This window comes from Oryctolagus cuniculus, chromosome 1 (genome assembly GCF_051225735.1).
Source record: "Oryctolagus cuniculus isolate XC-2025 breed Fujian yellow rabbit chromosome 1, ASM5122573v1, whole genome shotgun sequence".
Lineage (NCBI taxonomy): Eukaryota > Metazoa > Chordata > Mammalia > Lagomorpha > Leporidae > Oryctolagus > Oryctolagus cuniculus.
In genome coordinates this window covers 5,146,778-5,197,849 of record NC_142867.1, presented here as the reverse complement: position 1 = coordinate 5,197,849, position 51,072 = coordinate 5,146,778, and the positions used below count along the sequence as shown (strand labels likewise).

The window sequence follows — 51,072 nt, the reverse complement described above, 5'->3', positions numbered from 1 at the left end:
ACTGCTTCTCCCGATTCTCCCCAGACTATGGCTACCCTGATCCACCTCACAGGTCTCTCTGGGATTTTTTCAGTAGCAGTCATTGTTTTGAGCAATTCTTTCTCATTTGTTTTTGCTTATCCCAAGAGCAGCCAGAATGGTATTTACAAGAAGTTTTATAATTACAACGTGTAAGTCTGTCCTATGCCCTCCACAGGTTTCCAGTCAAAGTCATTTCAGTGTCCTACAGGTGTCCCATGTCTGGCCTTCCTACCCTCTCACCCCCTACTCTCCCTTCCTAGCATTCATCCTGTTCCAGGCAATAGCCACATTGCTGCTTTTTAAAAAGATTTATTTATTATTTGAAGGTCAGAGTTACACAGAGAGAGGAGAGGCAGAGAGAGAGAGAGAGAGGTCCTCTGTCTGCTGATTCACTCCCCAACTGGCCGAAATGGCTGGAGCTGTGCTGATCCAGAGCCAGGAGCCAGAGGCCTCCTCCGGGTCTCCCACACGGGTGCAGTGGCCCAAGGACTTGGGCCATCTTCTACTGCTTTCCCAGGCCATAGCAGAGAGCTGGATGGGAAGTGGAGCAGCTGGGACTCAAACCAGTGCCCACATGGGATGCTGGCACTGCAGGCTGGGGCTTTAACCCCTATACCACAGCACCGGCCCCCACATTGATTCTTTGTCCTTCTTTGAACCAGCCGGACTTGCTCCTGCCCCAGGACTTTGGTACATTCAGGCTAGAAAGATCGTCCCAGAGAACAGCTTATTCCCTTGGTTACAGCGTATCTTTTTGTTCGTTTGCTTGGTTTTTAATATTTACTTGCTTGAAAGACAGAGTGACAGAGAGGGATCTTCCATCCACTGGGTCACTTGCCCAGTGGCTGCCACTGGCTGATGCCAGGAGCCTGGAACCCCATCAGGGTCTCCCACTTGGGTGGCAGGGACCCAAGCACTTGGACCATCTTTTTGGTTTTCCTAGGTGCATTAAACAGAGCGGAAGCAGAACGGTGAGGGCTCCAAGGATTCTGACACAGGATGCTGGAGTCGCAAGTGGTGGCTTAACCAGCTGCACCCCCATGCTGGCCTACTTTATCACCATCCATCAATCACTCTAGACATATTTTACTTTGCTGTGTCTCTCCCTACTATAACGTACTCTCCAAGAAGGCTGGGGTTTTTGTCATTTTTTTTTTTTTAACTGATACATCCTTGGTGTCTACGTGGGAGGTGTTCAATCAAATGAGTTAAATGAACAGGTAAGTCTCTTCCCGGGTTTGTCAAGTAACTGTTTTTGACGTCTTCTGCCACGAGAAATGTTTTTATTTTCATATCCAAACCTGTTGGTTAAAAAAAAAAAAAGATTTTTTTTTCAAGGCTCAACTTTTGCCTCCTCAAGGATCTCTCTTTTCTATTTCATTCAACTTTCTGTTGTGGAAAACTTCAGTCATCTCCGCCCGTAATTCCACCAGGGTGCTCCCCGTCCGCCAGCGCTTCAGCGACCCCAAAGTGCTCACAAAGGACGGCCCAGCGGCACGGGGGCTTCTCGGGGCCGCCGTCGCTCGGGCCCCCGCGGGCCGCCCAGCCCGGCCCGGCCCGGCCCGGCCCGCCGCGCGCTCCTGAAGGCGGCGTTTGTCCGGGCTCCGCCCGCGGACACTCACGCTGCCATCTTCAGGCGCGGATCTGGCAAACGCTGCCAGGACGGGAGGAGCCCTGATCTCCAACTGAACAAAGTTTTTCCTTGTGGCCCGCCGGGTCCGGCCCCACCCGGGACAGAGGCCGCCTCACCAACTAGGCCTCGCGGCCGCCGGCGCCGCCCGCGCGCGTCCCCAGCGCCCCCCTCACCGCCGCCCCCGGGCAGCGGCGGTTGGTCGCGCGCCGTCTTCCCTCTCCCACCCCTCCGCTACCGAGCGGGCTCCAGGCCCTCTGGGATTGGCTGGGTCCGCGAGCATTTTCTCTAAGCCGTTCTGATTGGCTGGCGGCCGCGCGGGATGCGGCTCCCGATTGGCTAGGCCAGGGCGCCTGCGCGGCGGGGTTCTCGGTCGCCAGCCATTCCTGAGGAGGACTGCCGGTCGGACGGTCGTCTCGCCTGTCGCTGGAGGAGCGGTCCCGGGTCTCCGGGAAGGCGGCTGCCGCGGCAAAATGAAGATTTTCGTGGGCAACGTCGACGGGGCGGATACGACGCCGGAGGAGCTGGCAGCCCTCTTCGCGCCCTACGGCACGGTCATGAGCTGCGCCGTCATGAAACAGTTCGCCTTCGTGCACATGCGCGAGAACGCGGGCGCGCTGCGCGCCATCGAGGCCCTGCACGGCCACGAGCTGCGGCCGGGGCGCGCGCTCGTGGTGGAGATGTCGCGCCCGAGGCCCCTCAACACTTGGAAGATCTTTGTGGGCAATGTGTCGGCTGCATGCACGAGCCAGGAGTTGCGCAGCCTCTTCGAGCGCCGCGGACGCGTCATCGAGTGTGACGTGGTGAAAGGTAACGCGGGGGCGCGCTCGGGGCACTCTGCCTGTTAGCCACGCCCCTTACCCGGGGGTCGGCCACTGCCCGGCGGGGAGGGGCAGGGCAGTGCGCGGGAGCGAGCCCGGAGGTGCTGGGGGCGCAGTTGGGTAGAGCCCCCCTCCTCCCCTGCGGTCCGGGCATCACTCACCGAGTGGGAGGAAGCGGCTCTGGGTGGGCGCGGCGGCGGCGACGGGGCCGGGGGCGCGCCAGAGACTCGCGAGTGTACCGGGGGCGCGCCTTCTCCCGGTCTCCTCGGCTGGCACCGAGCGGAAATTGGGAAGTGACGGGCACAAGCCGGACCGTGGAGCGGGGAAGATTTCGCCACTTCCCCACGTCCTCGCCAGACGTCGGGCAGAGCCAGGGAAGAGGGAACAGGTGGGGGCGGACGCCCCAAGGCCGCCCTCGTGGTCCCTCTCGATGAATGCTCCCGAGCGGAAGGTAACGGGGCCCTTGGACATGCATCGGGCTGGGGTCTTTGTGTCTTGTCTGGCGTGGGGACAGGCGGGGCCCCTTCCGGATCACGGTGGCCCTCGTGTGTGCTGGGTTGGACGTGGCAACGCTGTGCTTTCCAGCTCCCTCATGCTTTTTTTTTTTTTTTTTTTTTTAATTTCCTCCTCCACTGGGCTCGATTTTTGCATCAACTGGAAACCATAACCTTTCGCAGGTGGGAGGAGGCTTGTTTTAAGAAAGCCCCTTCTGCATAGCCTTTACTTGCCAGGTCTTTGTCCCAGGGCTTGGTGGCCTCGCAAGGGGCCATCCTGTGACCGAGGGGCGGGAGGACAGGGGAGTTTGAGAGATCCTCGTGAAGTGCTGGCTCAACACGGTGTCCGCAGCAGTCGTCATCGCGTTGGTAGTCTTAGCCCTCAGGGAAGACTTGCACTCGTTTGCACTTCCTTGGAGAAAAACGTGTCACCAAAATTTAGGGCTGACTGTTTTGGGGGGCTCAGTTGACTTTTTTCCAGTCTGAGTTCTTATCCCCTTAGTTATTTTTCTTTAATTTTAACAAGAGTCGATGGAACAGCTCCTGTCATAGTGTTTGGCCAGTTTCTGTACCTCTTGGGAACACGTGAGTGTGAACTTCGGCCATGTCACCTTGGAGGATGCGGCTTGGGAATGTGATCCCCTAACCTGAACCCCCAGCCCCGGTGTTGGAGTCGTACCTGCGCACATCCTGTGTGGGAAATTCTGAGGATAGGAGATGAGCATGGATGCAGGTGCTTGTTGGTTCCCACCGAGATACTTCATTTGCTGTCCTGGAAAGGCCATTCCTTGTCCTTTCTGTTAATGGAAGTGTGGGGTCATGATGTCCGTTAGCTAGGAGGAAGTCCTTGTTCTGCATTAATCCTGCATTCTCTTTTCCTCAAGCCAGGTTAAGCAAGTCCACAACTATCCGGAATCAGGCTTTCCTGCTGGGGGCTCTGAGGCAGGCAGGCTGGTGCCTGGATTTTTGCTTTTAAAGGAAAGGAATGGGGAGGATCCCAGACTGGGTGTTTGACCAACAAGTGGATTTGGGTCGGCGACTCTTAGAAGAGTTTTAATTATCATGTTTATTTTGTGGTTCTTGGGCAGGGTGGCTCTTAGATTGGGAGCTGAGAATCTCAGATGCCAGGAGACAGTCCATTCAATTCATATTGCCTTTAGGTTGTAGAGAAAGCCAAAAATTTGACTGCATTTGCGTTGGGCCAATAGCAAGTGATGGGGTGAAGTGCATAATAACTGCACGTGAACTTTGACTGGCTCTGAAAATCACAGGTGTGCCTGTTGTCCCTTTGTAAACACTGGATCTGAAGAAATGCTTCGATTTCCTCAGGGAGTGTGTTCCGCTGTCATGTGTAATTAGGTTGATACTAAGCAGAGCTTCTGATACAGATGTGAAGACTGTGGGGGAGATTTTGACCTGATGTCCTCCCACAGTGCCTGTTTCTCTCTGGTATGAAAGCAGGTGAGGTTTTGAAGTTGAGAATTGCGCAGAAGAGACAGGCTCTGGCTCTGTAAATAGCTTACTCATTTCCTGGGCAGAGAATTGGCATTTGATTTTCCCCGTGTTGGCTGTCAGGGTTTTGAAAAGCACAGAAGTTTGGTATTACATGGAACGACCAGCACTGTTTCATTCCACAGGAGAAACATAGTTGCTTGGTTACTGTAGGAGCTTAGATATGATTTGTAGAGGGAAAAATCTCCATAGCAACAGTGGGTTGTAATCACAGCAGCATCCTCTTGAGTGTTCAGAGATCAACAGTTCAGGAACAGCCTAGGGAGTCTGAAAGTCAGAGGTGGGAAATACCTCCTTTCTTTGTATGCAGGACTCTGTAGTTTCATAATGTTAAGGATTTTCAGAACTGGCAGACTCATTTTTCTGTGTTCTCTGAATTTGGGCACTGGAGGAGCTGTGAGGACTGCAGACCATTAGGGCTCTGTAAAGCATTCCTTGCTCGTCGCAGTGCAGTGAGCTTTCACAAGTTTCCTTGAACTGGCTCTCCAGGCAAGTAAATCCTTGGAGTTCTGCAAATCTCTGGTTTTTCCTCACTGGCCAAGAAGTTGATGGGTTTATGGGCATCTTTGGCAGGACTAGGGCTGAGTTTGACTATCACTGTGATGGGACTATATCAGATGACTTTTTGGGGGATCATCAATTATATACCTGGCTTATCTTGGTGATCAGTTGAATTTTCCATGTGAACTCAATTTCCAAATTTCACTGTTTGGTCTCTTAATAAAACCCAGCAAAGTAGGGGTTAGTAGATATCCAGTTGCTCTTGTAAACCCATTGAGGTTTTTGTTGAGTGTTTTTTTCTTAGGTCTTTTTAGAGTCAGGAATTTGGACAAAATATTCAGGAATGTGTATGGTTCCTTAATCCCTGACAGTGTCTAGAGGTTGCTCCACACCACCCCCCACCTCCCAAATCTGTCTATAAGCTCTTTTCCTACTTTTTCTTTGAGTGGACATTTCTGGTTGCTGTTGCATTCTCTAGGTGGTTTTGCCATTCCTGAGGGTCAGCTCAGCCTTTGCTTTTAAAGGAATCTTAGACCACAGGCTACTATTTTTAGCTTACTCTATTCATGAGCCATGAAATGAGAGATTGGAGGACTGTCCCAGTGAGGGAAGGAATATATAGCTTTTCACATTTGGTAGATAAGGAATCTGGCTCTGGCGAGGGGTGTGTTGAGTACCAAGTTGTGATAGTTCACTTTTTTTTTTTAAATTATCTCTGGAAATTTCCAAGCTTGCTTGTGCAGATGGATGGCATTTTGTCTTATTAGAGACGAGAGATAATATTCTATAGGAAAATAAACCTCTGGTTATTCCTAGGTTTGAAGTATCATAGTTCCTTGTCATCCCATAGCCGTTTATACCTTACAAGGTACTTTTATCTTCTCACTTGAAATCTTATAGATAAGACATATTTGTCAGATGAGGAAATAAATGGTTAAGTTCCCTAAGATCTTAAACCAGTCAGTGATACTGGATTTAGAACTAAGGCCTTTTAATTCCTAGCTTAGCATCCCTTATGCTATACCATACTTCTGACTTCTACCTGTTGATTGTGTTTTTATTCCTGTTACAAGGTTGGTGACATTTTCCTCAAATTCAGGGGTATGATTTGTTCTGTAGAAACAGCTAGAGGGGACATCCCAGTATGAAATTTTTAAAAATTGGGACACTTGTTTAGAGGCTATGAAAAGGATTCTTTTTTTTTTTTTTTGACAGAGTGGACAGTGAGAGAGAGAGAAAGGTCTTCCTTTGCCGTTGGTTCCCCCTCCAATGGCTGCCGCGGCCGGCACACCACACTGATCCGAAGGCAGGAGGCAGGTGCTTATCCTGGTCTCCCATGGGGTGCAGGGCCCAAGCACTTGGGCCATCCTCCACTGCACTCCCTGGCCACAGCAGAGAGCTGGCCTGGAAGGGGGGCAACCGGGACAGAATCCGGCGCACCGACTGGGACTAGAACCTGGTGTGCTGGCACTGCAGGCGGAGGATTAGCCTAGTGAGCCGCGGCGCCGGCTGAAAAGGATTCTTACATTAGAGAGAGTGGAACCCAAGTAGTTTCATCCAGATAGCTCTGTTTCTTAAACTGATGTGACAGATTGAATCCTGGCACCTGGAGACCTTACAAGTGGCCAAGTGCCCCAGATGAGTTTAAGTCAGGGCTTTATTGACCAGAGGTGTATCTCACTTAGACCACCGTGGTTTTGTGAGTGGATGTGATCCAGACTTCTTCCCTGTCCTCCTTCTCAGGTTTTCTCTGTGTAATAAATGAATAGAACTTTGGGGCCAGCATCCGGTGTTGGAACCTCTTCCACTGTAACCGTTCAGTCTTGAGTAAGTGCTTCAGGAGTGATCTGCTTAGCAGCCTACTGGCTGCAGCTCTGTTGCAGCTGAGAAATGAGATCTTTGCTCTGTCAGCCGAGGCCCAGTGGTCACGATACACCTCTGTCTGTTTAGAAGAGGGAATGGTGTGGCCTAGGAGAGGAAACTTGTACTTGAACTCAGCCAGAAGTCTGTGTGCATTTCCACACCTGGAAATGGCTTACATGGGATCTAGCTTCTCCCCTGCTCCGCTTACCTTTTGGTCAGGTTGCACAATCCTGCCTTATGCGTTGACTTCTCAGGATAGAGTGGTGAAGCACAATGGCAAGGAAGAACTGTGTCCTGGTCCTGGCTCTAATACGCTGTGGTTTGAGACAAGCCGTGTGAAAACTGAGCGTGTTCTCGCACTTGGACAGTGGAGGTAACGGTCCCTTGTCCTACCTACCTACCTCACAGGATTTTGTGAGGCCTTGATGAGGGTCTATTCGTGAAAGTGCTTTGAAAGCTGGAAAGTACTATGCAAACAAGGTGAGGTCACATTGGAGGAACTTTTGTGAACGGCTTGCTCGGTGCAGGCTTAACTCTTGCCTTAATTGGATGGAGACTGAGAGATGGGTCATGCTGAAACCAGTGCTTGAGAGCTAAGCCCTGAAGGTGAGCTGTAGTGTTCGGTGAACTTGGGTTGAGAACATTAAGTAATTGAGTGATTCAGGGACTCGTTCTGCATTTTGTCTGCTGGTTTATACTAACAGGGGCTGTGAAGATTTTTAATCCTGTGTTTGAGTCCATCTCTGCGCTTTCTTCTTTGATGAGGGAGTTGGGTGAGGTGGCAGGGGAAAAGGAAGAGTGGGGGAGAAGACCGCAGGCAAAGCTGGCTGTTGGAGACAGAAACCTTGTTATCTGGGAGCCACACTGTATGATGTACTCCTGCTCAGTAGGGATTGGAGGCCTGGAGGTAGCTGGCAACAGCTGGGTGCTGTTGTGTGTCCAGTTTGGGACCTATCAGGTAGCGTGCCCTGCCCCCCTAATTGCTAACCCTCTGTCTGCTGCTTTATCAGACTACGCGTTTGTTCACATGGAGAAGGAAGCAGATGCCAAAGCCGCCATCGCGCAGCTCAACGGCAAAGAAGTGAAGGGCAAGCGCATCAACGTGGAACTCTCAACCAAGGGTCAGAAGAAGGGGCCTGGCCTGGCTATCCAGTCTGGGGACAAGACCAAGAAACCAGGGGCTGGGGATACGGCATTCCCTGGAACTGGTGGCTTCTCTGCCACCTTCGACTATCAGCAGGCTTTTGGCAACAGCACTGGTGGCTTTGATGGGCAAGCCCGTCAGCCCACACCTCCTTTCTTTGGTCGCGACCGCAGCCCCCTGCGCCGTTCACCTCCCCGAGCCTCGTACGTGGCTCCTCTGACGGCCCAGCCCGCCACCTACCGGGCCCAGCCCTCCGTGTCGCTGGGAGCTGCTTACAGGGCTCAGCCTTCTGCCTCTTTGGGTGTTGGCTACCGGACTCAGCCCATGACAGCCCAGGCAGCCTCTTACCGTGCTCAGCCCTCTGTCTCCCTTGGGGCCCCATACAGGGGCCAGCTGGCTAGCCCTAGCTCCCAGTCTGCCGCAGCTTCTTCACTTGGCCCATATGGTGGAGCCCAGCCCTCAGCCTCAGCCCTCTCCTATGGGGGTCAGGCAGCTGCGGCTTCTTCACTCAACTCCTATGGGGCGCAGGGCTCCTCCCTCGCCTCCTATGGTAACCAGCCATCCTCTTATGGCGCCCAGGCTGCCTCTTCCTATGGGGTTCGCGCGGCAGCGTCCTCCTACAACACCCAGGGAGCAGCTTCCTCCCTAGGTTCCTATGGGGCTCAGGCAGCCTCCTATGGGGCTCAGTCTGCAGCCTCCTCACTGGCTTATGGAGCCCAGGCAGCTTCTTACAGTGCCCAGCCCTCGGCCTCCTACAATGCCCAGTCCGCTCCATATGCTGCACAGCAGACTGCTTCCTACTCTTCTCAGCCCGCCGCCTATGTGGCACAGCCAGCCACAGCTGCCGCCTACGCCAGCCAGCCAGCCGCCTACGCTGCACAAGCCACTACCCCGATGGCTGGCTCCTATGGGGCCCAGCCGGTGGTCCAGACCCAGCTGAATAGTTACGGGGCTCAAGCATCGATGGGCCTGTCAGGCTCCTATGGGGCTCAGTCGGCGGCTGCGGCCACTGGCTCCTATGGTGCCGCAGCCGCCTATGGGGCCCAGCCTTCTGCCACCCTGGCAGCGCCCTACCGCACTCAGTCAGCCTCCCTGGCTGCTTCCTATGCTGCCCAGCAGCATCCTCAGGCTGCTGCCTCCTACCGCGGCCAGCCGGGCAGTGCCTACGACGGGGCAGGTCAGCCGTCTGCAGCCTACCTGTCCATGTCCCAGGGGGCCGTTGCCAACGCCAACAGCACCCCGCCGCCTTATGAGCGTACCCGTCTCTCCCCACCCCGGGCCAGCTACGACGATCCCTACAAAAAGGCTGTCGCCATGTCGAAAAGGTACTGTATGCCCCCCCGCCTGTGCCCCCAGCTGGGGCTCAGGGCAAGGGGCTGAGGTTGGCATGGGAGGGAAACTGGAGCCATCGGCCCCTCCCTCGGTCTTTTTTCCTTTACTCCCTTGGGATGTCCAGAGGCTGAGGGGGTGGTGTGTGTGGACTTTTCTGGTCGCCAGAATCGGGTGGAGCATGGTTCTCCAGCCTGGGGTGGTATTAGCTGATCAGGCCAGCAAAAGCATCACCACTTGCCGCTGAGGCCCCTGCCTGCGGGATTGTGGCCCATGCCCTTTCCCACTGTCTCAAGGATCCTTAAACCTGGCATACGGTTGTCCTGGCTTTGGTGGGTGTGGGTGTGGGAGTGGGTGTGGGTGTGAAAGAGGAGTCCCTTTGGCACTCAGCTGTCTGAAGGCAAGTCTATGAGGTGCGTCCACTCCGGAGAGTTGGGGACCTTGCTTTCATCCGCCGTTCTGTTGATAAACAACCAGGGTCTGTCTGTGTAGGGCCCGGGGTGGAGGTACTCTGTGATTTGGGGATGTAGACCAAATCCACCTTGGCCAGTTGGGAAGGGAGGACTTCAGTGGAGGGCTTGGTTTCCCACTGGGTTGAACCCAGGCTGGATTTCGTGGCCTGGCTAGGGTGATGAGCCTTCTGACAAAAGGAGACCAATCTGTTGGAGACCAGTCTGATCACACCCTCCCTGTCCCCATTGGCATCTCCCCCATGCCCACCTGGAGCCCTCCCCTCAATTGTCTCATTCACCAACTGTCTTCTTCTCTCGACTAGGTATGGTTCCGACCGGCGTTTAGCCGAGCTCTCTGATTACCGCCGTTTATCAGAGTCGCAGCTTTCGTTCCGCCGCTCGCCGACAAAGTCCTCGCTGGATTACCGTCGCCTGCCCGATGCCCATTCTGATTACGCACGCTATTCGGGCTCCTATAATGATTACCTGCGGGCAGCTCAGATGCACTCTGGCTACCAGCGCCGCATGTAGGGCCATCCTGGGGAGGGGACACCAGAGGGAGGGCGGGCGAGGTAGGTAGGGTGCAGACCCGGTTATGCCTCCTGTGGCCCTGGCTCTCCCGGTTGCGGTTTTTCATCCCCTCTACCAGTGGGCCTTCCCCCAGGAGCTGATCCTTTTGAGTGTTTGGCAGTAACCGACTTTGTTCTTCGCCTCAGCAGCAAATCTTGCTACTGGCTCTAGATCTGCGGTTTCCCCTCCACCTTGCCTCCCATTTCCCCAGAATGGGAATTTCTTTTATGTTTTTATTTTTCCTGGCTCCCTTTTATTTTTTGTGCGCGATATTTAAGGTCGTCTGGATGGGGAAGCAACCTGCAGCTGAGGTCGGCGGCGCCTTTTTCTTTTTAGATGTGAGGGAGGCCAGGAAAGGATTAGCTTGACCATTTCCTATGCGCCAAACTGTGCCAGCAGTCCAGGGGTCCCTGACTGTCCCTCTGTAGACTGTTGAGACTGAGTTCCTGTTGGGACAGTCAGTTGGTACATGTCCAAATCCCGACCGACCATTGATGTTCTGGCTGATGGTGAGCGGCACAGTCCCACTTCCCCATCTCCCCAAGTAGGTGGTATTAGAAAACCTTAATTTTTTCCCTTTTGTATGGACTACAAATAAAACTTGGGGCAATTTGCAGTTTGGAAACCTGGTTGTCATTGTCTTGATTGCACTCAGTGTCAGAGGAGTCAGTTGACATCCAGGAATACATGGCAGCTAAAGCGGAGGCAGCTGGAAGAATCCACGGTGGGGGAGAGAAGGGGTGTGCACGTGGGGATAACGATTTCCCTGCCCAGAGGGGTTAGCTCGTCAGTGCTCAGCCTGCCTGCGTCTTTAGGACTGCAGAGTCCACTCAAGAGTCTTGGACTTCCTTGGCTGTCAGCTTTAATTGAGCACCGAAATCCAGCGACTAAAGCCCATTTCCTCTGCCTCTGGCTGACCGTGTTCCCTGACTTTTCCCCAGTTCAGGAACAACTTTTGCTCCAGCAGGGTGGTTCTGGGGTTTGGCTTCTCAAATAGATTGGGAATGGGCTGCTGTGGTGTTTACAAAGCTAGTGGATCCTGCAGGCAGTGGGCTTGAGTGAATGCTGGAGTCGGCATCAGCAAAGGAGCCATTGTGGGTTGGGGGAGATGTCAGTGTCTGTTACTGCCCTGTGGTTGGAGAAAGGAGGGGCAGGGAGAATTTGAAACAGGTATGGAGCGTTCTGGCCGTAGACCTGGTACTTCGCCTGTTGAACTTCACCATGGAGCGTCCTTCCTGCGTCCTGCCAACCCTGCCATCAGTCACCTGAGACTCCTTTCCCTGTCTCCATTGGTTAGGGTGTTCAGATGTTTTCTTGATGGGTTTATATTTGAAGATGTCATGAGAGACTGTGGGAAGGGGTGGGGTGCAAGCATAACCAAGTCGGGGTGCTGGGATTGGGTGGAAATTGGAAGACTGTTTCTATGCTTTTATTCCTGGGTTGGGGGTTGAGCACAAAAAAACATGGAAGTTCCAACCAGGGAAAAGGTGGAGGCTTCGGCTTGATGGGCAAATAAAGGACCATTGGGTGGGTGGCAACAGGAAAAACTGATGCTCCTTTGGGGAGAGGGGCTCTGGAGACTTGATTGGGTGGCCTGCTAGGGTAAGGTATCTGGGGAGGTGTGTCAGTCTCGTGGCGTGCCAGGTGGGTTGTCCTCTTCCTCCATCAGCTTCACGTGTGAGCTTGCCTGCTGCAGGGTAGTTTGCCCCAGGTATCTGCTTCCCTCTGCCCGGCGTGCAGAAACATCAGTCTTCAGACCGTGAGCTCTTACTTGGGGGTGCCAGTGGGTGATCAGGGAGTCCTGGGGCCATCGCTCTCTTCTTTGCTTCTCCTGCTCATTGCTTCGCCTTCAGGTGCTTCACTGCTCCTTTGCATTTCTTTGCAGGACTGAGGAACAATGGGAGGAGGAGGTGGATAGGTTTCTTGTTTTTCCTGTGCGGTGGTGGAGTGATCTGTGAGAGGCGAGCTAATAAGCTGAGCTTCGGTTATTCTGCAGTATTGAAGGTTGACTGCAGGCTTATGATTGTGACCCGTGTATTTGCAGTATTTCTTTCTTCGTCAGTGTGGCTTTCTGTCATTTTCCTCTCTCCAGTAAGGGCTAAGTCACTGTCCAATACCATGGTTCCTGCAAAACAGGGCCTCTGCTGATGTTCTCTGTTGCAGCCCCAACTCTTCAGAATGACCTGGCCTAGATGATCACCTTAACCACCTGTCATCTTTAGGTCCTGTTGCCGTTGCTGCCTCAGCCCTCAGGCTTCTGGTTGTTAAAGCCAGAAGGAGCCACAAAGCTAAATCATTTGTCATTTTCCTCTTTCTTACAGATTGTTTTAAAATCTCTCTCCCCTCTTTTTGATTTAAATTGTGCCACCTTTGTTAATCTTACATAACCCACTCCTTATACTTCGCTTTTTATGGCTTTCCGATTTCTAGCGTCCTGTAACTTGGGAAGAGTTGGGTTGAGTGAATGGGAGGATAGACACTTAATGTGTATTTTGGGAACATGGGCTTTCAGTGTGTCTCTGGATCACTCAGCTAATACACCATTCACCTCTACAACTTGGCCTTCATTGGAGACGTTTCAGTTGGTTTATTCCTGAAAGAAGACCATGTAGAAGCTTCTAGCCTTGTCAGTCTGCTCTCTTCTGAGATTTTGACCTTGTTTTAAATTATGTTTGGGGTAGGTCTGGGGCCCCGTCTTTTAATGGAGTTACTAGGATCATCACTGAAGGCTCGTCCTCTACAGGTAGGCTCCCTTTTTAGTCATACCCCTCAGTTATATCAGAAGTCTGCAGATCGTGGTCTTCCGTGCATTTTGTCCTGTGAAGCCGTGTCAAGCCAAGTAAGTGGACTATAACATGGGATGAGTGGTTGTAATGCAAAAAGATTTACCAGGATTATGGACTAGTATACTATGTAATGGGAGTTTGGGATAGAGATGAGATGGATAGCATATTAAAAAATGGCTAAGTTTAAAATGTCATGAAGGGTTAAGCAGTCGAGTTTTCCAGAGGAAATTCTTAAACCTGGGTTTCATATCTAGTTCTAAATCATTTAAAATATGTATTTAAAGTGCCTGAAATGCAGGGCACAGGTAGCTTGGGCTGACCTTGAAAAATGTCCAGCCTGGAAAGGGAAGCAGGACTGTCTCAGTGAAGCAGTTAGTTAGTAACCAGTGCTTGGCCCGTGGTAGATGAGGAGAGGATGTGGCAGTCCTTACTAAGAGACTACTTTATAGAGTTTTGATTTAACACCTGACTGGACATAGACTATTTTAATTTTTTTTTTTTTTTTTTTTACAGAGTTAGACACAGAGAGACAGAAAGGTCTTCCTTCCGTTGGTTCACCCCCCCACATGGTCGCTATGGTCGGCGCGCTGCGCCAATCTGAAGCCAGGAGCCAGGTGCCTCCTCCTGGTCTCCCATGCGGGCGCAGGGCCCAAGGACCTGGGCCATCCTCCACTGCCCTCCCAGGCCAGAGCAGAGAGCTGGCCTGGAAGAGGACAACCGGGACAGAACCAGTGCCCCAACTGGGACTAGAACCCCGGGTGCTGGTGCCGCAGGTGGGGGATTGGCCTAGTGAGCCGCGGCGCCAGCCAGACTTTTTTAATCTTAAAGGTTGTTTTTTATTTTATTTGAAAGGTAGAGACAGAGGTATTCCATCTCTTCATTTACTCCCTTAATGTCCATAACTGCAAGGACTGAGCTAGGCCAAAGCCAGGAGACTAGAACTCAACCCAGCTCTCCTGTATGGGTGGCACAGGGACCCATTCCTTCAGCTGCCATCTGTGCGCTCCCAGGGTGTGCTTTAGAAGGAAGCTGGTGTCGGAAGCAGGGCCAGGTTTCACCCTAGGCACTCCAGTTTGGGATGTGATGTCTCACACAGTACCTGAACTGCTGTGCCAGATGCCTGCCCCGACTGTTTGAAATCTGCTTTCCTGATTTGAGTGATGGCTATACCCCTCCTAGCTATGTGGCATTGGACCTGTCAGCAGCTCTACCTCAGGTTTGTCGTTTATAAAAGGGGGATGGATAATAGCATTCATTGCAGTGCTAAGCAGCACTAAAAGGGTCTTTCATAGACTAAGCACCGTGGCGATCCACATGAATTAGGTGTTTATTTCCAAGCCTCTTTTGTAAATAGGGAAATTGAAGCTGTAGGTTAAATATCTTAAGGTCACATGGCTGAAAATGGTGGATCAAGGAATTGAACCAGCCATTTGAACTGTCTGGAACTTTGCTTGTAATCATTCCATGCTGCTGTCAGGAGGGTCAAATGTGACACAAGTAAGGGCCTCCTGCTGCGTATTACGTGCTAGCCACCTCATAGAAATGTTAGAACGTTCTGGGAAGGGTGGGATGGCCTCGTGGAGCACACAGTGGTGTGAGTGCAGCACCTGGGTTCACAGTGAAGACGGTGAGTTGCTGTGATGCGTGGGACACGGGAAGGACCTCCAGGCTGTTGGACCACATCAGTGTGGCCACCTTGTCTTGCAATACTGTCCTGAGATCAGCTTCTTAGAGTTATGGAGAAGAAAGGTCATTGTCCACGTGCAGGGGAAATGCAAAGACATTAAGGAAGGCTAAGAAAGGTATATATAGCTGGCAGTGGGATTAGAAGCCTGGGAAGCCCACTTCATTTGAGCTGCTGGTTCTCATGAACATCTTCATAGAATAGTGGCTTTCAATTTGAGTCCTGTCAGACCTGTAACTCATTTGTTACTAGGTGTATAAAAGGAGTTTTCAAAAAGTTCATGGAGAATACGTTATTTTTAATGCAATTTTTCTGTGACCTTTTTGAAGTATCCTAGTATTTTCACCCCTAAGGGCATGAAACTAATGTTTATGTCTTAAGTAGTTTTCACTGACATTGTTTACCCCTAAATTTGGATCTGTCCCTCAATCCCCTTTAAAGAATCCAGGCTGTCATCTGTCAATTATATGAATTATATTTTGTTGAAGGTTTGCAGCCAGAATATGTATGTGTTTTTGGCTCTGATAAAATGTCAGTTGTCTTTTATTTATTTATTTATTTTAATATTGATTGATTTGAGAGGCAGAGAGAAAGGAGAGAGGTCTTCCATCTGCAGATTCACTCCCCAAACGGCTGCAGCGGACAGGGCTGGGCCAGGCTGAAGCCAGGAGCCAGGAGCTCCATCCAGGTCTCCCACATGGGTGCCGAGCCCCAGGGACTTGGGCCATCTGCTGCTGCTTACCTGGGTGCATTAGCAGGGAGCTGGATTGGTAGTGGAGCAACCAGCACTGCAGGTGGTGGTGGCCTTTATGCCACAGTGCTGGCCCCTGTCTTGATGACTTTGAACCAAGTCACTTCTTAGGGACTTGGTAGCCTGGTGGACAAATTAAGAGCCACCAAAATGGCATCCAGATAAGGTGCTCATCCAGGCAAGGTGAGAGTTGAATAGTCTTCTGTTCATTAGCTTTCTCAATAGGGATGCTCAGGTGGAGGATTTGGCCGAATGTCTTTAATTGGCTTTAAATTTTAAAACAAAAAATTATTTTATTTGAAAGAAATTTTCCATCTGCTGGTGCACTCCCCTAATGTGTGCAGCAGAGAGAATTTTTCATCTACTGATTCACTTCCCATATACCTGTGACAGCTAGTTTGGCCAGGCTGAAGCTAGGAGCATGGACCTCAGTCTGTGTTTCCCACATAGGTGGCAGGGGCCCAAGTACTAGAGCCATTACCTGCCGCCTCCAGGGCAGGCAGTAGCAGGAACTTAGAATTGGAAGCAGGGCTGGGACTTGAACCCTGGCCACTTTAATATAGTGTGTTGGCATCTCAAGTGGTAGCTTAGCTGCTGTACCAAACACCTACCTCAGTTGGCCTTTAATTAAAAACTTTTTATTTAGATTTATTTATTTGAGAGGCAGAGTTACAGAGAGAGAAAGGTCTTCCATCTGCTGGTTCACTCCCCAAATGGCCTCAAAGGCGGAGCTGGGCCAGTCAGAAGCCAGGAGCTTATTTGGGTCTTCCACTTGGGTGCAGGGGCTCAAGCACTTGGGGCATCTTCTGCTGCTTTCCCAGGCCACTATCAGGGAGCTGGATCGGAAGTAGAGCAGCCAGGACTTGAACTGGTACCTATAAGGGATGCCGGCACTGCAGGCGGGAGGCCTAATCTACTATGCCACAGCACCGTCCCATAAAAACAATCTTTTTTCCTTTAAAGATTTTTATTTATTTGAAAATTACAGAGAGGCAGAGGCAAAGAGAGAAAGAAGTCTTCCATCTGCTGGTTCACTTTCCAAATCGCTGCAACAAACAGCTGGAGCTGGGTCCATCTGAAGCCAGGAGCTTATTTGGATCTCCCACGTGGGTGCAGGGGCCCAAGGACTTGGGCCATCTTCTACTGCTTTTCCAGGCCATCGGAAGTGGAGCAGTTGGGACTCGAACCAATACCATATGGGATGCTGGCACTTGCAAGGACTTGAGAATCCGAGTTACACAGGGGAGAGGCAGAGAGAGAGAGGTCTTCCATCCGATGGTTCACTCCCCAACTGGCTGCAATGGCCGGAACTGTGGCGATCCAGGAGCCAGGAGCCTCTTCTGGGTCTCCCACGCGGGTGCAAGGGCCCAAGCTTTGGGCCACCTTCCACTGCTTTCCCAGGCCATAGCAGAGAGCCGGATCGGAAGTGGAGCAGCCGGGACTCGAACTGGCACCCATATGGAATGCTGGCACTGCAGGTGGCGGCTTTACCTGCTAACCACAGCACCGGCCCCAGTACAAACCTCTTTACTTCAAAGCTTCATTCTGCATTTGTCAAAGTGGTGACCAAAAGATGTGAGCACAGGTGACCTCTGGCTTTCAGGCACCTACTTCATTGAGAGACTGGAAAATGCGAGGTGGTGTGAGTAAGGAATGTCTTCAGTACTGACCAGCATCCACGCTCTTCACCTGGCACTGACTGAAAGGTCATTTCCCTTCTTTCGATTCATTAGTCTGTTAACTTCGGTAACAAGTATTTGAGTGTCTACCATGTGCTAGGAGCAGTTTTAATACAGGATGTGGTATGGAGTAAGACAAACTTCCTGCCATTGTAGGACAGTTGTTTGCTAGGGCATTAGAAGGACACAAAATGGCTGAATTAATAGGATTTCAGTTGGTGGGAGTGTTGGGGAAAATAACAGGGTATTGGGAGAGTTCTCAGGTAGTGTTGGAGTGAAGGGTGCCTTTGCTTGGTGTGGCCACTAGCCACTGAAGAAAGAATATTCCAGTCAACGAACTTGGGACAAGGAGGCCAGTTGGTCTGTAGCATAGTTGGAGGGCAGGAGTGGTGCTGAACAGATGGGGAGACTCCAGCCAAGAATCCGATTAGGTAGGGTCTACGGTCCAGGGAGAGGAACTTAAATTCTCCACCTCCCTAATTTTAATAGGTTTTAAAAAGTAGGGACAGGATTTTGGCCGGCGCCGCAGCTCACTAGGCTAATCCTCCACCTAGCGGCACCGGCACACCGGGTTCTAGTCCGGGTCGGGGCGCCAGATTCTGTCCCGGTTGCCCTTCTTCCAGGCCAGCTCTCTGCTGTGGCCCGGGAGTGCAGTGGAGGATGGCCCAAGTGCTTGGGCCCTGCACCCCATGGGAGACCAGGAGAAGCACCTGGCTCCTGCCTTCGGATCAGCGCGGTGCGCCGGCCGCGGCGGTCATTGGAGGGTGAACCAACGGCAAAGGAAGACCTTTCTCTCTGTCTCCTCTCTCTCACTATCCACTCTGCCTGTCAAAAAAAAAAAAAAGGCAGGGACAGGATTTAATGTGGCTCGGTTTAATGAGCTTGCCGATGAGACATCTAGTGGGTCTTCAGAATGTAAATCAAGTAATTTGATTTGGGGGGGCATGAGGAAGTCAGTAATCTTGAAGTCTGTACCCAAGCATGAATTTTGATCTTGAAATTTATCTTCCCAGTCTCTTCCCTTGGGGCCAGGAGGGAGTTTTAGTTTCATGTAGTGAATGGACTTAATATGGTTTGGTGCTTTGGAGGTGTTTTTTAATCACAGGGCTCTTGGGACACAAAACATTTGGAAGATCAAACTGAAGGGAGATGAGAGGATTTCTATACCTTCCATGTTTCCTTGTGCCTGCTAAGTTATGACTACTTCCTAATTTTGCCCCCTGCAGATGACACATGCCGCTGACTCTAACATGGAATTGGTCTCTTCCAATCTTGTGGCTTTTAATCAGTCTCAGAAGTGAATTAGAATCTACAATGAAATGGACCACGATTAGTGACCAGCACATCTGTAATGTTAAATTTTTTTGTATTTTTAAGGAACTTTTTCTACTCTAGAATAAGTTCCAGGCCAGTTTTCTCATACTGGACTCCTGAAACATTTTGAGTTTGAATACTTTTTATTTATTTTGAGCAGCGGATAGAAATTTATCCACTGGTTCATTTTCCAAATACCCATAATGGCTGGGGCTGAGGCTGGGCCTACTCTGAAGCCAGGAACGGAGAACCTGGCCCAGGTCTCCTACATGGATGGCAGGGATCCAACTGCTTGTGCTGTCACGTCACCTCGAGTCTGCAGTAGCAGTAGCTGGAGCTGGGGATTGAACCCAGGCCTCTGACGTGGGCCGCAGTTCCCTGAACAGTTGCCCCTCATCTTTACCAGAATTCCGACTTCTCCTGAGCTGCCTCTCCCCCTCTGTTGGCTGCTGTGGGTGGTGGCACGTTGTATTGGTGTCGTCTCTACTTCCGGGGTCTCCGGCTCAGACAGGTCACTGCTCTTAGCCTGTTTCGTTCCTGTTTCGTGTTCGCATGCAGCGCTCCCCACCTGCTCCCCTAACTCCCTCCTCCACAGCCGCAGTCTTGGGGTTCTGTGACGTGCCAGAGGGCGAGAAGAGAAGGTGCCGGGGGAGTGGACGCTGAAGAAGCCCTGTTGATTGTGTTCTGTTGCAGCAAGTTGTGACCAGGCCTTTTCCCTCCAAGGTCGATTCTAGGGGGGTTACCGACAGCTCTGGCTGATGGCGCCCAATAAAACAAAACCAACAAAACCTTTGCGGCTGCAGTCTTTTCCTTAGGGGGGAGGGGGACGTGTGTCTTCCCACACCTGGGCCGGCCTACTCCCGGGCCCCCACACCTGAATTGAAATTGGGTCCACTGTTTTCAGGTTCGTTCTCCATCTTTTCGTGAAAGTCGTTTTAATTTGGGAGGGTTCCGGGGTCCCGGTTCGAATTACCAGCCAAAATGAAAGGTGGGTTTTCCTGGGGGGGGGGGTGTCTCTGCTCGTGTTCCTACTGGCGACTGTGCCTGCGTACATTGTTCAACAGTGTTCTGGCTGCGGGGGCGTAAAGGAGGGGATTTTAAGCCAAAGTGGGGCGTGGAAGTCTAACAAAGTTGGCGCCATGAAGCTACAGCCTGCCGCACCCGGGCCGTGGCTCGCTCCGCCTAATGGCGGGCCGGACCTCGCCGGCGAAGCCCACGTTTGTAGTTCCGCCCTCTCGGCGACATCTTACCCAATCAGTGACTTCGGCTTCGTGAGGTTGGTGCTCATTGGCTTTCGCGTAAGAGCCCCGAGGTTACTGACGCTCCCACCTCTTCCCGGCCTCTCAGGTAATTGGCGTCTCTGGTAGCCAATCAGGAAGAGGATCTTCGGGAACGCCTGCCCTTTACTTTATAGAACGGCCAATCCGGTGGTAGGCTCACCTCCCCCTCTACCCAGAGTCACTGCTGCGGCCGCCGCCATTTTAGCGTTTTGTCAGAAGCGTCCGCGCCGCGAGGAGGAGGCCTTGCTGATTTCCGTGCGGTGAGACACTCCGAGCCCTTCCGCTATCTATCTTTCGCTCTGTTTCACTGTTGTCTCGCTCCCTTGGGCATCGGCGGTGTCCTGGTGGGGTCGCGGCCTCCGCACCGTCGCCGAGAGCCGACCTCTGTCCTCGGCGTTGCGCGGTAAGCCCGAAGCGCCCTTCCCCCACCGCCGGCCCCGGGAGAATACCTGGCTTTCCCCTTCCCCCCGCCCTCTAAGCCGCTCGGCCCGGCCTCGTACCTCGAGATTGCTACCGGGCGGCCGCGCTTCCCTCAGGTTTAGCAGCTGGGACTCCATTCTGAGCAGTTTTCAGGCCCTGAGAGTTATTGTCGGGGGACTCCTAAACCCCCTTCTCTGTGCCCTGCAGGAGGCGAGAGAGGCGTTACCGCCCCAGCGCCTCGCCGTTTGGTCCGACTTGCTCTATAAGACGCTCTAGAGTAGCTCTTAGAAGGTCGACTCTTCCGGAAGTGGTGGTTTCGGGTACTACGAGAGGAAGAGCCAGTTTAATTTTACGGGGTCAGCAGCCCTCGTAGTTAGACTTCACCGTTTCTGATTGTTCTAAGGGTGGATAGAAAGCCCCATTTTCCCAGCTGTTCCTGCTTCCTTTCGCTTTCATTCCTAGTTGAGGGAGTGCAGCGCTTACTGAATCCTTTGTCATTACGGACCTCCCCAGTGACCTCTTCCTGATCTTAGAAGTTCTGTGGTGGGTGTTGAGTAGGCATTTTTCACTTCAGTTCCTGTGATTGTGGTGTGGAGGGATGATTTTGCGCATGTGTGAGAGGGACGTGTGCCGTGAAAGGAGAGCGCGGTATTTATTTACTTTAAATAATGTGAGTTGAAGGCCTTGTTAGAAATCTCGTTGTTTGTCTTCCAGGCTGTTGAGATGGTGAAGCTGTTCATCGGAAACCTGCCCCGGGAGGCCACCGAGCAGGAGATCCGCTCGCTGTTCGAGCAGTACGGGAAGGTGCTGGAATGCGACATCATCAAGAACTACGGCTTCGTGCACATCGAGGACAAGACGGCGGCCGAGGATGCCATCCGCAACCTGCACCACTACAAGCTCCACGGCGTGAACATCAACGTGGAAGCCAGCAAGAACAAGAGCAAAACCTCTACAAAGCTGCACGTGGGCAACATCAGCCCCACGTGCACCAACAAGGAGCTGCGGGCCAAGTTTGAGGAGTACGGGCCTGTCATCGAGTGTGACATCGTGAAGGATTATGCCTTCGTGCACATGGAGCGGGCGGAGGACGCGGTGGAGGCCATCAGGGGCCTTGATAACACAGAGTTCCAAGGTGAACACCCGTTTTGGAGAGGGAGCTGAACATAGGCTGTGAAGGGAGTGAAGGGAGAAGTTGGGGTAGAGATGCAGGCCCAGCTGTTGGCTGATCAAGAATTAAGTGTGGGTGGTGGACTTCTTAAAATGTAGGGTTTTGGGATTTAGAGGCTTTACCTTAGCAGATGAAGTCTCTTGGTGAAAAATCATTGGACTTAAATCTGAAGCCCATAAGGCACCTGAGCCTGCCAGTGCAGAATTCCTTTTCTCTGAAGACTTTTCCAGTTACCGTGTCCCTGTCGTCCCCCTGTCCCCCATCTCTCCCCCCACCGTGGAGCACATTGCAACGTGCTTCACTCTGATTTCCGCACCTCTGCACAGTATCAAACATTTGATTTGTTTGACACAGGAAGAACCTGGAAAGAGCAGGTAGAGCACCACTGTAGGAGCAGAAAACTGAGTCTCCCTCCCTTCTCAAAACTTCGCATCTCAGTAAGATAACTAGTCTTTAGGAGTTAACTGCTCTAGTTGCTTTTCTAGTATACTTGAACCAAGGGATTGCTTTTTGAGGATAAGCCACTGTGGAATTCAAAGGCTGGCTTCGAGTTTCTGGGGAGGAGGCGTTGGGATTGTAGTGGGCAGTAGTGCATGTCTTTTCCTTGGTGTGGACAGTGGGCTGACTGACATCCCTGAGTAGAGCACTTAGGTGGGTGTTACCTTGGAGCCTTCATTAGAGGAGTTGCTTTTGTGTCTGGAGGGCAGCATGGGTAATGATGTGGAAGATAAGTATTTTTTTTCTTGGTTTAAAATCTGTGGCAAGAGTAGCAGTTACTGGGTGCTAGCCATGTTGAGTTGCCAGTGGAGCCTATCAACTGTTCTCCTGTCCCCTTTTGGTCTCCATTGTGGAAAATAGCCTTTTCCCTTTGGTTGTGGTTAGCTTCCAACTTATAGTGTATTCCCGTATCTAATGGCTGTAATTCAAGCCCATGTTTTGACCCTGTTAGCATGAACAAAGTAGTGGCTGGGTCTTTTCCTGAGCAGTCCCATGATGCATCTTTGGTATTCCTCGCCCTTAAATTGGGTCCATCTTAGAGCTGGAGGACTGACGATCCTTCCTCCACGGAATGAGTGCCCTGTGCCACAGGCAGTACTATACCTTATTAAGGAATTAAGTACCACAGGTCTCTCAGGTCTAGTTTGCCTTCCTTTTTTAATTGGCAAGTTGAAGATTATTTTGTCAACAACTTAATTGGGAGCAGACACTGTTCTTATGGAGGGTTGAGGTGTGATATCTAGTTGTTGGACATTCTTCCACACTTCAACCTAGTGATAGAATAGATAATGTCTGCTTATAGTGATTATATGGGTAAGGTGAGGACAATGTGGTCTGATTAGGGAAAATTATTTTTCTTAACTCCAGCCATCAGAACGCTGGCTTAGTTTGATGCTAACCTGTGATTAGTCGTTTTTGTCCTATATTCCTTATAGGAAAATATTAAGCCATTATAATGTTAACATTTTTAATTACATTAAGGCTTTATTTATTTATTTGATCTTTGTCATGAGTGTGCATAGTTTCTTGGTTGCATTTGTTTTCTCTGCTTTTGTTAGGTGCCAAAATGCCCTGTTAAGCAAATACCAGAGACACAGGGTAGTACTTTAAGGCTCCCTTTTAATATCTTGCATCCTGAACCTACCTCATGTAATTTTTAAGCCAAGACTTTTTGGATATTTTGTCCTTCCCCTCCCCTTTCTTTGTTATATTTTCTAGCCTCCCAGAATCTGAATTTAATTTTGCAGGTATAGTTCTGTAATCACCCCATTCCTCTCTTGTTGGAAGTCCCATTTGTTGATTCCCCTTGGTTTTAACTGTTCTCTCTGACATCTGTATGCTTAGGTGCATCAAAGTTAATTGCCATAGTTTTTGCTGATAAGGATGCCTTCTAATTTTGCTTAGCAGTAAACTGGTAGGTATATCATGGTGGGGGGAAGGGATTCTTTGAAGAAATTTAAAGCTTCCCCCCCACACAAAGTTTCCGCTTTGCTTTTGTTGGGTTTTCAGAAGAAATGTTTTTCATTCCCAGAATACAAATTATGGTTTTCAAAGAAAAATAGTATTAGGTACATGTTCTTAGGATGTCCCACAGCAAAGGTATTTTAGTTTCACTAAACTGAGTAGCTTCGTCCACTAATTGCTTATTATGCTCCACTTTCTCGACTCTTTCTTCCATGATTTATAGTCTTTCTGAAAATTCAAGCATTTTGTGAAGAGCCTGCTGTCCTTTGACCCTACTAGAAGGTTATTAGAATTGCCTGTCAGCTTGTAAAGGATGTTTACTAAAAAGATTGCCAGAACAAGGAATTGTAAAGGACCCAGTTAAGAGGAAAGGACGTCCTTTAACTTGAGTTGTATCTCCACCTCCCCCGTTCATGAATATTTTTTCCTAAGATCTACCTTGAAACTTGCCTGCCATGTTTAGCCATGGATTCACTCCAGATCACACTTAAATGGTGGTAACTTTAGTCTTTATTCCATTCTCTTTGAGTTTTAGCAGAGTGGGAAACTGGCCTTTACCTGCTGCCTAATGGAGTCGTCCTAGTGAAGATCTGGAGGTAGCAGAAACGTGGTTTGTTTGACGTCAGACCACTGTGAGGTGTTTGCCCACGCTGACCTGGCAGTGGGAGAGGTGTTTGCTTTTGAGCAACAGTAGCTCCTTTACTAGCATTAAGCCAGTGTTACAGCTGAAGCATTTCTTCACATGCTTGATCTTTGCCTGACATCAGATCATTATACTGCATCCATACTCCTACTAGGCCTTTTAAGTTTTAAATCTTTTTGGCGGCGGTGAGTCCTGTTATAAGAGTTGTCTCGTTAAAGCCATTGCTATGACCAGTGTCTGGGGTAGGGGCTGGGGCTATGACTAAGAGTGATAGCAACCCTTCTTGCGTCTGTTTCTTCAAGGCAAACGAATGCACGTGCAGTTGTCCACCAGCCGGCTTAGGACTGCGCCCGGGATGGGAGACCAGAGCGGCTGCTATCGGTGCGGGAAAGAGGGGCACTGGTCCAAAGAGTGTCCGATAGATCGTTCGGGCCGCGTGGCAGACTTGACCGAGCAATATAATGAGCAATATGGAGCAGTGCGTACACCTTACACCATGAGCTATGGGGATTCGTTGTATTACAACAACGCGTACGGAGCGCTCGATGCCTACTACAAGCGCTGCCGTGCAGCCCGGTCCTATGAGGCAGTGGCGGCTGCAGCTGCCTCCGCGTATAATTACGCAGAGCAGACCCTGTCCCAGCTGCCACAAGTCCAGAACACAGCCATGGCCAGTCACCTCACCTCCACCTCTCTCGATCCCTACGATAGACACCTGTTGCCGACCTCGGGAGCTGCTGCTGCCACAGCTGCTGCTGCTGCAGCAGCCGCTGCTGCTGTTACTGCAGCTTCCACTTCATATTACGGGCGGGATCGGAGCCCCCTGCGTCGCGCTACAGCCCCAGTCCCCACTGTTGGAGAGGGCTACGGTTACGGGCATGAGAGTGAGTTGTCCCAAGCTTCAGCAGCCGCGCGGAATTCCCTGTACGACATGGCCCGGTATGAGCGGGAGCAGTATGCGGATCGGGCGCGGTACTCAGCCTTTTAAAGCTTGAGGTGAGAGCGGTGGGGTGTCTCCTGTTCTGGTTTTGCCATCCCTCCTGCAGCCTAAAGGGCTCCAATTAGGCTGCCCTGCTTGCTTGCTTTTGCAGGGTTAGGGTCAGGTTACTAGCATGGTTCAGAGGCTAGGGAGAAGCCCTAACTGCCTAACTTTGAAACATGTAAATATCCTTGGCCCTCTTGGCTATTTTTCCAAGGCTCCTGGTAGTAGGAGTCAGTGTGATTGTTTGTGTCTAGAAAAACAAAAGACTGGTGTGCTGGTCAATCTTGGGTCACACCTATGTGCTATAATTGAACCGAACCTGGGACTCAGACATTCAGACTCAGGTGTGCTGTTTCTCAGAGCCTTTGTTGAGTTTTCTAACTATGTGACATAACTGAGTTCTTCAAGGTTCCTGTTCTGCTTTTGTGCCATGTGATGAAAGGTCTGATATGACCTCTGATGACAAAGTCTGCAACTTTAGTTAACTGGTCATCACTGCTTAGGTCCCAGTTACTGTGAAAACTACCAAAATGGCATCATCTTAGTCTTGAAGCATAATTTCTGACATTCCTTAACAGTGTACCCATGAGGTTTTTTTATTATTATTATTTTAAGATTTATTTATTTATTTGAAAGACAGAGTGAGGGAGAGACAGAGATCTTCCCTATCAGCTGATTTCGCTCCCCAAATGGCTGCACTAGCTGTGGCTGGGCCAGGCCAAAATCTAGAGCCTGGACCTTCATTAAGTCTCCCATGTGTGTGTGTGACAGGGGCCAGGTACTTGGGCCCTCTTTAACTACCTTCCCAGGCACATTAGCAGGGAGCTGGATCAGAAGTGGAGCAGCTGGAACTCAAACCGCACTCGCAGGGTGTTGGTATCGCAGGCAGTGGCTTAACCTGAGCCACAACACTGACCCCATGCCTGTTAGAGTTTTGTCACAATTACTTGATGGTAAGTTGGAGAAGAGTAGAAAACATACCTTTACAAAGTTCAACAAAGAAGTCTAGCATAGACGCCAAAATCCAATTTCTCCCATCAGTTGAGATTCATTGATTAAATAGAGTGCCCACTCCACTGCGTATTTTTGAATCTGTCCCATAATAGCCGTCATTTGGTTTAGTTTTTTTAAAAAGCCATTTCCATGTTGCTTAATTTGACATTCTCCATTTCCTCAGGGTTTTACTCTTAAGTAATGTTAATCCAAGTTTGGGAGCTTTGCCTTAAGCAGAATCCTCCCTTTACCTTCCCCCAGTTGTGGGCATTTACTGCTCTTACACCACCAGCTCTGCCATGGGTCCTCTGGCTTTTTCCTCTCCCAGACATTTTGAGCCTTATGATTCGTTTGGCTCTTCCTGAATATATTCTCTTCCGAGGCCTGCCAGGTTTGGACTCCAGGTTTTTGAAATTATTATTTCACTCAAGGGTGATTCTTAATGCCCTAAGTTTTGAGTAGCTCCCGTTGTATTAAGACCTTACTATGATCCTTGAAGTGATACTCCGTCATCTTTCCAGTTAGGGCATAGGTAATGCCTAGGGTCGTTGGATAGGAGATGACTGACTGGGCTGGAAAGGCTTGATGTGAAGTTAACACATGCCCTCTGGCACCCTCTTTGAAAAGTTAGTTTCTTCCCTAGGCAGAGTTGGATGTCCTCAGGTCTTAAAACTTGATCAGTTGATGCTACATTTGTTTCTAGACCTTGGAAGGTTTTTAACTCAGACCTTGGCAATAACTCCCAGATTGACACATAGTGTTGACTTTTTCACCCCAAGCAGCTATTTGGAACCCTACCCTTTTTCCTTGTCCTCCAGTGACATTTGCAATGTGTAATTGCCTTCAGAGGAATGCTAATGTTAACATCAAGATCATGAAAGAACATCCACTATTTCAGAGAAGGACCTCAGTCTGGGGTTAACGTCCCAGTTACCCTCTGGCCTTCAAGCTCTTTTAACTTTTGGAGACTACTATTGTACTGGGGAAGGGTACAACTAGATTTAAAAGGAGTGTCAAGTTAACAGATACTGTTAAGATGTTCTTTGAAGTGTTAAGTGGGAAAGCCCTTTGAGCTTTGCTGTAAAGCCCCTGTGTTGTGCTCTCTTTCAGGTGGGATGTGTGTGGGCTGAACTTCCAGCTGCAGTTGTGCATGAGAATACACCCTTCGTGGTACCCCATCTCCGGGACGTTCTCGGCTCTGTGCGTTCAGTCCCTCAGGAACCGTGGACCTTAATTAATTAACCTTGCTAAGTTCAGACCTTCTCTTCCTCTCCTCTCCTCTCTGCTGCCCACTTTCCTGTTCTTCTGCCCTTCCAGTACTCTGTAGCTTCCCATTCATGTTCTGTTCTCCCAGCAGGCCTCATTGTGTGCAGAAACTGGTGGGGGCTGTGCTGGCTCCTCCCTTGCCTCCTGCTTCCGGTGGGTGTTGGATTTGGGAATGACCTTGGTGAGAGTGTCATTGCTCCTGGGTCTGTTTTTGGCCTAAAGGCTAGACCTATATAGAGTTGGATCACTTTTTTCTTCCTGGTGAAATAAATGGTTTTTCAACTTAGGGTTTGTGTGCTCTGAGAGAATTCTTGCTTGGGCCTGTTCCTGGGTTCTTTATTTTTGCACTGAAGAGAGAAGAAGGGGAGGGTATAAAATTTAGGATACTGAAGTAAAGATACTCAGCTTTGGTAATCATTACTGCAGGTTTTTTGTGTGTGTGTTATGCATAGCACTTGATGCCAAAGGAAAAAAGATTATATAGAAGAACCCAGACCAGGCAAGCAGCCTTATCCAAATGAATACTACTCCCACTGGCCTGTGTTTGTTACAGACAGACTCTACTTACTAGTGGTGTTGAGTCTTTTCCTTGCTAAAGAAACATTCATTACTTGCTCCTACAACTACCATTCCAAGCAGCCAGGTTATACAGTGAGTTTGATCAATTTCCAGGGGAAGAGGTCTGAGAGGAGGAAAGGTTGGGGAAGAAAAGGAGGTTCCATGTCATGGGAGAATTAATCTGTGGCTTCAAAATCATTTTGCTACTTCATAGGCCAATAATACCTTGCGATACCTTTCACCATCTTTGTGTAACTGACAGCATCCAAAGACTACGACCTGGATGGGCACACTAACACCTCTTTACTTGTACTTGGTAGCCTTTAGGTGATGGGGGTAGAGAAAGGACCCAGCAGTGAGCTTTAGATTAGTTTATTGAACAGTTGAGGATAGGGATTGATTGTAAGGAAGAGCCACTGCCTCCTAAGTTACATGTTTCTATCAAATACTGTTTGTCTTCTGTGTGTCTTGTTTCTTGCTCCAGATTCAACATGTATAGGGCTGTGTCTAGTTAGGGTATTTCTCAGAAGCAGTGCCTGTTATGGCAACCACTGTGTGTCCAGGAGAGGGTTGTGATGGAAGGTGAAGGAGGTCTTGGGCCCTTCTAGAGATTTCTGTACTAACTGCTTCTGCATGATTGATTCATTCTAATTCATAGATGGCTCAGATTGGAACACCTTTGTATTGATGTATAATTTATTAAATACTTTCTGTATGTGAGGCCCTGTGTTAGATGTTTTTTGTGTTATTTAATTCTTAGCAGACCTAGGCTTGGTTAGTTCTCTTCACCAATGAATGTTATTTCTCTTGTTCAGTTGTACTACTTTGATCCTTTTTCTTTAGAGGACAGACCCATCACTGGTCTGCACTTACATCAATTATAGCCCTAGGTCTGATGGTTGAGTTGGAAAGTTTCAAAACCTAGAAGTTAATAGAATTCGTGTCAACATATTTTACTGGGTGATAATTTTGGAAGGTGGTGTCTAGGTGCTGGGAACACATGCAAAGGTAGTTCAAAAAGGGAAAATGGAGTTAAAGGTATGGCTTGTTTTGGCACAAAAACAGTTGTGAAATTCATGCATAGTTTTTTCATAGATTTCCATGTGAAAAAAATTTACATAAAGTCTTTTTTTTTTTTTTTAAGATTTATTTATCTGGGCCGGCGCCGCGGCTCACTAGGCTAATCCTCTGCCTTGCGGTGCTGGCACACCGGGTTCTAGTCCCGGTCGGGGTGCCGGATTCTGTCCCGGTTTCCCCTCTTCCAGGGCAGCTCTCTGCTGTGGCCAGGGAGTGCAGTGGAGGATGGCCCAGGTGCTTGGGCCCTGCACCCCATGGGAGACCAGGAGAAGCACCTGGCTCCTGCCATGGGATCAGCACGGTGCGCCGGCCACGGCGGCCATTGGAGGGTGAACCAACGGCAAAAAAGGAAGACCTTTCTCTCTGTCTCTTTCTCTCACTGTCCACTCTGCCTGTCAAAAAATAATAATAATAAAAAAAAAAAAATTTATTTATCTGGAAGGCAGAGTGACAGGACCAGAACAGCCGGTACTGGGCCAAAGCCAGGAGCTCAGAGCTCCATCTAGGTCTCCCATGTGGCAGGGGCCCAAGCACTTGGGACATCCTTTACTGCTTTCCCAGGTGCATAGCAAGGAACTGGATCATAAGCAGAGCAACCTGGACATGAACCAGTGCTCTGATGGGGGTTCCTGTTCACAAGCAGGAGCCTAACCTGTTGCACCACAACACCGGCCCTGATACCTTAATTTTTGTGAAGATTTATTTATTTATTTGAAAGGCAGGGTGACAGAGAAAGACAGCTCTTCATTCACTGATTCACTCCTCAGATGGCTACAACAGCCAGCTCTCAACCAAGCTGAAGCTGGGAACCAGGAACTATCCTACTCCGACATGAGTGGCGAGGGCTCATGTACTTGGGCCAACTTCCAGTGCCTTCCCAGGTCTCTTGGCATGAAGCTGGATTGAAAGTCAGCATCTGGGACTCAAACCAGCACTCTGATATGGAAACTGGCATTTAGTTTCATTTTTCCCAAGAACGTTTTGGAGCACCCTGTGGAAGTTCTGGATTTTTATACTTAGGGGAGAGATGAAACACAAAAATGTCAAGTGGAGAATTCTGTTTAAATGGGGATGGTCACTGAAGGATTTTTCTGAAGTGATATAGATTAAATGTGAACATAATATATTACATTACAAAAAGCTGCTTAAAATTTTAGCTTGAATCTGTCAAAGTCATTTTTGCTTTGAGAGCCTGATCTCTTCGTAACAGATAACCTAAGAACAGTCTTCGCCACTGAGGATCTGGACCAGCTTAATGCTATATTTACTAGATGGTTAACTCTTTGAAGTGAAAAAATGCTTCATTAAGAACAATGGGAAAATAGTTCTAAAATTGTTTATGAGGTGATTTAAAAAGCTTGAACTTGGCAGTTTTCAACATTAGATGTTTTGAAGTAAAGTGGAAATACCGACAGTGCTTTCATTTGCTAGCTCATTCCCCCCAAATGCAAGGATTGGAACAGTCAGAACCAGGAGCGAAGAACTCGTGGTTCCAGGTCTCCCAAGTGAATGGGAGGTTACTTCACAGGGCCTGCATCAGCAGGAAGCTGGAATCAAGGGGCCAGAACCAGGAATTGAACCCAGATACTCCATTGTGAGATGTGAGCAGGTACCAACAGCTAAGCCAGATGCCCACTCACTCCCTAAAGTTAATGTTTTTAAGTTTCCAATCAAATGTGTTTTTGAGTTGAGGGTCATGCAGTGTGCTTTTGGAAATGGACCAAGTCATACTTCCATCACGTAGCTCAGGACGGGTGCAGTCGTTTCAAGACTAAACACTTAAAATACGCTGTTTGTTGTTAACATCCTGCTGTTCAGTCTTTGCAGTAAAGTGTGATTAGCAGCCACCTGAAAGTTGGCTCCGCTTCGCTAAAGGCAGTGACAGGATCTGTCTGCTGGTTCATACCCCAGATGGTCACAGCAGCTGCGGGATGGGCAGGCAGGAGGCAGGAGTAAAGTTAAACCCGACTCCTTCCTCCAGAGCAGCATCAGCACGAAAGTAGACTAGGGAGGGTGGTATGGTGAGAGAGACTTTTATGTGCTGGATATTAAGTACTGTTTCAGGTTGCTAAGTCAGCTCGGAGGTGATATATTTTTTTTAAGATTCACCTGTTTGAAAGGCAGAGAGAAAGTAGGGGTCTTCCATTCACTGGTTCACTCCCCAAATGACTGCAGTGGCCAGAGCTGGGCCAATCTAAAGCCAGGAATCAGGAGCTTTTTCCAAATCTCCCATGTGGACTTGGTCCATTTGCTTTTACCACACCATAGCTGAGAGCTGGATTGGAAGTGGAACAGTCAGGTCTCAAACTGGCACCCATGTGGGATGCTGGCACTGCAGCGCCAGCCTCAGTGGTGAAGTTCTTAACACTCGGTCCCACACTGAGGCAAAGGCATTCTCAGAATGGTGGAAATGAGAAGGCTAGGACTGGGGCTTTGGTTCCGGAAGAAGCCTCTGGCTCTGGATTGGCCCAGCTCCAGCTGTTGTGGCCGTCTGGGGAGTGAACCAGAGGATGGAAGTCAGTCAGTCTCTCTCTCTCTGCCTCTTTGTAACTCTGCCATTCAAATAAATAAATAAATCTTTAAAAATTCAGGACTACTTTTCCGCCCTGGCTTGGAGAGCAGTAGTCCAGGTTGAAGTAAAAGGATGTAGGGTTCTGGGAGGGGATGTCTCTGAAACAAAAAACTAACTGTATTGGGACATTTTGGGTTCATTTGGAGAGTTTAGAGCCAGTTGACTAATAAAGAGAAAATAATATTAGTTATTTAATAATCATGAACTTACAAACTAGGTGACTTAAGACACAGGATTTTATTTCTCACAGCTGGAAGCTGAAAAATGAGATGAAGACACCAGTAGATTTGATGTCTGACTTCTTGTCTTGCCTTCATACGGCAGAAAGGATAATGCGTCTCTGGAGTTTTCTTTTAAAAAGGCACAAATTGGGGCTGGCGCTGTGGTGCAGTAGGTTAATCCTACTGCTACCTTGGCATCCCATATGGACACGGGTTCTGGTCTCACTGCTCCTCTTCCAATCCAGCTCTCTGCTATGGCCTGGGAAAGCAGTAGAAGATGGCCCAAGCACTGAGCCCCTGCACCCACATGGGAGGCCCAGAAGAAGCTCCTGGCTTTGGGCCTGCTTAGCTCCGGCTGTTGTGGCCATTTTGGGAAGTGAACCAGTGGTTGGAAGACCTGTCTCCCTCACTGTAACTCTACCTCTCAAATAAGTAAATAAAAATCTTTTTAAAAAGGGTACAAATCCCGGCTGGCGCCATAGCTCAATAGGCTAATCCTCTGTCTGCGGCGCCAGCACACCGGGTTCTAATCCCAGTCGGGGCGCCGGATTCTGTCCCGGTTGCTCCTCTTCCAGTCCAGCTCTCTGCTGTGGCCCGGGAGTGCAGTGGAGAATGGCCCAAGTGCTTGGGCCCTGCACCTGCATGGGAGACCAGGAGAAGCACCTGGCTCCTGGCTTTGGATCAGCGTGGTGCGCAGGCCGCAGTGGTCACTGGGGAGTGAACCAATGGAAAAGGAAGACCTTTCTCTGTCTCTCACTGTCCACTCCGCTTGTCAAAAAAAAAAAAAAGAGGATACAAATCCCATATTTGAGGGCACTGCCTTGTGACATAATTACCTCCCAAAGGCCACATCTCCGCAGGATTAGGATTTCAGCATAGGAATTTTGGAGGACACAAGGACTTCACTGTGACATTTAGTCGTCACAGTAGCACTGAATATTTAGTAATTTTCAACTAATTGATGAAGTTAAGCTTAGTGGATAATTCATAGTAGTTAATATTTTAAAGTGGTAAATGTGGAATTGTGAAGTCCTATTCAGAAACAAAGATAAGAAACTGTCAAAAAGAAACAGTTGGCTTCCGGGGAGGGTGGGATGGCACCACTTTTCCTTATGGTACTATTTGCTTTATTAAACCATGTTCATGCAGTATTTTGATAGAAATAGTTTTGTCATGCTTACAGCTCTCTTCTGTCTTAGGCCAAATGATGATGGCTTTAACACAGTGAACATTCTACCCTCTTAACCAGATGTAAATCTTCTGGCAGGGTTAGAGACTTTTATTAACATGGCAAAATATATAGCACCTGAGATACAGAGTAGGATTGTAGTCTATGCCGAGGAGATGAGACCAAAGGATGACATGGTGCCTGGTAGTGAGGGGTCCTAAGGCCGAGCTAGCCTTTCATCACTGCTCTGGTTTTGGCTCAGTTGTCTAGACCAACAGAAGGAAGCCTAGTATTCTGTCCACTAAGGGTTGGTGCTTCTCACAAGGGCTGTACCAGCTGTTTTCCTTCAGTATTGTATCTGACATGCTTAATTATTTATAATCATGTATGCAGCGAGGTGGGTCTTCTCAATTTGACAGTGTAAGAAATACTGAAATTGAACTTAGTATAATAGAACTTTAATTCTGATTTGTTTCTTTCAGGCTATTGTAAGGGGAAGAAAATTGCTTTTTACCAACTGGCTTGAGCTGAATTAGGATGTCCTGATTTATTTATATAGACTTAAGAACAAACTTCAATAAAAGTTATTCCCATAAAGTTGTAGAAGCAACCTGGGAAATCTTTCTCCTACCTGCCACTCTCCTACCCCCATACAAGTTCCCTGCAGAAGTTTAGCATGGCCTATGTAAGATATGGAACCAGACTTTGAATACGTGGCCTCAATTAGAAGAAAGATTTACAGAATGGAATTAGTATAAGGTTATCAAATCTTAAGACATTTTGAGGTGTCTGGAATTTGAACATCCATCATAATTCAATAGGTAATACTTTATTTTTAGCAGCAGCTAAAAAAACTGGCAGGGTTTTTTCTTTCTTTCTTTTTTTTAAAGATTTATTGGAGAGATGCAGAGGTCTTCCATCCTCTAGGTCGTTCCCCCAAATGGCTGCAATAATCAGAGCTGGGCCGATCTGAAGCGAGGAGCTGCGTCCATGTCTCCCATGTAGGAGCAGGGGCCCAAGCACTTGGATCATCCTCCACTGCATTCCCAGGCACATTAGCAGGTAGCTGGATTGGAAATGGAGCAGCTGCAACTTGAACTGGCGCCCTCATGAGATGCTCGCACTGCAGATGGCAGCTTACCTGCCGTGCCACAATGCCTGTCCCAGTAGTGGCAATTTTAGGTCAGATGAAAAATGTTTATTTGAAATATATGCAGGCTTATCAATAAGCTGTATTTCTAGAGATATGATTGAATTTTATATTTAGCTACATGTCAGATTTTCCTCAGTAGTCATTCCAGTTTAATTCCGATCTGTTGGTTATAAAAATGTTCCCTTAAACTGTTACCAGTGCGTTTCTTCATTTCTCCCAGCTTGATAGGTTGGAGACATGCAAGTTCCTGTAACAAAGGTGTAAAACTGAGTTACAAACAACAGGAATTTATTTCTCACAGTGTTGGAGGCTGGATGTTCAAGACCAGGGTACCAGCGTGTTGTGAGGGTTCTCCCAGTTGCAGGCTGCCCACTCCTTGCTATGTCACATGCAGGAGGTGAGGGATCCTTTGGGGGGTTTCTCTTAAGGGCAGTGAGCAGTGATTTGTGTATTTGAAAGAAGGAGAGAGCTTCCATCCACTAGCACACTCCCCAAATGGCCATAATAACCAGGACTGGGCCAGGCCAAAGCCAGTGTTTTCCAGGTCTCCCACATGCATGCAGGGGTCCAAGAGCTTCAGCTAGCCTCTGCTGCTTTGCCAGGCCATTTGTAGTTAGATCGGAAGTGGAGCATATGAGACTTGACATCCTTGTGGGATGCTGGTGCTGCAGGCTGTAACTTTAACCTGACCCCATAGTGTCTGTCTCCTCACATAACTCCAGTCCCCTAGCTTGCATCTGCTGGTTCAGTCCCCAATCCCTACAGCAATGAAGTTAAGCCAGGCCAAAGCCAGGAGGTAGGAACTCGGTCTAGTTTAGGTCTCCTGTGTGGGCACCAGGTACTCAAGGACTTCAGAGCTGTCACCTGCTGCCTCACAGGGGGTGTGAGCAGGAAGCTGGATCTGGAGCCAGAGCTGGAACTCAGAGGCACTGCCATGTGAGACATGGGGCGTCAGCTCAGCTGCCTGCCCGCCCCTGCCTGATGTCCGCCTAATTGTGTGAACATTGTATGTGAAAGATAGCTCTTGGTGATAATGCTACGTGTGGTTTTCACGGTTTTTTACTTGTTTTGCCATGTAGAAATTGAATACATCTTATTTGAGTTTCCAGCCTTTTCATATAACATCAGGAGTTTGATATTTGGGCTCTGCAGTTGGACAGAAGAAAATTCTTGCCTTTTTTCTGGTTCTTCTCAGTTTTACATTTGTCAACTACTGTAAAACTTAAGTGGATGGTGGATGAAACTATATTATTAGACATTCTTTTCTGAATATAAGAAGTTTCAGCACTTTTTGAAAAAAGATTTATTCACTTGAAAGGCCAAATTACAGAGAGGAAGAGAGATCAGTCTCCATCCACTGGTTCATTCCCTAAATGCCCACAACAACCAGGAGTGGGCCAGACCAAAGCCAGGAGCCAGGAATTCCATCCCAGTTTCCCACACTGGGGAGAAGCCCAGACATTTGGGCCAACTTCTGTTTTCCCAGGCACATGGGCATGGAGCTGGATCAGAAGTAGAACAGCTCAGGGCCGGCACTGTGGTGTAGCAGGTAAAGCCACCATGGCTTGCAGTGCTGGCATCTCATGTGGGTGCTGGTTTGTCTAGCACTTCAGTCCAGCTCTGCTATGACCTAGGAAAGCAGTGGAAGTTGGCCAAGTGCTTGGTCCCCTGCACCTGTGTGGGAGACCTGGAAGAAACTCCTGGCTTTGGATCAGCTCAGCTTTGCTGCGGCCATTTGGGGAGTGAACCAGCAGATGAAAGGCCTCTCTCTCCCTCTTCCTGTAATTCTGCCTCTCAAATGAATAAGTAAATCTTAAAAAATAAAAGCAGGGACTTAATTTTAACTGTTGCGGTGGTTGGGAGGTCCAAGATTGAGGATCCGTCATCTGGTGAAGGCCTTCTTGCTATATCATCCCATGCAGGAGATGGATTGGCAGAAAGAGCACATAGAGGAGAAGAGAGGAGAAAACCAAAGCCTAGCCTGTTACGAGGAACCCGTTCCTGGAATATTGACAATCCATTTATGAGGCCAGAGTTCTAGTGACCCGATAACCTCTTAAAAGGTCCAGCTGTTAGCACTGCTGCTTTGTCGGTTTGAACTTCAGGGAACACAATCAAACCATAGCAGGGTCCAATTTCGATACATTCTCATGCTGCAACAAGAACAGCTTTATTTTCCAGGTTTCATTAAAACATTAGACTTAACATAGCTTGTGTATATAGTTTGACATTCCTGTTGGTCCAGATTTTCATCAGATAATAATTTATGTAGCTCATGTGACTTCAAGCTTAGAGTGATGTTAAGACCATATTTGTGGGTGGGGCCGGTGCCATTGCTCACTTGGTTAATCCTCTGCCTGCGGCGCTGGCATCCCATATGGGCACGAGATTCTAGTCCCTGTTGCTCCTCTTCCAGTCCAGCTCTCTGCTGTGGCCCCAGAGGGCAGTGGAGGATGGCCCAAGTGCTTGGGCCCCTGCACTCGCATGGGAGACCAGGGGGAAGCATCTGGCTGTGGCGGCCATTTGGGGAATGAACCAATGGAAGGAAGATCTTTCTGTCTCTGTCTCTCTTACTGTCTATAACTACCTGTCAAAAAAAAAAAAAAAAAAAATATTCGGGGGCCAGCACTGTGGCTTAGTAGGCTAGGCCTTTGCCTACAGCAGCGGCATTACATGTGGGTGCCTGTTCCTGTCCTGGCTGCTCCACTTCCTTTCTAGCTCCCTGCTGATGGCTTGGGAAAACAGTGGAAAATGGCTTGAGTGCTTGGGCCCCTGTACCCTTGTGGGAGACCCCGAAGAAGCTTGGCTTCAGATTGACCCAGTTGGAGGCCATTTGGGGAGTGTACCAGCAGATAGAAGACTTTTCTCTCTCTGTCCCCCCCTCCTTAACTCTACCTTTCAAATAAATTAGTCTTAAAAAGACCACACTGGGGCCGGTGCCGCGGCTCACTAGGCTAATCCTCTGCCTTGCGGCGCTGGCACACCGGGTTCTAGTCCGGGTCGGGAAACCGGATTCTGTCCCGGTTGCCCCTCTTCCAGGGCAGCTCTCTGCTGTGGCCAGGGAGTGCAGTGGAGGATGGCCCAAGTACTTGGGCCCTGCACCCCATGGGAGACCAGGAGAAGCACCTGGCTCCTGCCATCGGATCAGCGCCATGCGCCGGCCGCAGCGGCCATTGGAGGGTGAACCAACAGCAAAGGAAGACCTTTCTCTCTGTCTCTCTCTCTCACTGTCCACTCTGCCTGTCAAAAACAAACAAAAATTGGTCTCAGATAATGAGGTATGAACAGTACCTGGGTGTCATAAAAAATCTGATGGTCACAAAACAGTTTGTTTTTCAGATGTATATCTGAAGGGCAGAGTTGGATGTTCCATCCTCTGGTTGACTTCCTAAATGGCCACAACAGCTGGGACTGGGCCAGCCTGAAGCCAGGAGCTCCGTCTGGGTCTTCCACAGGGGTGGCAGGGCCTCAGGCACCTGGGCTGTCCTGCCTTCCCAGGTGCTTTACCAGGAGGCTGGAGCCAGCTTTAATAGGGTGTGATGCTGGCATCACAAGCAGCTGTGTAACCCGCTGTGCTACACTACCAGCCCCACAAAACAATTTCTTGAAACAAATTTCCTTGTGGTTTTATTGCTGGATGTCTCTCAAGATAGATGGTGGGCTTCAGAGCAAGGGTGGAAGCATTTAACCCTTTCCTGGAGGTGGGGATGAGTAAATCATAGCAGTGGTGCAGCATTCGTAAGTTCTAGTTGATGTGGGAGGGTTTCCAGTTTGGTTGTCTGTTTTGGAGACAACCGTTTTCAAAATACCAGCCTCAGTTTGTTGAGCTTCTGAGGTGCTTTGCTTGTTCATAGTCTTGTCTTTCCTGATTGCTTGCTTTAACATTCCAGCTCTGGCAGTTATGTTGACCCAACTGGAACCTCCACTCTACTGACCCTGCCAGCTCTTCACTGTCCTGGTCCTCTTAGGATCTTCTTTCCATTATTCAACCTGAAATCCACGGCCAGTCACTGTTACTCCTTTGCTCATACTATCAGTTTTCTTGCAACCTGCCTCAGCTCCTAGCTTCACATTCACTTGGTAAAAACATAATCCAGTTAAAACCCAATTCTCCATGTATTCATTTCTGTCCCATGAAGCTGAACAGAAGAGAATTGTGAATTTTAGCAGTCTTAGCACATCTACCACCTTGCAGCATCTGGACACACATCATGTTCCCTCTTGTTAACTGTCCTCACTAAGGTTGCTGTACTTTCACATTTAGATCCATCCTCTTGATCCTGTAGTTCTTTCCATCTTCTGTCCCCCCATTTTTCCTCTTTTCTGGGTCAATCCTATTAGATATTACTTTTTATTCTCATTTAAAGAAAAATCTCGATCAGTGCTGTGGCGTAGTGGATTAAGCTGCCACTTGAGGAGCCAGCATCCCATATGGGTGCTGGTTCAAGTCCCACCTGCTCCACTTCAATCCAGCTCCCTGCTGATGCTCCTAGGAAAGCAGCAGAAGGTGGATCCCAAGTGTTTGGGCCCCTGCACCCCTGTGGGAGACCTGAAAGAAGAGCCTGGCTCCTGGCTTCGGCCTGGCCCAGTCCCTGACCTGTAGGTGGCCATCTGGGGAGTGAACCAGTGCCCATATGGAATCTTGGTTCTCTATGTCCCTTGCTGGTTACCATTTCATTTCTTTACGGCTTTTTTTTTTTTTTTTAAAGATTTATTTATTTATTTGAAAGGCAGACTGTCAGAGAGTGAAAGTAGACAGAGCAATATATTTTCCATCTGTTGGTTCACTCCTCAAACAACTGCAACAGCCAGGTGTAGGCCAGGATGAATCCAGGATCTTTACGGCTTTTCATTCCTGTAGTTTATGACTCCTAGTTTCACCCTTTTTCCTCTTAAACCCTTATTAACCAGCTTGTTGCCCTACCATTCCTGTTTTCAATAGTCTTTAGAAAATGTATTCTTTGGCCGGCGCCGCGGCTCACTAGGCTAATCCTCCGCCTAGCGGCGCCGGCACACCGGGTTCTAGTCCCGGTAGGGGCGCCGGATTCTGTCCCGGTTGCCCCTCTTCCAGGCCAGCCCTCTGCTGTGGCCAGGGAGTGCAGTGGAGGATGGCCCAGGTGCTTGGGCCCTGCACCCCATGGGAGACCAGGAAAAGCACCTGGCTCCTGGCTCCTGCCATCGGATCAGCGCGGTGCGCCAGCCGCAGCGCACCAGCCGCGGCGGCCATTGGAGGGTGAACCAACGGCAAAGGAAGACCTTTCTCTCTGTCTCTTTCTCTCACTGTCCACTCTGCCTGTCAAAAAATAAAAAAAATAAAAATAAAAAAAAAATAGAAAATGTGTTCTTCATTTGAAAGGGAAATAGAAGCAAACAGAGAGGGCGAGACCGGTCTCTTCCATCTGCCTAATTCCCAGGACAGCCAGGGCTGGGCCATGCCAAAGCAAGGAGCCTGGAAATCAGCCCCAGTCTGGTGTGGTGGCAAGGACCCAAGTACCTGGGCAATCGCCTGCCGTTTCTCAGGACGTGCATTAGCAAGAAGCTACAATTAGAATCCAGGCTGGGACTTGAACCCAGCCACTCTGATAGGGGATGCAGGTACCCCTGATGGAATCTTGTTTTTGTTTTTTGTTTATTTTTAAGATTTTTAAAATTTATTTGAAAGAGATAGAAGAGGAGAGAGCAAGAGATTTTCCATCTATTGGTTCACTCCCCAAATGGCCACAATGGCTGAGGCTGGGCCAGGCCAAATCCAGGAGCTTCTTCAGGTCTCCCATGTTGAGTGCAGGGGCCCAAGCACTTGGCCCATCCTCTACTGCCTTCCAGGCACATGAGCAGAGAGCTGGATTGGCGGTGGAACAGCCAGGACACAACCAGTGCCCATTTGGGATGTCAGCACTGCAGGTGGAGGCTTAGCCGCCTATACCACAGGGCAGTGCCTCCCCCCAATGGAATCTAACACACTGTATCAAATGCTCACTGCTTTTAATTATTTCATATTCCTATACCATATCACTTTTCAAAAATGTTACTTATGTGAAAGGCCTAAAGGCCCGTCTCATCCATCCCCAAATAGCCCAGCAGCTTGGTCTGGGCTAGGCCGGAGCCAGGAGCCGGAGCTCGGTCTGGGTCTCCCATGTGGTGGAATGGTCCCACCTACTTGATGCTGTACTTGCTGCCTCCCAAGGTGTGTGTGAGCAGGAAACTTTTTTTTTTTTTTTGGATAGGCAGAGTTAGACAGTAATAGAGACAGAGAAAGGTCTTCCTTCCGTTGGTTCACTCCCCAAATGGCCACTATGGCCAGCGCGCTGCGCCGATCTGAAGGCAGGAGCCAGGAGCCAGGTGCTTCTCCTGGTCTCCCATGGGGTGCAGGGCCCAAGCACTTGGGCCATCCTCCACTGCCTTCCCGGGCCACAGCAGAGAGGTGGACTGGAAGAGGGGCAGCCAGGACTAGAACCCAGTACCCCAACCGGGACTAGAACCCGGGGTGCCGGTGCCACAGGCAGAGGATCAGCCAAGTGAGCCACGGCGCCGGCCAGGAAACTTGATTTGAGCAGGACTGGGCCTCAGACCTGGGCATGGCCATACAGGATCCAGCCGTCCCAAGCAACAGCTTAGCTGCTGTGCAAAGTGCTCAGTTTCCTTTTCGACTCAGGAAGTGGAGGTGTACCTTTTGCTCCCGCCATATGTCCAAAATGCTTGTGTGGTGGCTTCTGTCCCGTGCTATCCTCAGGACCCAAACCAATGGGAGTTCCACCATCTGAAACTTCAATGGTAACTGTGTTCAGAGTAAACGGTAAGGAGGCTTGAGAAAGCCTGAACAGTGTATGTGTGTGCAGATTATGTGATAAATAGGGGACCAGGCCTCTGAGAAAGTTGAAATCTGAGAAAAGACTTGAATGAGGTGAGAGTTAGCCAAACAGCTAACTGGGGAGAGTATCCAAGAAGAACAGCTGAAACAAAGACCCTACCGGGGAACTGCACGTGTCCTTTTCCAACAGTGGCATGAGTGAGTGATGGGGAGACGGCAGTCAGAGTCACGCAGTTGAGGGACTAGCTCATTAAGCACTATGGCCTTCACCCAGTAAAATCCTCCTGCAGGCTTTTTAAACAGAACTACTATTTTTTTTTTTTAAATCAGTTTTTCTGAGGCATTCGTTAATACAATAAAATACACCAGTTTTGGATTCAGTTTGGTATTTCTCACGGGATTGTATAACCGTCACTACAACCAAAATCTGGAGCATTCGTGTTAAAGCCCTTGTGCTTTTCTGCAATTAATCCCCTCCCCCAGTCAGTTCTTAGTCTTCATTTTATTTTTTTTAATTTTTAATTTTTTAATTTTTTGACAGGCAGAGTTAGACAGTGAGAGAGAGAGAGAGAGAGAAAGAGAAAGGTCTTCCTTCCGTTGTTTCACCCCCCAAATGGCCGCTATGGCCGGCGCTGCGCCGATCTGAAGCCAGGAGCCAGGTGCTTCTCCTGGTCTCCCATGGGGTGCAGGGCCCAAGCACTTGGGCCATCCTCCACTGCCCTCCCGGGCCACAGCAGAGAGCTGGACTGGAAGAGGGGCAACCGGGAAAGAATCCGGCACCCCGACCGGGACTAGAACCCAGTGTGCTGGCGCCGCAAGGTGGAGGATTAGCCTAGTGAGCTGCGTCACCGGCCCCATTTTATTTTAATTAAAATTTTTATGTATTTATTGGAGAGCAAGCTTCCATCTGCTAGTTCACTCCCCATATGGCTACAACAGCCAGGGCTGGGGCAGGCCAAATCCAGGAGCCTGGAACTCCATCTGGTCTCCTGGGTGACAGGGACCCAAATGCTTAGGCTGACGTTTTCCTAGGCACATTAGTAGGGAGCTGGATCAGAAGTGGAAACACTGGGACTTGAACTTGTGTTCATATGGTATTGTTGGTATCACAGGCGGTGGCTTAACCTGCTGCAACACAATACCAGCCCCAATTAGTCTTTATTTATTTATTTTGACAGAAAGGTCTTCTTTCCATTGGTTCACCCCCCAAATGGCCGCTATGGCCAGAGCTACGCCTATCCAAAACCGGGAGCCAGGTGCTGCTTCCTGGTCTCCCACGCGGGTGCAGGCGTCCAAGCACTTGGGCCATCCTTCACTGCCTTTCTGGGCCACAGCAGAGAGCTGGACTGGAAGAAGAGCAACAGGGACTAGAACCCGGCGCCCAGATGGGATGCCAGCACCGCAGGCAAAGGATTAACCAAGTGAGCCATGGCACCAGCTCCCCGTTAGTCTTCATTTCAGTTAGCCTGCTTATTAAATCTTGGATATTAGTATTCTGGCATAGTTGATTACTCTTTGTTTCTTGAAACACTTGATTACTTTGGCTTTTGTGTTTTTAAAGATTTATGTATTTATTTGAGAGGGAGAGACAGACAGGTCTTCCATCTGTTGGTTCACTCCTCAAATGGCCACAGTGGCCAGAGCTGGGCCAATCTGGAGCCAGGAGCTTCTTCCAGGTCTCTCATGTGGCTGCAGGGGCCCAAGCACTTGGGTCATCTTCCATTGCTTTCCCAGGCCACCAGCAGGGAGCTGGATCAGAAGTGGAGCAGCTGGGACTCAAACCAGCACCCATATAGGAAGCTGGCGCCACAGGCAAAGGCTTATCCTATGGTCCTGTGCGGGCCCCTGGCTTTTATGTATATATATATTTTTTAATATTTTAAATTTATTTGAAAGATAGAGTTTCATAGGAGAGACAGATCTGATGGTTCACTCCTCACATGGCTGAAATGGCTAGGACTGGGCCAGGATGAAGCCAGAACCAGGAGCTTCTTCGATGTCTCCCACTTGGGAGCAGAGGGGCCCAAACACTTGGGCCATCTGCTGCTACTTTTTCCAGGGCATTAGCAGGGAGCTGGACTGGAAGTGGTGTATCTGGGACTCAACTGGCATCCATATGGCCTGCCGGCTTTGCAGGCGGTGGCTTACCCAATAATGCCACAGCACCAGCGCCTATCAGGAAATTTTTGGCTCCTCCTCACTGCCCCCACTGTTAGCACCCCAATTGGAGTCATCATTTCACACCTGGGTTTCTGAAGTTTTTTCCTAACTGATCTTCCTGCTTCTACCTTGCCCACCATCTGTTCACAATACAGTAGTCCCAGTGATCCTTTTGAAACAAAGTTAGATGTCACAGCTTAAAACCCTTCAACAGTGGCTTTTCACTTCAGATTAAAAATCAAATATCCACCCAAAGGCCTGCAAGGCCCCACCAGTCTGCCCTTCCTCCTTAGCTCCATGACTTTACCTGCTTCATGGACTTCAGCCACACTGTGTGCTGGACTTCTGACTGGCTATTTGCATACATTGGCCTCTTCTGCTGTTTACACCAGTCAGTGCCTTACATGTCCTTGGTAAAAGGCCTCCCTTGCACCCTCAAATTTAGGTTTTCATGGTTGAAAGATGAACCAATTTAGCAGGGCAGTAATAATGAGACATTGATAGGGCTGTGTCCTTTTTCTCCTCATTTTCCATTTAGGCGATAGATATAGAACCATCTGGGTTCTCAGAATTTCTAAGGGTTTGTAGTTCCAGCCTCGCCTGGGACTGTAGGGGCCATGGAAGCTTGATAGTTGAGTCTGCTGCAGGCTTCCTCCAGCTTGGATTGACCCCCAGGCCAGCCCAGTAAATGCTGCTGGTCATTAGAAGGAATGATTCAGAAGAAAAGGGGAAAAAAATTGCCGGTATGAAACGTGAAGGCGGGGAGGACCCCTTGGTGTTGTGTTGTAGATACTGATTGGATTTTTCATGTGCTAGAAGGGAGAGTGCTGCAGTTGTTACAGGAAGTCCCCTCCCCTCTCCATTTCTCTAGGACTCTGCTGTCTCTGAAAAGTGGAACCAGAGATGTATTTGTTCATTTGAATTCCCCGTGCACATTAGCTAAGACTGGAGTTCCCAGTGCTCCCCTGGCCCTGTGAGTCAGTGGTCTCAGCTACCTAGTGAGGTCTCTTGTCTACTCCCAGCCCCCACTGGGAGATTTGGTAATGTCTGAAGTAATCTTCAGTTGTCACAACTGGAGATTGTTTTGACACTGATAGGTAGAGCCGGTGATGTTGCTAAGCATCGTGTGATGCACAAGACAGCACTTAGACAAAAAATCCCACCCCCAAATATCAGTGGTGACAGAGTTGACGCCCTGGGGCTGGTGTTGTGGCATAGCAGCTAAAGTGACTGCCTATGATGCCAGCATCCCTTATGAGCACCAGTTCGAGTCCCGGCTGTTCCATTTATGGTCCAGCTCTCTGCTAATGTGCCTGGGAAAGCAGTGGAAGATGGCCTGAGTGCTTGGACCCCTGCACCCATGTGGGAGACCCAGAAAAAGCTCTGGCTTCTGCCTGGCCACTGTGGCCATTTGGTGAGTGAACCAGCAGATAGAAGATCTCTGTCTCTCCCTCTCTGTAACTCTGCCTTTCAAATAAATAAAATTAAAAAAAAAAAAAAAGTTGAAACCTTGTCATCCTTTTTTTAAAATTTATTTATTTGAAAAGCAGAGTGGTAGGCCGGTGCCGCGGCTCACTAGGCTAATCCTCCGCCTTGCAGCGCCGGCACACTGGGTTCTAGTCCCGGTCGGGGCGCCGGATTCTGTCCCGGTTGCCCCTCTTCCAGGCCAGCTCTCTGCTGTGGCCCGGGAGTGCAGTGGAGGATGGCCCAGGTGCCTGGGCCCTGCACCCCATAGGAGACCAGGGTAAGTACCTGGCTCCTGCCATCGGATCAGTGCGGTGCGCTGGCCGCGGCGGCCATTGGAGGGTGAACCAATGGCAAAGGAAGACCTTTCTCTCTGTCTCTCTCTCTCACTGTCCACTCTGCCTGTCAAAAAAAAAAAAAAAAAAAAGGCAGAGTGGCAAGGAAAGTGAGAAAAAGATCTCCTATCTGCCAATTCACTCCCCAAGTGGCTGCAAAAGCCTAAGCTGGGCCAGGGCAAGATCAGACCCAGGAACTCCATCCCAGTTTCCTGTGTAGGTAGCAGGGACTCAAGTCCTTGAGCTGTTAGTCACTGTTTCCCAGGGACATTAGCAGGAAGCAGGATCAGAAGCAGAGCAGCTGGGACTCAAACTAGCAGTGTGATACGGGCTGGGATGTGGGTGTTCCAAGTGGCAGCTTTTAACGCAGTGAACCCACATGCTCACCCCTCTATCTGAAAGGATCATTCCCTTACCATTGTGGACTCACCGCTCATCCTTCTGATCTTAGCTTCAGGATCAAGCATCAGAATACCCTCTGGAACCACTTGTAACACAAGATGGCCCTTCCTGTGCCCTCACAGTACACATGGTTTTGTGGTATTTGTCCCAGTTTCTTTGCATATTCATTTATTGAATCTTCCTTAAACAGTTGTAAGGACAGGAAATAACTTGCTTTACTTGCCAGTGTATATACACCAGTGTCTGGAAACAATGCCCAAAACACACAATTGAGCATTTAAGTTTGTATACATAAGCTGGTATTGAATGATGCATTCCCCTTGAGATGAGGGATTTTCAGAAAGTTAAAAAGAAATGTGTATTTTGAAAAAACTATGCATATATTTCAATTTTACTTTGCACCAAAATAGACTACCTTTAGTCTTCCATGAACTTTCTCAAGTATCCTCATTTTGTTTTTCTAAGGTTTATTTTCAAGGCAGAGTTACAGGTAAAGAGATATCTTCTGTCCCTTGTTTGACTCACTAAATGGTCGCATGGCCAGGGCTGAACCAGCCTGAAGCCAGGAGCTTCCTCCAGATCTCCCACTTGGGTGGCAGTGGGCCAGGGACTTAGGCCATCAGCAGGAAACTGGATCAGAAGTGGAGCAGGCTGGCGCCGCGGCTCACTAGGCTAATCCTCCGCCTAGCGGCGCCGGCACACCGGGTTCTAGTCCCGGTAGGGGCGCCGGATTCTGTCCCGGTTGCCCCTCTTCCAGGCCAGCCCTCTGCTGTGGCCAGGGAGTGCAGTGGAGGATGGCCCAGGTGCTTGGGCCCTGCACCCCATGGGAGACCAGGAAAAGCACCTGGCTCCTGGCTCCTGCCATCGGATCAGCGCGGTGCGCCGGCCGCAGCGCGCCGGCCGCGGTGGCCATTGGAGGGTGAACCAACGGCAAAAGGAAGACCTTTCTCTCTGTCTCTTTCTCTCACTGTCCACTCTGCCTGTCAAAAAAAAAAAAAGAAGTGGAGCAGCTGGACTCCAACCAGCGCCCACATGGGTCACCCACTGTGCCACAGCGCTAGCCCCTGCACCCTCATTTTTTAACTGCCTTCTCTCCCTCATCTCCTGGGCATGCCAGACAAAGGCTAGACCAGAGGTTTTGGGATGGCCACTGTTAGGGATGGGGACAATCCCTAGAGCCCGGGGAAGGAGGGGAATGCTGACAGTTCTGCTCCGTGTCAGCTTCGCAGTCCATCCCGGTCTCCTGCAACGCTGGCCCTCTTGGTCATTTGCCACTAATGGCTAGTTTGCTTGCATTGAAGATAGCCAGCATCTGTGCAGTGATTTCTGTTTATTCCATGATTCTCCTTCTAGAAGAGTGAAGTACATGCCCAGGCCACAGGAAGGGCTTGGATTTGAGATCTTGCATTTCCTCCAGGGCCTTGATTTTCAGACTGATCCCAGCTGAGCCAGCTCAACCACTTGTGGCTCCATGACCAGGTGCGCACATGGCTGTGTGCCCTGCACCTCTGGGACTGCTGGGTTCTCATACAGCAGCTACCCACCAAGAACTCTCCAGGTCATGCCTGTCAGGAGCAGGTAGAAGGTCACTGCTACCTGTCAAAGGACGTGAGCTGCTTGCTGGGCAGCCTGCTGGGATCCATCTCCCCACCCTGTTCAGTTCAGTGCCACTGGAGGTCCTATACCCACTTGTCTGTACAGAGTGACAAAATATGGCCAGCCCCCTAGTGTGGAGGGGGTAGTGGTAGCCATAGTGCTGAGGAGGCTCTTTCCCTAGCCACTCAAGTTCTTAATTCTCAACGCCACTGTCCTGCCTCCGGTACACAGGAACAGCGGGCCAGTCCGGGCATCACGGCTGGCTGCCTGGTTCACCCTGCTTGAAAACATTCTCCATCCGCCGTTTGGACAGGACTCCTATAACTGTGGTTCCTCAGCTACCTGCTTCTCTCCATTTCAGCAGTTTAACCACAGCTTCCTGCCGTGACGAAAAGCGCGGGGGACAGACAGGCTTTGGGAGCAGTCATTCAGTCTTTCTAAGCCTTACTTCCCAGAGGTACTGTGCCCACCAGTTACGCTACCTCACTGGGCTGCTGTGGGCTGAGTTGATGGACGTGTGGCTTGGCCCTGCAGAACGGAGGGACGATTCATTTACTTGGCTCCTCCCCCGTGGCTTCCTGGAGCGGATGCTGTCGTCCTGGGTCTCAGTTCTCACAGTAGCGCACAGCCCTGGTTTGCTCAGGACCCCGAGACCCTTCCTGCGGCTGTCCCCAGGAGAGCATGCTTGTTTCCCTCCTTTCCTCCTTCCCGATTTGCGAGGCAGGGACCGTCCTGAGGAGCCAGGTTTTTGAGCCAGACCTTGACAAGCCATGAAGCCAGACTCAGACAAACTGCTCCCCTTCTTCTAGCAGGCAGCCAACCTGTCTATTCTTTGGACGAGCTCCTCGCCGTGGACTAAATCCCGAGGGGTCTGATGTCTTTCCGTGCCTTCCTCTGACTTCACTGTGTTGGTGCAAATCAGAAGGGAGTAGATTGGAGGCTGCTGCAGATAGACCTAAGAGATCAAGGGGCTGGCACTGTGGCATAGCGAGCAAACCGGGCGCCTGCAGCGCCAGCATCCCGTATGGGCGCCAGTTTGAGACCTGGCTGCTCCACTTCCAATCCAGCTCTCTGCTGTGGCCTGGGAAAGCAGTGGAAGATGGCCTAATCCTTGGGCTCCTATACCCGTCTGAGACCTGGAAGAAGCTTCTGGCTTCAGATCAGCCCAGCTGCAGCCACTGCAGCCATGTGGGGAGTGAACCAGCGGACGGATGACCTCTCTCTCTCAAAATCTTTAAAAAAAAAAGTAAAAAAAATCAAAGCTTGGGCTATAAAAGCTGTTGTTAAACAGGAGCTGTGGGTTAGCAGGTCTGTCCCTGCCATACCACCCCTCAGGAAGGTGCTGCACTAGAACTGAGGGAATTCTCAAAACCCAGCTAGGACAGGGTGGGTGCTTCGCTCCAAGGCACCGTTCATATTTAATCAGGCTAGGGTTACTACCTTTGTCTTGCTGCTGCTCTAGCTGGGCCTTGCTCAGTTGGATACTCAGAACCTGCTTCAAAATAGCTGACTGCTCTGGAAGTTCATGGAAATGAAGGCCTGGGGTATTATTTTTTTCCCCAAAATGAGTCAGGGACATTCCCTAGGCATTTATCATCCCTCACAGACGTACACCATTCCTGGAGGCTACTGGTGAGGACAGTTAAGTTTTAAAAGAGAATACATACATATATATATATATATATATATATTATACACACACACAAATATTTGCATTTTTATTTTTAAATTTATTTGAAGGCAGAGTTAAGAGACACAGATCTTCCATGGGTCACTCTCCAAATGGCTGGGGCTGGGCCAGGCTGAAGCCAGGAGCCTGTAACTTGTCTCGCTCTCCCAAGGGGGTGCAAGGGCCCAAGCACTTGGGCCATCTTCTGTTCCTTACCAGGTATGTTAACAGGGAGCTGGATCAGAAGCAGAGCAGCCAGGTCTCAAACTGGCACCTGTCTGGGGTACCAGCGTCACAGGTGGCAGTTTTACCTGCTATGCCACAACACCAGTCCCCATATTTTTATCTACTTAGAAGGCAGAGACAAGACCTTTCATCCACTGGTTTGACTCCCCAAATGCCCACAATGGCAAGGGGCTGGCCTGCCTGACACCAGGAGCTGGGAACTCAATCCAGGTCTCTTCCTGCATTAGCAGGAAGTTGCAAGGACTTAAAACTATGCACTCCAGTACAGGATGCAGCCAACCCAAGTTGTGTTTTTGGTGTTACATCAAATGCCTACCCCATGAGAAAGTTCTTAAAGTTTCAGTGTTGCACAGATAGAGTTTAGCAGGATTGCATAATTGCCTCTCTGTACTCCCAACAGTGGTTTTATATATCTCAGCAATTATCAATTTTTAAAAAAGATGTATTTATTTTACTTGAAAGAGTTACACACAGAGAGAAGGAAAGGCAGAGAGAGTCTCCCATCTGCTGATTCATTCCTCAATTGGACACAACAGCTGGAGTTCCACTGATCTGAAGCCAGGAGCTTCTTCCGGGTCTCCCACGCGGGTGCAGGGGCCCAAGGGCTTGGGCCATCTTCTACTGCTATTCTAGGCCACAGCAGAGAGCTGGATCAGAAGTGGAGCAGCTGGGACTTGAATGGGTGCGCATATGGGATGCTGGCACTGCAGGCGGTGGCTTTACCAACTATGCCACAGCATCGGCCCCAGCAATTATTATTTTATATCATTTGTTAAGATGTTATGACAAGTCTTATTAATCTTTTGAGTGCAAATTAAGTGGTGATGGCAATTTTAACCTCAACTCCAGCTTTAGACCTCTATTCCTAACTACCATACTATTCTCAGTAGTCACTTAAGATCTGTGAAGGACCAAGGCCTGCCCCCACAACAGGTGCTTTAGCGAATGTTAGGCTAGAAGAGACAGCATGTTCCTTTTCATGGCTTGCATGACCTCAGGGAGCCTCACCCCCGTGTCCTTATGCATGATTTTTTTCTCCCTTTAAAACATCAATTCCACTGACTTCATGATTGGGGGAAAAGACCTGTTAAACAGTCGACAAATCTCACATTTACAATGCTACTCACTCTTGTTCTCTCCAGCCAATGATCTTTTTAAGAAAAACGAATCTCATCTGGTTAACTCTGAACTTAAAACCAGCAGCTTCCAGTTACTCTTGGGGTAAAAAGCAATTCTTTCCCGCTTACTTCTCTCAAGATTTCTTCTACCACACAGTGCCCTTGCAGGTTCCTAGTGCTTGCCCTGATCTTCCTAATCACAGACCTTCACAGGTGCAGCTGCCTCCACTTGAAACAACTTCCTCCAATCAGGCTAATGTTACCATATCAACCTGTGCTTATTCCTGCGTAGTTACTTCCACAAATATAATTAAGGTCTCATCTCACCACCATGTGCCCAGATCCTGGCTCACAGGATTCAAATACCTGGTAAGTAAATTCAGGAGCTTTTAGTATGAAAAACCTCATGGGATTCTAAATGATCTGAGAAACTTGGTCTGGGCAAATAAAAAATATATTTTTTTGATGTAGTGTCTCACGTAAGAACTGAGGTTTAGAAATACATATATTTGTTGTTCCAACAAAATAGTCCTCTTGTACTGGAAGAAAACTTACTCCTTTCCTAAGTTTTATGTTTTGAAGAGGGGAAGGAAATTTTTAAGGGAAAAATCTACCGTTTTGCAAGACTTTTTCTCCTTACCTCATGAAAGTTATTTTGTCATCAAAACTGCTCTTCAATAGTCACCAATCACTAGCCACATGTGGCTAATTATAACTAAACTACAAACGTACCAGCTATGTACTCAGCGTGTGGCTAGCGGCCACATACTGGACAGTACAGATGGAGAACACCTCCATTATCACTCGTTTTCTTGGGTAGTAACGATGGACCGTGCACATCAGTCACAAGGAAGCTTTCCTTTTTGCAGAACAGTAAGAATCCTGCCTTCCCGGGACACTGCTGAAGCCCACGTGGGCCTTCGTGTGCTCTAGCACTTGTGAGTGTGGGGAAGGTTCACCTCTGTAGAACCTCATATCCCCAGTGCTTCCCTCCCTCCACCTTCAAAACAATTAGGCAGGAATTTTCTTCAGGTGCCAGGACTGTTTTAGGTGTAAAATAGGCAGGAAAGTGCTGTGTAAGCACATTTAGTCAGAATTTGAATGTCACTGTTTCCAGAAGCAACAGTAAGTCTTAAGTAGGGTTGAGTCTATCATAAACTTGTTTAGTGGGTGTATAAACTGGTAAATGCCCATTAAGTCTTAATGAAAAAAATCACAGCACACACATTGCAATGTTGCTTCTGATCAGTAATTTTC

At 49.3% G+C, this 51,072-nt stretch overlaps 2 protein-coding genes and 1 long non-coding RNA gene across 15 annotated transcripts; 2 read left to right on the top strand and 1 right to left on the bottom strand.

The window, feature by feature from the left end:
* Positions 1 to 317: 317 nt before the first annotated feature.
* On the bottom strand, positions 318 to 1,876 carry LOC127484755 (uncharacterized). The gene is made up of 2 exons (XR_007911969.3): positions 1,644 to 1,876; positions 318 to 1,322 (listed from the first exon to the last, which is right to left on the bottom strand). It is a non-coding gene; the product is annotated as an uncharacterized LOC127484755 (long non-coding RNA).
* Positions 1,877 to 2,029: 153 nt separating this feature from the next.
* On the top strand, positions 2,030 to 10,962 carry RBM14 (RNA binding motif protein 14). 4 transcript variants are annotated; one of them, XM_008273632.5, is made up of 3 exons: positions 2,030 to 2,461; positions 7,853 to 7,963; positions 10,091 to 10,962. In XM_008273632.5, exons 1-3 carry the CDS (start codon positions 2,125 to 2,127, stop codon positions 10,111 to 10,113), a joined length of 471 nt encoding a protein of 156 aa, XP_008271854.1. In that variant the 5' UTR covers positions 2,030 to 2,124; the 3' UTR covers positions 10,114 to 10,962. The 4 variants fall into 4 exon arrangements, with proteins under 4 accessions (XP_008271854.1, XP_002709279.1, XP_008271857.1 ...); XM_002709233.6 differs by having other exon boundaries at positions 7,853 to 9,311; XM_070068030.2 differs by lacking the exon at positions 2,030 to 2,461 and adding an exon at positions 2,479 to 2,923 and having other exon boundaries at positions 7,853 to 9,311.
* A 9,064-nt stretch (positions 10,963 to 20,026) lies between these two features.
* Positions 20,027 to 27,554, top strand: LOC100355015 (RNA-binding protein 4). 10 transcript variants are annotated; one of them, XM_070068065.2, is made up of 5 exons: positions 20,027 to 20,091; positions 20,966 to 21,386; positions 24,330 to 24,408; positions 24,739 to 25,023; positions 27,113 to 27,554. In XM_070068065.2, exons 2-4 carry the CDS (start codon positions 20,975 to 20,977, stop codon positions 25,013 to 25,015), a joined length of 768 nt encoding a protein of 255 aa, XP_069924166.2. In that variant the 5' UTR covers positions 20,027 to 20,091; positions 20,966 to 20,974; the 3' UTR covers positions 25,016 to 25,023; positions 27,113 to 27,554. The 10 variants fall into 10 exon arrangements, with proteins under 10 accessions (XP_069924166.2, XP_069924176.2, XP_069924187.2 ...); XM_070068075.2 differs by having other exon boundaries at positions 20,027 to 20,234; XM_070068086.2 differs by lacking the exon at positions 24,739 to 25,023.
* Positions 27,555 to 51,072: the final 23,518 nt, after the last annotated feature.

What these genes read in the sequence shown, in the direction of transcription:
- RBM14 (XM_002709233.6), top strand. Translation starts at nt 2,125, where the DNA reads ATGAAGATTTTCGTGGGCAACGTCGACGGGGCGGATACGACGCCGGAG. An exon ending in CGAGTGTGACGTGGTGAAAG is followed by an intron (nt 2,462 to 7,852) that starts GTAACGCGGGGG and finishes CTGCTTTATCAG; the next exon opens with ACTACGCGTTTGTTCACATG. An exon ending in GCTGTCGCCATGTCGAAAAG is followed by an intron (nt 9,312 to 10,090) that starts GTACTGTATGCC and finishes TCTCTCGACTAG; the next exon opens with GTATGGTTCCGACCGGCGTT.
- LOC100355015 (XM_008273574.5), top strand. Translation starts at nt 20,975, where the DNA reads ATGGTGAAGCTGTTCATCGGAAACCTGCCCCGGGAGGCCACCGAGCAG. An exon ending in TGATAACACAGAGTTCCAAG is followed by an intron (nt 21,387 to 24,329) that starts GTGAACACCCGT and finishes TGTTTCTTCAAG; the next exon opens with GCAAACGAATGCACGTGCAG.